The sequence below is a fragment of the Mugil cephalus genome, chromosome 20 (assembly GCF_022458985.1).
Source record: "Mugil cephalus isolate CIBA_MC_2020 chromosome 20, CIBA_Mcephalus_1.1, whole genome shotgun sequence".
NCBI classification, from domain to species: Eukaryota; Metazoa; Chordata; class Actinopteri; order Mugiliformes; family Mugilidae; genus Mugil; species Mugil cephalus.
The window spans coordinates 5,121,423-5,188,132 of NC_061789.1; the positions used below are offsets into that span (position 1 = coordinate 5,121,423).

The 66,710-nt window shown below is 43.1% G+C and overlaps 1 protein-coding gene across 1 annotated transcript; it reads left to right on the top strand.

Moving 5' to 3' along the window:
• The first annotated feature begins 247 nt into the window (after window positions 1–247).
• Window positions 248–44,563, top strand: ntn1b (netrin 1b). Its single transcript, XM_047572367.1, has 7 exons — window positions 248–616; window positions 740–1,784; window positions 28,150–28,338; window positions 32,677–32,826; window positions 34,069–34,122; window positions 37,061–37,135; window positions 42,212–44,563. Exons 2-7 carry the CDS (start codon window positions 770–772, stop codon window positions 42,529–42,531), a joined length of 1,803 nt encoding a protein of 600 aa, XP_047428323.1. The 5' UTR covers window positions 248–616; window positions 740–769; the 3' UTR covers window positions 42,532–44,563.
• The last annotated feature ends 22,147 nt before the right edge of the window (window positions 44,564–66,710 follow it).

Here is a 66,710-nt window from a genome sequence, read left to right on the forward strand (position 1 = left end):
TCGTAGTGTAAAAATACTATAACAATAATAGCCGTCAGATAAACTCCAGTCGTCTGCAGCTCACTGAGCTTTGAAGCTGACTTCCTTTAAGCAGATCACCTGATGATCAACCTGAAACCGGAAGTCAAACCGCAGTGATCATCGAAGAAGAGTCAAAAATAAACCAGGTTAATTTTTTTTTAAAGCTACGAATGATCGTGTTAAAAATGAAATGAAGATTTTTATCTGTTGCAGCGTGTGGTTGTGATAATCTGTCGGAAGATGTCGCTGTTCTCTCTTCTCCGCAGTCGGAGCCTCTCCTCTTCGCTCCTCTCCTCTCCATGAGTGGACCCCTTCTTTTCTATTATAACAAGAGAGGGAATGGGACGGAGAGAGATAGAGGTGGGCAGAGGTGTGACTGCCGGACAGGCAGAGGCAGAGGGACACGTTGAGAGCCAGCTGGGCATTTGCCACATCCAGTTTTAATTTAGTTTTTGTTTTGTTTTTCCTTTAAAGAAAAACTTTAGTTTTCGTGCGTAAACGGGCTCCAGGTTCCAAATCCTTTAGAGTTGTGCTTCACTTTGAGACTGAGCAGAGTATTTGGAGTTAGTGGTCTGGGTGGAGTTTTCTTTGACTCGTAAGAATATTTCATTTAGTATCTTCCACGCTTCACGTCCTGATGTCTCATGTCCCTGATGCGCATCACTCTTTATAACTGACTCCGGTGTTGTTATTTTTCTCTTCTCCGTTTCTCTTCCAGCGCTAGAGTCCCTGCGGTGCTCGGATTACAATGCAAAGGATTTTGGAGATTTGGGTCACCTTGGTGACAGTTTCCGCGCTGACCGAGCGCGTCTTGGGAGGATACGGGCTCAGCATGTTCGCTGCGCAGTCGTCCCCTCCGGACCCGTGCTACGACGAGAACGGGAACCCCCGGAGATGCATCCCCGACTTCGTCAACTCCGCTTTTGGGAAGGACGTGCGCGTAACCACCACCTGCGGCAACCCGGCCGCCCGGTACTGCGTGGTGACCGAGAAGGGCGAGGAGAGGACTAGGGACTGTCACACGTGCGACGCCGGGGACCCCAAGAAGTCCCATCCACCTGCGTATTTGACGGACCTCAACAACCCTCACAACCTCACCTGCTGGCAGTCTGAAAACTACGTGCAGTACCCGCAGAACGTCACCCTCACCTTGTCGCTGGGTAAAAAGTTCGAGGTCACCTACGTGAGCCTGCAGTTCTGCTCACCGAGACCGGAGTCCATGGCGATCTACAAGTCCATGGACTACGGGAAGTCGTGGGTGCCGTTCCAGTTTTATTCCACGCAGTGCAAGAAGATGTACAACCGGCAGAACAAAGCGGCGATCACCAAGCAGAACGAGCAAGAGGCGATCTGCACGGACTCCCACACGGACATGCACCCTCTGACGGGCGGGCTCATCGCCTTCAGCACCCTGGACGGCAGACCGTCGGCGCACGACTTCGACAACTCCCCCGTGCTGCAGGACTGGGTGACGGCCACCGACATCAAGGTGATCTTCAGCCGGCTCCACACCTTCGGCGACGAGAACGAGGACGACTCGGAGCTGGCCCGCGACTCCTACTTTTACGCGGTGTCCGACCTGCAGGTCGGGGGCCGGTGCAAGTGCAACGGGCACGCGTCGAAGTGCGTCAAGGACCGGGAGGGGAATCTGGTCTGCGAGTGCAAACACAACACGGCGGGACCGGAGTGCGACAGGTGCAAACCTTTCCACTATGACCGCCCCTGGCAGCGCGCTACGGCCAGAGAAGCCAACGAGTGTGTCGGTAAGGCCTCCCCTTGTTTGTTTGTTTGTTTTTTTTTTTTTTCCCCACTTTGGAAAAGCTTTTAAAATCAAAGCTGCGGCATCCATGTGCCAGGTGATGAAAGAAATAATTCCTGATGTCATAGTTTTCACCAATACGCGCAGAAAATGTGCTCCAGCGAGTTGTTTATTCGTTCCCAGCTCTCCCCAAAACAGTCATTTAATCGATTCTAAATTATTTTAAGCTGTCCTCTGTAAGGGAAATGTGTATTATTACGCCCATTCAGAGGCAGATAAATGTGACTTTAAATGTAAAACATTTGGATAAATCGATAGTAGCTGAGGCGTGGAGGAAAAAAAGGCCTTAAATGTCAAGAGAAACCAAAACATTGCAGGAATTAGAAAATTAAACAAAACTAAATACGATTTAATTATTCTGAAATTACATCTGATTATTGCACTTTTACACGTCAAAACAAATAGCTGGAACAGACTTGTAAATATGTGAGATGTACTTGTATATTTTAAGACTCATTTCCACGTGGAAGAAAAAATAGGCCCCTTTTTTTCATTTATCAACCTCAAACAAATCTCCACGGTGCGTCCGCCTCGAAGGAAACAACCCTGAGCAATTTTCATGTCTCCCGAACGCAAAGATGAAACGGAGGAAGAAAAAAATAACAGAATTTTCAGCCCCTGCGTGTTGTGCCCGACTCTGCGTCGACCCTTGACTTTCATCAACATCCAAAAGACAAATTCTTGAGCGGGGAAATAAAAGACAGGAAGTCATTTCGGCAAACAAAGTGTGCCCCGTCCGAATGCGTAATTGCTTTTGTGACCCGCGCGTTTCCGACTGTAGTAGCAGCTTTTAATAGGAAGGAAACATTGCAGCTGCGGAGATAGACTGCAGGGGCGTGTTGTGTTTCCATAAGCAGGTGCTATTGCACATTGGACGGGAGATTAGGGCGGTTTCATTGACATTTTTGGCACGTAGAGTATAAACTGCCACTTTGGAGGCAGTAAACTATTCAGAGAGGAGGACAAAGCCAGAGGTAATTTGACGCCAGATCTGTGTTTTTATTGTAGGCCGAGTGTATTTGCTGCGATGCTTATTTTCTGCAGAGCTGGGGGGTTGGGGGGGGTGTGTGGGGGGGCTTATATCAACAGCTCAGACCCCACCGCCACCCCCTCTCGCAGAGCCACAGCGAACCTGGAAAAGTAACAAGTCCCGACACTGCCATGGTTTGCTCAACCAAACGGAACAAAGTGAACAAGTTGTTCCCCCTTGGCCTCCGCCTTTCGCCTCTGCACAGCCAGCATGTGAGGCTATTTTGCTAAAACAAAAGGTTGTCACTCGCGGCATCCATCTCGCTGTCAGTGGGAGGCCCGTCCCCTTTCACCGTCCCGCGTTCAGTGTGAGTGGTGTCATCAGATAAAACCAGACCGAGCATGTCTCTCCGAAAAGGGGGAACAATGAGGGTGGCCTTGACACCTTAGCGTGAAAGAAGAAGATCCTCCCAGGGGAGGGGTGGCTTCCACCGAGCGCCCGGGTCCATATGTCCCAGCCGTGGGGATGGAGAGCGTCTGGACGTCTCCTCCCTGATGTAGGACGTTAGGAGGCTGAGGGAGAGAGCCACAGTTGCAGGAGAGCTGGTTTCACTCATTGGTCGCATCATTCTTTCAAAAGGAGTTCACATGTATATCTGCTTGAGGTGCACGACTGACAAATCTGTTCATAAAGCAGGGCCTGACAAGGGCGTCAAGGGTGGTTTCTTAACATTTTATTATCATGAAAAGGAGAATCTGTGCGACGAAGCTACAAAACAGATGCAAAAAATGGGATGCAAGCAACACAAAATGGAACGAGAGACGCAAAACTACCAGAAAGAGACACGAACAGGCTGAAAACAATGAAGAAAAGATGCAAAAATGGCCTCAGAGATGCACAAACTAGAAGCTAAAGAGGAGTCTGGTGTCCAGAAGAGCAGATTTTAATTGTTATTATTGGATGTTAACATAGAAAAATGTTAATTTCCATGATTGAATGCATGGATTAATTATATCTGCCAGATTCAGGCCTAAGAGATGGTGCAAATCAAAAGTGACACAAAACAGATGCAAACATGTGATGCAGGCGACGCAAAATGTCAAAACAAGAGATGCAAAACGACCCATGAAGAGACGCCACATCATAACAGTGTGAAACCAGAAGGAGATGAAGGGTTGTTGGTTTAAATTTTGGCATCGCGGGCGGATTACTACCAGATTCAGGGAGCAGAACTGCATGAAGAAACCGCTAACATCCACAGAAATTAAATAAAATTAAACTAATTCAGTTAACTTCTCAATGTCATGGATATAAAGACATGCAAAACTACTATAAAAAAGGAAATAAAGGAGAAATGGAAGAATAAAAAAGGATGAAACGTGGTCAGTTAACCGTTTAATGCAGCGCTCTTCAACGTTTGTCAGACCAAACTGATGGCGAGATTAAGTAGGGACCCCCTCCCTAATGTATTATTATTATCATTTTGCATTCAGTGTTAAGCTATCCCTTTATTAAAATATGTTGGATTCATGTTAATGTGTATTTAAAGAAAATTTGTGGGGGAAAATGTATAAAAATATATATATAAAATATGTATAAAAAGGTGTCATCAACCAAAGATTTTGCGGACCCCGTCTGCAGTACCTCCACGGACCCATAGAGGTCTCCCTGTTGAAGACTTATGGTTTAATGACATGGATACATAAGTAACTGCACATTTAAGCCCAAGAGCATCTGGCACCAGAACCTTTGTACGGAGAAACTGATCACACGATGAAGTGACAACAAAAGAGACGCAAAAAAAGACTCAGAATAGCAACAAGACAGAAAAGACGTGTTACTTTTTCTTACTGCGCAAAACATTTCATATCTGCACTCCAGTTTGACGCAAAAGTCTTCATAAAAATAATGTCTGACCATACACAAAAATGTTTGTGTAAATGAACGACCGAATTACGGAAACACACACACATACATATGGTGACACGTCAAGGGTCTCGGTCCCAGGCAGCTGCTTCATATTCTCCCCATGCTCGGCGTAGCGCTGACCCCTGACGAAGTCAGAGGGCCCCCGCTCCTCTCCGGGCCTGACTGATGGGCTGTGAAGGGAACTGTGGGAAACCGCCGCTTGCCAAGTGGGTTTCGAGGCGAGATGGAAATGGCAGCCTCGGTCGCTCATACGTGTAATTTTGCACTTGTTCGGTTCCAGCTTTGTTTTCGCTGTCACTCTGCCGTGAGATGTTCTGTTGGGTCGCGGCCGCGGGTCGGCCGGAGGCTCGGTCGGTCTTGTTTCCACTTCGCTTTTGATGTGCCGCGAACCCCCAGATGTCTGTTTTTACAGGCTTGGCAGGCTCGTACGTGGCTTTAGGTGTGTTTCATGTGAGCTGTACACCGAGCAGCCATAACATTAAAACCACTGACAGGAGAAGCACCCGCCTAGACCGTCCTGTCTGCGCAATGAGGCTATTGAAACGGACGATGACGAAAAGATGCAAAAAAGGCCTCAGAGATGCACTAACTAGATGCTAAAGAGGAGTTTGTTGTCCAGAAGAGCACATTTTAATTGATATCGTTGTATATTAACATAGAAAATGCAAAGTAGTTGTTAACTTTCATGGTCTAATACATTGATTATTAATTATAACGACCAGATGCAGGACTAGCAGATGGTGCAAATCACAAGTGACACAAAAGAGATGCAGAGAGACGCTTCTGGGAAACTCTTGGACCTGGCATCCATTCATGTGGATGTTACTGAGACATGTAGCCCCCACCTAGACCAGACCAGGCCTCCCCACCCCATCTGTGCAAGGAAGCTATGAAACGGATGCAAAAGTGTGACGCTCCCACAATGTGACAATTCCACTAGCACTTGAATTTCTACAGCGATTCAGCCAATATTCTGGTTACAAAGTAAATCTCCGTGAAAGTGCGTTGATGCATTTAAATCTGGACATTTCAAAAATCGGGGATATTGGATTTCACTTTAAAGTGAACACAAACAGCTTCTGCTATCTGGGAATAACTGGAACTAAGCAATGCAAAGCTTAGGGCAGAACTGTGGAAAGCTATTTAGTAGAACTAAACATGACCTAACCAACTGGTCTAGCCACAAAAAACATGAAGAACAGCACGAGGTGTCGACCTGGCCTCCAAATTTACTAGATCCCAAACTGATCAAGTGTCTGTGGGATGATCCACAGAGGCCCCTCCCCTCAACCCATAGGACCCAAAGGTTTTCCACTAACAACATTGTGTTACCAGAGGACACTGTTTTGGAGGCACGAGGGAGACCTATACAATATTAGGAAGGTGTTTTTGAGGTGAGGTGACATCAAAGGCTCTCGGGTCCATTTATGCTTCAATAACAACACCTCCCAAACACTAGTTGGCGCTGTGTCAGGTTCATTTTTGTTTCTACTTCCTGTTTTACTTTCAACAATGGCGACTGAAACCTCCTCAGTTAACATTTTTTGTACTGATCCAAAACAATCAATTTAAAAATGGCGGAGACGGAGAAAACACGCTACCAGGCGGACCAATCGCAGCTCTTGCGTTGTATTTACATTTCTGGGGAGGTGCACATGTGTGTGCAGGCTCTGTGTCAGCGTCTGTGCGTATATAAGGTGGTGCTTAAGCGACAATTTCGTACGTACCGGCGTCAGTCCATGTGGCTGACCAGGACCCCTGACACCGTTTCTGCTGACTGTGCCACCCGCCTCCCCGTGGGGTTGCCAGGTTAGGCCGGGCCCGGGCCAGCTCGCCATCTGGGTCTCATTTCAGCTCCGGCCCTTGTGATGGGAGAGAAGAAATTTCTGCAAAGCATGAGGTCATAGATTTTCTTGTAATGGAAGCAGCTCTCCTCGTCTCGCTGCCATTCGCGGTGTCCGTCACTGTTTGCCAACGCCGGCAGAACAGAGTCAGCCATTTCTGTTCACTTTGTAAGCCGAGACCCATTTGCGGGTTTTGTTTTTCCTCTTCTTTCTTTCTTTAATATATGAAGTTATACAACAGTAACCAGAGGACATGGCTATTTCTGGAGGTTTTTTTTTTTTTGTTGTTGCGTTGACTTCTGTTTTCATGGGTTTCATGTTTAAATGCATTACAGACTGCATAAAACTGTAATGAAAGCAGGCTGTATTTGCAAATTATGATTTTGTCTAACAATGGAACTTCAGTTCAATCCCCCTGACAGTACACGACAAACCAAAAGCGAAGCACTGAGAAATTTCTCCTTTTTGCGAATAATAATAACATTAGGTCCCCATGAAATTAAATTCAGAGATTTCTTAGCATGTCTTGCACTATAGTTGCCCTACACTCCTGTGTCAGGTCCAGCTTAAGGACACAAACGTCCTCTGGACAATATAATCTGTCTATATCTCGGGAAATTCACTTATTTATGATCTTATCATTTCATCCTGTGCAATGATTTTGGTCTTTTCCTATCGGAGTTTGTCATTATTCATGATATTCACGGATGTATATTCAGCCACTTCAACCTATTTTGTTTCACTATACGCTTCTTAGTTTGTTCCTTAAGGTTTGGTGAACTGTATTTTTTGTATCCTTAATATATCATTTTTTATTAATGTATTTCTTAGATCACTCTATTTTTTATTTAACTTGTATTTTTGAACTTTCTCACCCTTTAATTCAACCAAATTTTCCCTCTGGGATCAATAAAGTTGTAGTTTATGTCATATAATCTTACTATATTTTTTTTTTCATAGCTATCCATAACTGTATATTAAAGCCTCTCATGTCCCGAAATACAATCGAAAAATATTGATGACTCATCCTGCACTGAGGGGGCGTGTTCTATTTTTTTCTTTTTTAAACTGCGTGTGTGGGTGGGGCCTAGTCCAACCATCAGAGCTGACCAATGAGAGCAGGCTAGGCTTTTCTGTAGTTAGCAAATTGAACTCAAGTTTCATGGCAGCTTAAATGAAGAAGTTTGAGAAAAATTAAAACGAATACATGTGGGTTGTTTCTTGAGGTCCCAGCTGACGATTAAAGGATCAACAACTCGACCACGAGATGTGGTGAGTAAGTAAATAAGACTTGAAGGCTGAGCTACAAACTGAATTTCACAGAGATGAAAACAAAATAGAAGTTGAACAAGAAGAGGAAAAGTATGCAGGGAAAAAAAAGGAGGAGATGATAGAAAACAGGTGTGTTGCAGGTTAGCGAAAACATTCACAACATTCGTGGCATAACAGCCTGATGGAAAGTCAGACACCCTTGACCGAGATCCCACCAGGAGTCGACCGCCGCTTAGACGGACTGACGACTCTCAGTCATCTAGAACATGTCAGCGAGTGCAGCTCGGAGCCACTCGGGACAAAATTTCAAACGGTCTGAGGAGGAAGGCTGCAGTGACCCCCCGAGCAAAAAAAATTTCCATTTTCAATCAGGAAAATCAAATAAGAAGCAGACCCTCATGTGCTTTCCGTATGAAAAATGAAAAGACCATCTTAGTTTATCAGCAGCCTCCTCTGGACACAAAACAGACAAAATACATCAATGAGAGGACACGAAGGAAAAAGAAAAACTAAAAGAATCTATATATTTTATTAAGTGACCAAACTAAGACATCAAAGATAAGTCATTTTAAAGCTGTCTTTTCAGAAATGATAATTTAAATATGATTCATAATGATAAAGGGTTTAGTTGGACCCAAAATTAGGACACGCCCTCAAGTGCAAGATGAGTCATCAGCATTTTGTAATTTAAAAAACGATTTAAAGCTGAGTTTATGGTGCATAAAATGCTAAGTAAAACTAGCAGAACTAAAATATTATTATATATTATTTTCAAAAAAGTAATATCCCACAGGCTTGGGTGATAATTTGTAATTTACAACATATAAACAGTCAAAACCCACTGGGTCTCTTTTGATAACTGTTGTTATGCTAAATGCTTTCAACCTTAACTTATCTCGGGCTGTAATGATTCTTCAACATACATGTTCTTCTTGTACGGTCTAACAATTCAGAAATATGCCAACTCAAAAACTCAGTATGATTTAATGTAAACGAAAAATTTATCAAAACATCTCAAATTTAGTTGGCTTAAAGGACACAACACAGATTTTTTTAATATAATTTATATAGACATGTTTGTTCATTAGTCTTCTTAAAAGGTGAAATTACACATTAGTGACATTTTTAAATCTTTTGTTGTTTTAGGAAATTACAACGAAAGCGTAAAATTAGGCCACGCCCCCAAGTGCAAGATGAGTCATCAGTATTTCGTTGAGTAAAAACTGAATTAGTTTATGGCTCATAAAATGCTAAGTAAAACCAGCTGAACTGAAATATTATTATATATAATTTTCAAAAAATTAATGTCCCACAGGCCTGGGTGAATTTGTAATTTACGGCGTATAAACAGTCAGAACCACACTGGGCCTCTTTTGATATGAATGTTGTTATGCTTTAATTTTTTTTTCCTTATTCACAAAGTCTAATGATTTAATTATTTAATTATTAAATGAGGTCACCAGAATTTCCCCCACAAAAATGTTTAAAACATGCGAAAATGAGTTTGATTAAAGCACACATCACAGAATTTTATGATAAGTTATACATTTCTTAAAAGGTCAAATTGCACAGTAATTTTCTTTTTAAAGGCAGTTCCTAAAAAACATCCTTTCATTATTTCATGATTACTAATGGAAAATGCAAAACTAATAAATTAGTTCAGCTCTTATCACTAGTGATATAAACGAAGACACCTGAGAACTATAAACATTTTAAAAACCTTTCGTTGTTTTAGGAAATTACAAAGAAGGTGCAAAATTAGGCCACGCCCCCAAGTGCAAGATGAGTCATCACCATTTCGTTGAGTGAAAACTGAATTAAAGAGTTTATGGTTCATAAAACTGTAAGTAAAATCAGTAGAACTAATAAATAAATAATAAAATAATCATTTGTACATGATTGTACATTTTTAGTACTTTTGTTCAATAATTAAACCAAAAAAAGTGTGTCACAGACTTGGGGTACTTTTTTCATTTTTAAATCAAAAACTATATATAATTTCATGTAAATTAGGTAATTTCATCATAAACTTAGTGCAACATGTATTGAGCGGAATTTTGTGTTTTATTGACTCAAAATTTGATAATTTATACTTTATGCTTCATAAACCCTCAAATTACACAGTTAGGTGTTGCTCTGCACATTTTTAAAATGAAAATAGTCCCTAGAAGATCTCCTTTCCTTCATCGCTACAGATGGAGAACAGTACTTCTGATTTTTGCCCTTGCTCCGGTGCCTCCCGTGGTTCTTGCAACATAAACCTATGTGACGGCGCTAAGAGGTTTCTCTGTATACAACTGGACCTTGAAACAAAGAGATGTAAAAAAAAAAAAAAAAAAAGTCATCCACGCTCCACTACAATCTCAATGTCCTCTGGGTAAAGGCTGCATGTTTTGAGGGATTTTGTTTTGTTGAGCTCATAATTCAAGACAGACACGATGTTTTTCGAGCCAGAAAGGCTTCAGTCGAGCTTTTAAGAGCACTCTGAAAAACTCCTGTCCCGCTAAGCTGCGGACGGCGGTTTTGGAGAGGTGACTCAGAGTTTTGAGAAGGAATATGTTTGCTTTGATTTAATGCACGTATCCCTCCAGGTTTGTCTGAAACACATCAGCCAATCAGCTGGCTCGAGAAGGCCGATGTTGATACAAACGGTAGCGCTGAGGTTTTATCGAGCAGTTTTCACTGCACCGTGAAAACGTTGTGCAGTGCAGAATAAACTGATGTTGCACAGGCGTTAACTTCAGCTTTAACTTTGATTCTTTGCAAAAACTTGTCTAGCTTCACTGTTTACAACAAACGCCCTTTAATACATTATGGTCCTCCTCCGAAATTATGAAATATGACTATACCCTGATCTTGAAACCACTGACAGGCGAAGTAAATAACACTGACCATCTTGTGATAATACAATGTTCTGCTGGGAAGCCTTTGGTACCACCCACCTAGACCAGACCAGGCGCCCCCACCCCATAGCAATGACACTCCTTGATGATCCCCAGCAGGATGCAACGCTTTAGGAACAACTCAAAAAAAAAAAAAAGCCTCCTGGCCTCCTAATTCAATAGATCCCAAACTGATCAAGTATCTGTGGGATGATCTCCTCAACCCACAGGATCCAAAGGCCTCCACTAACAACGCTGTGTAGAAGGTCCATGTCCATTCTCTGTAGAGTCACTACTGTTTTGGAGACACCATATTAGGAAGGTGGTCATAATGTTATGCCTGATGTGTGCAATAGTTGCAAAATAGGATTATCATTTCTCAATCATAGAAAAACCGGTCTACTGGACCTGGATTACGTCCAAATAACACAGACTCTAGATATTAAACATTAATCAGCCCAGTGAAGGTTTGGCTGAACTTTCACACGTTTCTTGGCCTCGTATTAGATTACGTCCAGATTAACATTAACATGACGACACTCAACACTGAAGCGGTGCAGCGAGCGAACGGCATCGTTTGCCAAAGATGAAACAGATGCGCAGGTTCGGATGCTCGGCTCTCTGCGTCCGTCTGCGCGGAGCCGCCTGGTGCTTCCAGGGTGGCATCAGGACCACCTAGTGCGTGGTGCATCGAAGCCCCTCGCCCCCCTCCCCTACGCCCCCTCCCCTCCACCCTCTGAGGCGCTGAAGCGGGGGCAGGCTGGGAATGATTAATGGGCCAGCGGAGGGACACGCTCCGCGGCTCGGCTTCAGACCCCCGGCCAGCTCCCCTGCTGCGCTGCCACCCGACACAGCCAGCTCAGTGACAACGCCGCTTGTAGGCCCACACACTTCTTCAGTGTCACTTACCCGACTTACCCGACACCCCCCCACCCCCTCTCAAAAAAAAAAAAAAAAAAAAAAAAGCATTAAGGAACTCCGCAGCGGAGGCAAAGCTAAGCTCATTTGGCTGGTGCCATCCTTCCCGCTGCGCTGTCGACACAGGGTCCTTTTAACGGGTCTTTTAAAGGGAACAACGGACAAATGGAACAGTTATAGACGAATTAAGTCTTCGTGTTTATTAGAATAACACTCGTATTAACCCTTAAATAGTTTGGAGCCTCTCGTGTCCCTTTTACCCCCCTCCTCGGTAACATCATGCGAATTCACTCCAATGTGCAATTTAATCCTCCACCTATTAACTTCTCCAGAATACTTTTAGTAGCAGCAGTAGTAGTAGTAGTAAAGCCGTAATAAGACGACTGTGAGGAGGAAATGGAGTCGCTGGTTCCCGTTTCATATTTACTCTTCCACGAGTGTTGCTCCGTAATGGATTTCTATATCCTCCCTCGCTCTGCCTCCATCCGTCACGTACCCCAGTGACCAATTCTCCTCCTAGAGAGAGAGAGAATGAGGAGCCACTTATTGGATTTGAGGAGGGAGGGGGGGGATATATATCCAGCAGGATGGATACAGGAGGGGAGAACTCACCGTCTACCAGAGGACAGCGTTCCCCAAATTGCTATAAATATCCACCACGGTTCACCCACATGTGCTCGAAGGTGGGAAAACCTGGTGATCTGTCAAACTGCGAAACCTCCCTCTCAGCTCTGCTCGCGTTTGGGACCGAGGCCGATCAGACTGGGAGTAGGGTGGAGGAGGCGAGAGGGGTGGTGGTGGTGGTGGTGGTGGTGGGGGGATTAAGTCGCCTTCCAGTCTGCTGTAACTCTTCCAGTCTGAGTGGGCCCGTCCTCCTCTCGTCTTTTGTCCAGGTCACCCGGGCTACCGCGAGGCAGATGCCTCGCGATCCCTTCACACGCTCAGTCCAAACAGTAGCAGAGAGAGCGACTTCCTTCCTGTCCTGATTGCCCGCGTTTTGCAGTCGCGCAACCCGTGCGCGCATCGGCCCGTCCGCGCGTATGCGCGGTTTATTTACACAGACAACGAGGCTCAATATCTCATGACAGGGAGTCGGAGATAAGGCGGCGGCGGCGGCGGCGTATCTGGTTCCCACTTAGGCGGGCAGCTGGGAAAAAGGATGACCTCAGCACAGTGAAGGCGATGTTAGATTACACCGGGATGTGCAAAAAAAAAAACAAAACGAGAAACACAAAATAATGAAACTCACTAAACAGAGGTTAATTAAGCAAATTTAAAAGGTCGTATTATGCACGTTTCCTTGCACATCGATGGTGAATCTGTTTAGAGTGCAGTTAAACACATAACTGGTGCTAGTAGTTGAATTACGTTGCGCCCTGCAGTACTTCATCTAACAGCTCACTGCGACTGCTCATGTCTGGATCTGAGTAATACAAACTTGAAAATGAAAATCTCTTTGATAATATGTTGTTTTAAGAACCGCTTTAAATCTTCCGTCTCTTTGTAGAGACACCGCTGCCTTCCTTTTCCGCATGGTGGGCCCGTCCCTCTGTTCGTCAGATTTTTTCTCCTGATGGCCGACTCTGTGGGCGTGACGAGGTCCACCAGGTCTGGAATTTGTTTTTGGGCGAAGTTTGGTTCTACGGCCAAGACATCTATCCAGCAGCAGTGTCTGCTGGATGTCAAACTCTATGGCGTCCTTCAATCTGACGAGTTAGCGTTAGCTGTAATCTTGCCACACGTCCTCACCATTCGTTATCCCCGCTAACAGCTCAGGGCTAATTAGCATCAACGACACACTAGCAATATTATTATGTCCTGCTTGTTTCACCCTGGGTAAATAACAAGAAGGTTTCCTTGGCTTCAATGTTCATTCTGCATAGCGTGTAATGCAGGCAAACAGCGACTCTTGATTACACACAGCGTTGTTTTCTGTGAACCCCTGTGCTTGTAAAATAAGTTGAATGCTCCTTTTGAACGGTGCATAGATAAGGCTGATACTGTGCATGTTGTAAAGACTTAATTAAAGTTTGGCATAGCCAGACTCATGCTGGATTCCTCAGATTAATCTGACGCTCGTAGCACTGTTTGTTTTACACATTACTTAAGCAAGCACTTTATGACTGAGTTCCTGCCCGGTGTTGGTTGTACTTCAGGAAGAAACCAAACCTTTTCCTCTTCAGCTCAATACCAAGTCCTGGGAGCCACCTAGCAACCAGAACAAACTTTGGATCCAACATGAACACAGTAGTAACAAAACCTCGACAATTGCTTCTCAATGTTTCCATAAAAACAAAGTTTTAACCATTAATTTCCTGACGTTTTCCTTCCTATCTGCAGAAAAACGTGACAGCGGGGCACAAGCTGAGCTGCTGGTGCTCGGATTTCCTTCATTAACTCATACTATGAATTAAACCCCTGCTCTGGCTTGGTTGTGAACTAAACTGAGTTAAAAAGCTGCTTTCAAATTTATTTTTTAATGGCTGACAAAGAGTTAAATGTGTTGATGCGATCTAAAAAACACACAGGAGACATATTTTTTGAGATGGGAATGCGGCCGGTTATAAATAGGTCTTTGGAGAAAAGTGGGGAAAAGCACAATAAACATGCCACAAGAAGGATGGATTGTCACCTCAGCTTTCTGATTTAGAGCCCAGCGGCTTCCTGCCTCCCTTATTCCCTCTGCAGGGAAGAAAACGGTGGAGCAGCCGCGTGCCGGAGTGTTAAAATAACCTCCCAGCTCTGTGGGGAGGATTTGGACGTCAGCCAAGCGCCAGAGTCCTGCAGCAACCTGGCTACGTTTAGATGCTTAGGACAGGTTTAGTCTAGAAAATGTCCCTTTTGACCGCAAGCTCAATTAGGCTGCATTCATGCGATGTAAGGTTTACTGTAAATACAAGCTGCCGCCTGGAGAAAACTATTCGCGCTGGCCTCAGGTTACTGATTACACTTAGGATAAGTGGGTGATTTTCAGATGTCTACCAAACGTATCAACACTTAGACTGAAACTTTCAATTTACCAAAATTACTTGAAAAGACAGTCAGAAATATGCAGGGATCCGGACAATAGGTAGAAAGAGTTACACAAATAATATGGTGCCATGGGGACTACACAAATCTCAGGCTTGACCGCAAATATTTTTACAACAATGAAAATGAGTGAACTCAATACTCACAAGTTTGAAAAATGTAAATAAAGGTAGGTGCGTGGAGCATTGTGTATTGAGAAGGCGCTTTAAAACACTAACTCCAACCCACCTGTACTCCTCTGAGTAATTGTGCAGCTTAAAATTACACGTATCTGTATCTGTATATGACATAATACAGTGTTGTTAGCAACATAAATATCAGAAATAAAATGTGAAAGCATTGGATAAATATCTGTGATAAAAAGAAATAGATGACATGTAATGGTTTATCAAAATAGTTTGCTAAATATAGTGAATAACGTGAACTGTTGGCTTAAAATATGGGTAAACCGTTAATGCTACATGCTAAATGTATGGCTAAAATATTTGATATTTCCTTAATTTGAATTGTTCTGGGAAAAAGTCAAACTAGTTAGATAAAAGTATTGGATAATTGTTGTTGGCAAGCAAAGAATATGGACAAACAGTTTAAATTGTTAGCTTAAAATCAGTGTAAACTGTCAAATTTTAGCTAAAAAGTGGAAATACTTATGGATACCTATGGATAGTGCTTGAACTGTTAGCTTGAATATTTTACCAGATGTGTGCCAAATGTGTGTAAATTGTCTAAACAGTTAACTAAATGGATAAATTGTTAGTTTACCTAAAATTGCCAAAATAGTTGGTTAGGAAAAATTATGGCTAAATGGTTTAAATTGTTTGCTTAAACGGTTTCAGTCAGTTGTCAAAACAGTGTCATGGTTTGCGGGTGCTGAGGTGTACCCAGTACAGGACACAGGGAGCTGAGGCAGGAGCTGGCAACAAAATGTATTTAATGAAAACAAAAAAAGAGAAGGCACTGCAGAGATGGCAGTTAAATCCAAACATGAAGAGCAAAACCACGAGGCGCCATGAACGCTGAAGGATAACAGACGAGAACAAAGGGAAACACAGGGCTATAAACACAAGTGGGCAGAGGGATGACGAGACACAGGTGAAACTAATGAAACAATCAAAAGGGGGAAACACAGGGAGTAACTTTTGACAGGAAACCAAGGAAGAACTTTACAAAATAAAACAGGAAACTCAAAATATGTTCGCAGGAAGTCTTAATACGGAACAATGACAAATAGCTAAAATGAATCACTTACAGTTCTAAATAGTTAGCTTAAATTTGTGTAAACGCTAAAAGAATTTGGCAAAAAGTAAAGGATAGAACATTGAAATAGCTAGTATACCATAAATTGCCAAAACAGTTGGTTAGCAAAATGTATGGATAAAAGGTTTAAATTGCTAGCTTGAATGTCAGCTGTCAAAAGAGTTAGCTAGAAGTTAGCTTAATGTAACGGTACAGGCTAGCTCATTTGCAATAAATTGTCAAAATAGTTGGCAATAGAGTTAGCTAAACAGGAAAAAATTAGCTTAAAGCTATAGACCCCTTCACAGTTTGTAAACAGTGTGATGTATTTTGAGGGGCGGGGCTTAACTGGAGGCAAAAGAGTAGCTGTAAATGGCATAATTAGCATACTTCAACAGAAAGATTTGGCAAGATATTTTACAGAATTTACTAATACACTTACGCCCCGAGACCATGAGTGTTATTTTAAAAAGTTGACTCTGACTGATGGGACTATATTCATCTTTCACTCACACACTGAATGGACCATTTGACCAGAGGAGGACACAGAGGGGACAAAGTCTGGTCTGTCTTTATCAAGAGAAGCCTCTCCTGCAAAAATATTGCGAGAAGTAAGGAACGTAGTAAATGCAACTTCTGCTTGGACACCCCTGAAACATACAACTAATGTTTTGTTAGCTCCCGATTAACATTAGCATTAACATGTATCAAGAATCCTCCAAATAATGATTAACTTAACGTTATTTCAGTCAGAATTTAGTCTGACGCTTAATGTTGTCCAGGCTGAAAATGATTATATATTAGATATTAATCTTACATCCAGTTGTTTGCTTTTTGGTTTTGGCCCCGGAAAATACAACAACAGTGACAGTGTTCACCTCAAGCTTCGCTCTGTTTTGCCTCCAGCTAATGTTGTGACATCACAATGACGTCTATAGGGCCTGTAATTAGCTAAAAGTAATGTATAAACTGTTAAAATATATTTTTAGAGCCTCTTTGAAAAGGAAAGATTAAACCTCAGCTGTACAACATTAAACACATATTGTAAGAGTTTCCTTTAGAAACAGAAAGGCGGCTTCAGAATTTGCTTATCGAGCTTAATGACCGAGGACCTTTCCATCACCTCTACAATAAACTGAGGAAGGAAAGGAGCAGCACCTCCTCTCTGCCTGTTTCCACACCTATGATGTAGAAGCACACAGGTTCATAAATGAAAACGTACACAGCGACTAACAGAAACACACAGAAGTATCGGAAACTAATAAGCTTTTATGGGATTATTACTCCAGAGGATATATAAACACCAGTCACAGGAGGAATGTTTAATAGCTGCTGCATTTCGTGAAAAAAGGACGTATTCTCCAGATTTATGCTTTAATTGGTCGTTTTAAGTCTGCTCTTGTTTCCTCCTGCCATCCGCCAGGAAGCAAACCTTTCATACAGTAACTCAGCTCCAGATTTGTCCGTGTGCTAAATTTAAAAGCATGACCTCGGACGACGGTGGGAGGATCAGGTGATAGAGAGGACCCGAGAACAGGTCTGGACGTCGGAGGAAAAGCTAAATAAAACGGTCAAAGTGCATGCCCTCCTTTTTTTTTTCCCTCCCCCCGTGTCTTTGTCCCGTTTTGTCCACGATGTTGCCGCTTTAATTAGCAAGTTTACAGTATCAAAAGGCAAGGACAAAAGTGAGACACGCAACAAAGATCCCAGGAGAGATTGGTGCAATTACACGGCGGCGTACGTTCCAGCGAACTGGACCGGCGGTACGCCCTCCTCCCGCCTTTCCTGGATCCCTCCCAAACCTGCAACAAGAGGATAAATGGGGCTGAGATACGCTGGCCATCGCGCATTATTATTCATAAGAGAGGGTATGTTATCGTTGGCACCGACTCGCAGTGTCTGTTTAGAAAAGGGGAGTGAATAACTTCGGTTATTACTGATTGCACAATTACAAATGTGGCAGCTACATGATGTCAGGTCTTTTATTTTGTTGGATCACGGTTCGGATTGGACAGGATTCACACATTGCGCGGAGAATGGAAATGTTTTACACATGCGCGGCGCTGAAGGCGCACTATATGGAGTACATTACAGCCAGCGTAAAGTTTCCAGAGAGAACTACTGTTCTCGTCGGAGTCACCTCCAACAGGTCGTTACTTGACCCTCACAAATTATTACCAGCTAATCTTAAATTGCACTTGCTAATGGCACATAGCGTGAGCTGATGTCACTTCGCATTACCTAATGACTCAGGCTGCGCTAAGAAGGGAGCCTGGAGTGAAACTGTGCCCGGGCTGTCTTTGGGTGGCTGTTTATGTTGAGGGCAGTGCATTCCCCGTTCGCCAGGCAACCGGACGGTTTACGAGCAGTTACTCACACAAAAGCGCGGGGCGGGCTGATTGCTCAACTAATTGATCTCCACCAGAGATCACAGGGCTGCGCTCGTAAAAGGAAGGGGAACGCCTCCCATGACATCAGCGCGCGCTGCACGCCGAGACGGGGCCCGCAAAAACCCGAGGGGAGAGAGTCGCTCCCACACTGAGAGGGGAAAGTAAGTGTCAGGTGGAAAGGACATGTACGCGTACTTTTCTTTCTTTTTTTTTTTTTTTTTGCAGCCAGTAATTTCCAGGAGACTCTGCTACTAGACCTGACAGCCTTAAATAATAGCCACATGGGCTGGGAAACGTGTATAGCAACATTAAAGTTTTCTACCACGATCTGGATGATTCCCACAGAGAAAATTCCAGGGAGGTCAGAGGTTCGACCTTAAATACCTGCAGAAGTTCCCTCGGAGCTGAAGGACGCAGTATTTATTGATGTGACCCAACATAACAGCTTAAGGTTGTTCAGAGGTTTCCCCCATTTTTTTTATTTATTTTTTTATTAGTGACGTCTCTGGAGAAGTCGTGCAACCGTCTACTTACGAACCCTGAGCTCGTGCAATTAAGTGTTTTTTGCTTTTTTTGGCTTCTGTCTACGTTAAAAAAAACAAGAATAAAATAAAATGTTAAATGATATAAAGGAACTGCGTCTTCACGCAACAGCGACCTTCATCTGCAACTCATTTGTGGACCTTTCATGCCTCGCAGTAAACTCTGTATATATTCTGCATGTCCTTTATTTCCTCTCGTCCTCACAACAACTTTAACTGTGGAGGTTTGGACTTTTATTGAGTAAAAGATGAACCGAGTCAGCTTCACAACACTGAGGGCCGTGCTTTGGATTCGTGTTTTTTTATTTGTTGTTGGTTGGAAACCTGCACAGTCTTTGCAGTCTGTCGCACACAGTCTGTTCTGGACAAACAATGAAGAAATGATGAGAAATGTCACAAAGCTTGAACATCCACCTTTTGTTTGCCTTTAAACCTTAGGTTGTTTTTCAGGCAATATGAAAATTAAAAGACAAAGAAAATAAAACATTTTGGCCTCAGTAGTTGGCTGATGGGAGCAAGCTACGCTGTTAGCTTCTTTTCTGCTAATATTGTAGAGGGCTTCTGGATTTTACTTGGTGACTGAATAAGCTCTCGGCCAATAGCGGGGAACCTGACAGAGTCAGTGTGTAATATGCGGCCTCGTGATTGGCTCAGCAGCGATAGGGGCGGGGCCTATTGTGTACAGGAAGCTTTGATTGACAGCTCTAATGTGGCGCTCTGCGTGAAACGGTGCTTATGTATCGGTGAATGAGTGACTGAAAAATGGCGTCTTCTGCCTCCATTTACCCCTTTACTAAAATATGATGCATAGAAATTTAAATATGTGATGGAAAAAATAAAAAACAAATATAAAATGTCTAATCAACCAAAGATTTTGCGACCCCCCCCGCAGTCAGGACGCATGTCGGCAGCAACGCTTTAAACATGTCTCCATCTTTATTATCCTCTTTTATATAATGAACTGAGCATTTTCAGCAAAGCTGGGGGGTAAAACACTACGAGCAAAATCCTCCTAATGTTTCCATAGCGAGCAGACATCACTAAAAGAATTAAATTGATGTTTTGGAACAATGCAAACACATCTATATCATATCAGACCATTTTAACAGTATCAAACCGTATAAAGATATGAGATAACAAATAAAAAGGGTTTAAATGTAATATTATCATGAATTAATAACCACCCCCCTTCGGGTAATGCAGTCAAATAAGCAGTGGAACTGATTTTTAAAGGTTACAGAACCCAGTTAAACGTTGCTACAGTTTTCTTGTTTCTTTCATGTTTCTACTCCGGCCTCTGCCTTCTAGCATCACACATGGCTACAGCGATGATAACATCAGCTTATGGCCGCACTACGGAGTGCAGCAGATTTTAAACATAGACACGGGAACAAGCTCGGGCCCGGACGAAGCAGATGTGGCCCTTTCATCACGAGGAACAGCCCAATTCATTAGCTCAGCTTATACCTTTTCATGTCTAATCAGGCCTCGGGGCACGAAGTGCACTCTCGTGTGGTCCGCCAGCTCATCAGGGGTGAAAGGTGAGCTGAGTGATGGGTTATTACGTTGCTGGGTGCGCTGTTATGGTAGCAGAGAAGACACAACTCCCCATGGGGAATAGAGGTGTTACAGGCAAATTGGCCATGATGGCATCATTAGACTGATAGCATCTGTCCTCATGCAGCCAGGTGGTGCAGCTGAACTGCTGTGTTAGCTTCTGAGCTCCGTCTGAATGGTTTCTGAGGTTTGGGGGTTAGCGCTTGCTGCATCTGTGCAATGGTGCAAAAAAAAAAAAAAAAAAAAAAAAAGTCACAAAGCCAAACTAATGCGTGTGAAGAAGCTTTCACATTCTGAGCCCAAGTTTGGACTTCCTAAACAAATCTGGCAACCACACTTGGTGGTTTTCACATTTGGTCCTGTAGCAGCAAAGCACAGCTGACAACACTGATACCCAATCAACCTGAGTGGGTGAGAAGCAGTCTGGGTGGGCAATCTGGTGGAACTTGGGAGACAAAATAAATGTGGTACCCTGAGATTTCAATCAACATATCTTCAGTGGTTGTTTTGACTGTACTTTGAACCATCTGGTCATTTGCAGACACCACAACTGGAGCCGTCGAAGAGAAACAAGCTAACACTAGAGATGAGGAAAAACATGTAAACATGGGCAAACCCACCGGGACTGCTGTTGGGCAACTTTTAACGCTCATTGTGGTGTCTGTGTCTGTGGCCGTCGTCATCTTTGCTTGTGCCTGACTCCCAACAAACTTGTGAGTGGAGCAGAGGAAGATGACTAACAAACTGTGAAGACACCCACCTGTCACTCAAACTCGAATTCAAAGTGAACACTGGGAAGTTGTGCCTTTGTCTGGAAGATCTTAACCTCGTTTTTACCAAAAAATTCCTCCAAACTACTCTCTCTTCCTGGTTCTGCCTGGTCTTGCGTCATGAGCCAGCCCCTAGTGGCCATTTGAGGAACTGCAGCTGTGGTGTTTCCGTATTGGCTTCGTTTTCTAATCCATAAAAGTTTCTGCTTGATGGAGACACATGCGCTTTAAGCATCATATCGAGAAGTCGCTGATCACGTAACAACAACGCCTCCGACAAGGAGGAGGAGCTCATACAACCGTGACACGTCAGTCCTGAAATACAACTGAAGTACCACTGCAACGCATCTGAAAAGATATCCGCTAATGCTAGCAGAGGAACTCTCGACAGTAGTCAAATAACAACTTCACCAAATGCCCTATGATAACAGAGAGAAGGAGGCTGCACATCAACTATTTGACAGTATAGAGGGTATCTTTCCCATCTTGCAGCTGTGCAGTACTATTGCTAATGCTATTGGTGGTGCTGAGTTGCAGCCTGTTTTATACAGTCTATACATATCTGGAGCTCACAGTATGTAGCTCATGAGCTGTCTATTCTCAGCCTATGTGCTAAAGTGAAGAATACAGATTTCATTGTTGCAAAGCATTACTTTCTACTGTGTTTTTATTAGAGGCGTCATCAGAGACTAATCTACTTAAGACCCAAAGTTCCTGTCAAATTAAGCGTTTTTAAAGGAACTAAATCTGCAACTCATTTGTGGACCTTTCATGCCTCGCAGTAAATTCTGTATACTGGAGATGAGTGCGTGTTGTTTTTCCTCTTGTCCTCACAATAAGTAACTTTAACTGTGAAGCTCTGGACAAGTTTGGCTAAGAGATGAAACCGAGTCAGCATCACACCACCGAGAGGGCTGTGCTTTTGGTTTATCTTCGCACACACACTGAAGAAATCTTGAGAAGGTGATAGAAATGTCACGAAGCTCGGACATCCGCCCTGTTAACACAAAGCGAGAGGGCAGAAAAGTTCACCGGTTTTTCAAACATCCTCCGACCTCTAATATGCGCCTCATTAAAACCATGTCACATGTGCGAACTCCTCGTGTTCCGGTTCAGTTGTTTGTCTCGTTCGTGCCATCGCTAAACCTCATCCATGCTGTGCGAGATAGCAATCTCCTCGTCCGAGCTCCAGTTGTTCGTCTTTTATTGTTTACATTTTTATTTTTTTCCTCCCCGAGAAAAAAAAAAAAAAAAAAAGAAATCATCAAAAGCAGTCTGGAAACTAGTAAAAAAGGATTCATCATCTGGAGACGCTGTTGCCGAAGTCCTTTGTTGTTGCGTCCGCCCTCATCAAAATCACAGCTGCTGCAGTGATGTGTGATCGAAATATTTATAGTGGGATGCTTGCGTCTGGTGGAAGTAGGCCTGGGGGCAGCTGAAGGTGACGGATCCCAGCCCCTTGGTTTCTGTGTAGTTGGAGTCAAACTTTCGTAACTATCAAAGGAAGTACAAGGATTCTTGTGGCAAAAAAAAAGCTTCCTTTGGCTTCAATAAAGATTGGACTTGGAGCACCATTTTAGAGCCATGACTGTCACGAACTTAAATTTATTACAATGGTTTATTATTAACCTTTAAAGTAGAAATGATTTGTCTCAATCTTTCCGGTATAAAAACTATATATTTCCGACATCTTTTTTTACGCACCAGTGATGTTTTTATGATGCTACAGAGTAACTGCTTCCAGGCGATGAAGCGTAGTCCATTGGTTGCCCCATTAGCGGGACGGCATCATCAGTCAAAGCTCCATTCCAGTTGTCATTTTTGGTAAGACTTTAGATTACAGCTCAAAAGTGACTATAATTCTCTCATAGTCCTAATGTCCCTAAACTGTTTTTGTGTCTGTGTCAGGCTGCATCCTGCTCGGGATGAACGCCAGGTCCAAAAGTTTCCCAGCAGAACACTGAGCTGTCACAACATGTTATTTACTTCTCCTGTCAGTGGTCTTAATGTTGTGGCGGATCTGTGTATGTTATATGTTCTGATAAATATTTTTATGGACAAAAAACCCGTGAAGTCACGCTGACATTTGACTTCTGACCCTCTGAACCCCCGAATTCAAATCAGTTCTTCTTGAAGTCCAAGTTTATGAGAACTTTTTTAAAAAATCCCCTAAGGTGTTTCTTAGACATTTTATTCAAAATAAAAATAATAAAACAGTCAATCTAGAAAACATAAAATCTCTTTCCAAGGCTGGTGCTGAGGGTAATACTTTACCGTCATAAATTACAATGTAAAACTTAAAAAGAGCTGCTTTTTATTTATTTTTAATGTGCTTTTACATTAATTTTTTTTACAGTTTTACAGCTGCTAGAAAAGAAAGAAGAAAAAAAAATCCTAAAAAGTGATGTAACTCTATATCCGTAGCTGTAAAACAGATATACACGTGTTTTAAAATTATGATAAAATTCCCAGGGAACTGTAATGCTTACAGAAATCCATTGTGATATTAATCCAACACTTAAAACCAGTGTAAAAAAAAAAAATAAAAAAAAAAACTTTTATGTTCTGCCATAACGGATGAAATAATGGGCGTCACTTTTAAAGGATACCACAGGGACAAATATGGGAAAAATCTTACTTATGAATGTAAGTTTGGGGTTTGGAAGCTGTAAAGTTTAAGCCAGCGTAGATTCCAGGGTGTATCCCAAAACAGTCAGTGTAGTTTTACAGTGAGGAGTCTAAAATGAAAAAAGTACGAACGTACTTCATGGATATTAATGACTTCTGAAACACCCACGTACAGGTATGTACAGCACAGGTGTTATGCAAGCGTTGTATAAGCTGTGCGGCGAAAAACCACTGGAATCGAGCACACACTTAAACAATCCCAGCACGTACAGCTACGATCTGTATGTACAGCTACTATCTGACTATATGGCTTCAGTAACCTGCCATTTCCTCTGATCACAGGCCGGGATGAGACGAGTAATTGGCACCGGATAAACAACAATTGTGTCGCAATTTCGTCCTTCTCCGCCTCTGAAGAAGCGTCGCGTTCTTTACAAGCCACATATCCGAGCCTCAAGTCTCCCTCCGTCGCCCTTACATGCTGTATAGTTAAACGTCTGACGCCTGTCGACAGGGCTTCGGTAAATCCCCACCGCTGCCGTGGCGTAGGGTTCTTCAAAACCATCCGCAACCAACTTTCATCACAGATCATCACGCCACAGACGTTTGATTGTTCCTGAAGTGTTCTCTCCCCTGTCGGCGGAGCGAGAAAGCCGCCTCCGCCGAGCCGTGGGATGCGTAATTTTCATCCAGTATGCACGCCCGCCAAGAGCGCTTCCTTCGCTAAGCCTGATAGATGGCACTTGAACATAAATAGATTGGAATAGCATAGCTCTAAGTGGGCCCTTGAAACCAAATGAAAGCAGACCCAGAAAAGACACCTTGCCACTTTGGATGTCCAATCACAGCAAGCAGCTGTTTCGCATCAACCACTCCTTTAAAAAGTCATACACACTCATAGCCCCAATAAAATACCATATTTACCTTACAGTGGCTAAATGATACTACACAGTGACAACTTACTGTCACCCTTTACACGTATTTACTCTTGTATTTAGATGAAGACAGAATATTTCAATACTTTTCAATGTCTCCACAAAGCAAGATTAATCAAATAAGACTAGTGACAAAGGTGATGGAAAATTTCAGAACCAAAGAAAACACAAAACAGAAAGTGAGCACGGAATATTTCAGACATGATTGGGAAACTAATATTTCTTCACAGAAAACGAGGGGAAGTGTGTCTGACTGATATGCAAAGAAGCTGCGATGAAATAGTGTACTATGACGACATTATGAAATAAAACGTAAGACCTGCTTTGGTGCAGAATGAGACGAAACACAAAGTCAAGTTAAAGACAGTCTGCAAGCAAAATATATATAGGAAAATGCCACAACAGTCAGCAATAGGCAATATACTCATCTGAGTGGCCCTTGGTTTAGACACCCCAGGCTTAGAGAAACCAAATTTCCCATCTTTACTGATGACAATTCATTCAATAGAAGATTATGGTCATGTTGAACCAACGTTTTGAGACTCTAGGCCGCTGAGCAGAAAGAATGGCTTTATTTCCGTCAATGATAAACGGCGATTGATCGTGGGTCAGATTTTTACATAGCTTAAAACCTTCTGATCAGGTCAGTCTGTTCTGATTGAGGTGGTTACATGAGGTACTCTTGCTCTTTGGGGGCTTTTATTTTGCTTATTTGGTCATTATTAGGGCTAGTTCCAGGGCTAGGGTTAGGGTAAGTGTTATGGCTAGGGTTAGGGCTAGGACCAGGGCTAGGGTTAGGGGTATGGCTAGGGTTAGGTTTAGGGCTAGGCTTAGGGGTATGGCTAGGGCTAGGGTTATTGCTAGGGCTAGGGTTAGGGTAAGTGTTATGGCTAGGGCTAGGGTTATGGCTAGAGCTAGGTTTAGGGCTAGGGTTAGAGTTAGGGGTTAGGGGTTAGGGGGTTAGGGGATTAGGGTTAGGGGTTAGGGTTGGGGTTAGGGGGTTAGGGGGTTAGGGGGTTTGGCTAGGGCTAGGGTCCAAAATAGAACTATCTATGTCGTATTAGTGTGTACGACTTGCCAGAGATTTTCCTAGAAAGGTACTGAATTGTTTTTTCGTGTGACAGATATTTTTGCAAAAGGCATTTGGAGCCTGCTGCGGCCGACTCACCTTATCGGTTCTCCAGCTATTGTCACTGCGGGACAACCACTGCTGGGACTGTGTGAGCAGAGTGAGGATGTGTGCATGAGATAGCACAGCGCTCATTAGAAGGGCCTGGAGACAGCTGCGGAGATAGCCCTCATTAATCTCATGACGCTTTCACACACACATACAAAAGAAGAAGAAGAAGTTCGTTTTCATTGTTTGTCCTAGTTGGCATCAAACACAAGAAAAGGAAAAAATAAATAAATCACAATGCAGGCTCATTGTCTTTAACGGCGTAATTGCACGCTATGAATTGACGACCGCCTGAATATTTAAGGAAGATGAAAGTACGCCACCGGCATCGGCTTAGGAAAACTAAAAGCATTCCATTTCCTATTCATGAAAAAAAAAAAAGCCCTGTTGCATTTTCCCTCACACTTCCCCTTAAGTGGAGATAACATCTGGGATAAGAAAGCCGCAAAGAGTAAGAGGGAAAGGGAGGAGGGAGCATGTGTGTGTGTGTGTGGTAGAGAGAGTTAGTTCTTCAAAGCTTGGTGTAGTGCGTGTTGGATCAGCTTTGGGTAGGGAAGTGTGGAAGATAAGCCCGTGACAGCTGCCAAACACCTCTGTGTTGTACTGTGTGTGTGTGTGTGCGTCTGGGCCCCCCATTCAGAAGGAGTGTTTCTGAATCCCAACCACCTGCCAGCTCCGGTCTTTTATGGCAGGTGTGAGTCAGTTTTGTACGTGATTCAGCCCGCTGGTGAACACAGAGCATATGTGACAGTCTTATCGCCCGCATCTCCCTGAAATAACATCAAGACGGGTGCACTGATGGAGAGATTACCGAAATGTGAGGAACGGCGGCTGCTGCTCATGAACAATATGTACTTGATTCAACTACATGAAAAGGAAAAGTGTGGCATGAAAGGCGAACTTCAGTAACGCAATATAGTATATGAATCACTTTTATACATATAAGAATGAAACAATGGCAGCCCTGATGACACCACCAAGCGCTTGAGTGATAATGTCGTTGATAACTCTGATCAAATTGTAGCTTTTGTTGCTTGTTGTGCGACCACGTCATTATTATGATTTGAGAAACCCCAATCACAGAATCTGTTTGCAAGCAGATCTCCTTGGAGTTGTTATGGTTACCTATTGATACGTATCTATTGATGCATAATTCTCTACATTTCTAGGTAGAGGCAATGCTAATGCCAGTGGCTTATTTATTCATCGTTGGTGTAGATTTTCATCAGGGCAGATATGTAGCAATGAAATGTAGACTCTCTCCATTGTTGCTCCGCTAATGGAAGCTAGCTAACATTGCCCAGCTTAGCTAACTCGGTAGATATTTTAGTTTTTTCAATGAATTGCCTTTAGTTATACGTCACCTACACTCCAGCCAAGAAAAGACAAAAAAAAAAAAAGTAGATTTATATGTGTTCTCATCATTATTTTAGAATTTGTAATTTCCTGCTTAAAAGTGGTGATGACTCATCCTGGGGGGCAGAAGGGGGGGGGGGGGGGGGGGTTGACAAGCTAATGGAGATGTATTTTTGGCAGCTTGTGCTCGGTTTATCATAGCTGCCTTGGTATCTCTGTTGTTCTAGCACACAGGAGCTAACTTGCTAACTTGAGAAAGCAACACAGCGAATGTTTACTCTTTATTTAATGCACCAGCGCATAAAGAGATATGAACTTTGGGATCATTATTAACGGGTCAGGGCAGCTCAGCGGTAACATTAAGCATAACAGAACACGAGTCTCTTAGATGTGTGGGAGAGCGGAAGAAAGTTTTCCTGCCTGACGTTTCCAAGGTTCAGAGGTTAAATTCAAAAGCAGGTGGCCAAGCGACAGCGAGCCACGGACCAGGACTTTCCTTTCAGAGGTTTCATTATTGCTCGAGCTAAACCAAAGCAGACCAAGCCACAGCGTCTGTTCCAATAACCCGTTGTACTTCCTTTGGAAATTAAAACTTTGCGATGTGAAGGTATTTTCTCAGGATCTCATGTGGTTCTGCCCCAACGTGGTAAATCAGATGGTCTGTAAATTTACTGTGTCATGTTCTTTGATGTCAGATGTGTTGTAGCTAGATGACACTGCACTGGTTCAAACTGAAAGTGTTTACAAAGCAGGCCCTTATAGGGTTGAATGGAAATCACTAAACTGAATAGCAAACATAGCGGAGCTGCGGAATGTCAAGGCAGGACATCTTGCACGAGTGTTGACCGCTTCCCTTTCTCTTTTTCTGTCCAGCCTGCCACTGCAACCTGCACGCCCGGCGCTGTCGTTTCAACATGGAGCTGTACAAGCTGTCGGGCCGAAGGAGCGGCGGGGTTTGCCTCAACTGTCGTCACAACACAGCGGGACGCCACTGTCACTACTGCAAGGAAGGCTACTACAGGGATCTGACCAAGTCCATCGCCCACCGAAAGGCTTGCAAAGGTAACAGGATCAAACGAGAGGCTGGGCGTTTCAACCTCCAACATCATGAAACCAAAAATTCCAGGTGGAAGTCCAACAAAAGATACTGTATAAGCACGCTCGGGGTATTGCTCAGGTATGACAGGAATTCTTTGAAAAAGTTTAGAGAAAAGGACCCGACTGTCTTGGTGTCAGGGAACCGACCCGTGAAACTTGCAACCTTGTTGAGCCTCCTCCTTATGACTCCCTGACAAGACAAACATAGCAAACATAACAGAGGTGTGAACTGATCCACAGAACAGAGCGGTGGAAACAACTCGCTAATCGCTGCTCGCTTCTATTCATGCCTGCGACGCACGTACACATGTGCCTGCACAGGTGTGAGCACCTATTTCAGGTTTGAAAACAAAGCTGCAGAGGATTAAGGCAAAAGCCGAGCTCCTTCTGTCTCGTTGCACCTTGGGGAGTAAAGACAGACCCCTGGGCAAACAAACTGCTGCCACTCAGTTACTCACTGGTTAAAAAAAAAAAAATCCTAAGGTTGTACATGCTCGTACACGAGGTATGTGCAGCAAAAGAGTCTTCCACGTGTTTGTTCTGGTAATCAGTACAAAAAAAACATTGATTTTCTTATAGGCAGATGTTTGAGGAATGTTTCTGGAGCGAAAAATGGCTGCCGTTGTGCATTACCACTCCAGTTTCTCAGCACATACTAAAACAAATAAATGACTTTGGGCAGATGCAGATACTGTGGTGTAAAAGCCACATCCAACTGCTGAGCTGTGATTGGCTGGTGACAGGGTTTGGGGACGCCTATCCTCCAGCGCCCCTATCCCCGGTACACTGCTGACTTTTTAAACACAGGAAGAGCAACATGATATTTCCTACTTCATGCCACGACAGCCATCCTCTCTTAATCCGCTCTGACATCTCCCACTCACGTGAGACGGAGGCTAAGGCCCACGAACGCGTTTTCCCGAGGTGTTTTATATCAGAGGCAGCCGGCGATCTCGCTCTCAAACAGAGGATTGATTTACGGTTTGTTGCTGAACACGAGCTTGATAGATCATCTGCACTTAAAGCTGAAAACTTGACGGATGGTTCTTCGCAGCACTGTTTCACTCTGCCAGCCTAAACATTTTCACAAGCTATATTTGGACAGTAGCTCAGTTCCGGGGGGTTGGAGCTAAGACCAGGTTAGTTTGACAGAGGTTCTCACTTCCCTAATGGTGTAGCAACATTCATACATCTCTCCAAAGCCTTTCCAAACAGCTGTTCCAGTAACCTGAATGCTTCAAGCGCTGCTCATTGCTCTGGGATAAAACCCAAACAGCCTGATTGCTGACTTTCTCCTCTGGTGACAAAAACATGGTGATGTGACATCAGTTAAAAACTGCTATATTTATTGTTCAAATCAGCCAACCATCCCACTTTGCTGTTGTTGGACAGGAAACACTGCACTGCGCCAACACAGCCAGGAGGAAGTCTGCTTTCATTCCCCATTCCTTAGCCCCCTCCCCACACCACGCACCACCCAACATCTCAACAAAATGTCCTCTGAAGTATTTGCTTAATAGTCGGAGGTTTATTGAAAAAAATGGCTCTTCTGCTCTATACAGTGCTTATGTCTCCAGTGGCAATGTGGAATGCCTCATGCTTTATTTCCCAGATTAACAACTTCACCCCTCATCAAGCGCAGTGTAAACATGGCTCTTGGAGAACCTCAACCCCACTCGTAACTGTTTGCTTTTTTCTCCAATCCTCTCGTACGTTTGGCAGTGTAAGCCTTTAACTAGGCACTATAGACGTCCACGGAGGTGAGACTGGTACACAGTTCACTGCACCGTACTCCCTAAAATCCTCAGCAACCATTCAGTTCTACAGACCAACCACCCCCACCCCACCCTACTCCTCCGCTGCTGGTTGAAATTAATTGATGTTTCAAATATGGGAAGCTGAGTTGAACTCAAGGTCGCACTGGTCGGAAATATAGGCAGTTTACTTGTCTATGCTTTTATGAAAAAAGAAAGAGCGCATTCCTTACAAGCCACCTGACAACTGCTGCTTCAAATGTGGCCGTAGGAAACTTTCATTAAACCTTTGCGTGATGCTATGAGCTTCTGAGCTCAACAAACCATGAACCTTGACGGCTTGTAGACGCTGACAGATGCCTAGTGGTGCCATTCTCACAACTTGTGGCTGATGTTACTGCTTGAACTCCGAGAAATCTGTGCATGAATTCACCGCTTCATTTTGAATGCGGGCTATACCTATAGCATCGCTACTGAAACACTTCCAAACACTGAGTATGCAGTATGCTATGCTAACCCAACTTGCTTTTAGAAACAACTTAGCTTTGATCATTGTATTTCTCGTCTGCAGCTGCCAAGTGTAAAGAATTACATAGTTGCTAACATTTTGTGTGTCATTTTTAACTTGGCTAGTAGCAATATGCTAAGCTAACCCAACTAGCTGCTCACTTTTAGAAACAGCTCAGCCTTAATTATTGAAGCTGAAGCTGTAAAGCATAAAGCATAGTCACTAACAGGTTGTGTGTCATGTTCAACTTGGCTAGTAGCGGTATGCTAAGCTAAGGTAACTAACTGCTCACTTTTAGAAAGCCAATGTCTTTCTTATTTATCTAAAGCAAGCAGTGAATTAGCTTAGCTTGAAAAAGAGACGGGGAACACTGGGAAACAGCTAGCGTACAGCTAGCTGCAAACTCAAGTCTAGTACAAGTATGTACTAGAAATACAAGCAAGAAATACTAGCTGTTTGAGGAGTTTACTTTCAGCCAAGATAGTTTATACTCGTAACCTTTTTTTCGGATAATGAAGCTTCCATTACAGGATTTGTGCTATTGTTAGCTATCAGTATTAAAAACCGGCTAGCATACCAGAGCAAGCTAATATTAATAGTACACTGGCTGATGTAGTTTAACCTATATTATAACTAGGGACATTTTGATCATTAAAGACTGCTTAGACTCTGAAATTTATAACAACAGTGTTATGTTTTAAAATTACAAGCCTTATCAAGATATATGAAGCAAATCCCTGTTGACAAAGGATTTGTTCCAGGCCCAGATTTTAATTAGCATCATTAGAAAAGTCAATGGGGTTTTAAATGAGGCTTTATTGCTCCTGGAACAGTTTTGCTTATGTGACAGCGATATCAATCTTCTCTCACGGATAGATTTGTATTTTATGTGTTGAACTGTATTGTTCTGGATGAAGTATTCCCAGTAGTATAAACATGTTCAAGCGGACAGTTCAAATTATGTATATATACTTACATGTAGTAAAAGAAAACTGCGGTGGTTGAAATGTTTAGACTGAAACAAAACATCTCTCCGTGTTATTGTTAACTTTCTATCGTAAGCTGCGTCATGTGATGATTATTTTATTGTGTTTATTTTCCATTAAACAGCCCTCCATCATATTTATGCACAGGACATACCCATGGCGATGAATTCTCGGAGGAAATGAATCCCTAAAAATGTCACCATTAGGTTTCATTTCTACAGATATATCTGGCAGAAGCTTTTATGGTGACAAAAACAAAATTCTTAAGCATCTCAGTATGTTCATAAAGCTCCATAAATTTCACCTAAAAGCAACACCGCCGTCCACCGAACCACTTCAAGCAAATTTCGAATGACTCTGCTGGTACATGTAACGCATGCAGCACTAATAGGGACGCTGGGCTTCCACTTCAAACACGAGCTTTATGGTAAACGTTTGGCACGTTCACACAGGACAAATTTCTCGCATTTAACGTACGATTCTCCCAACTAACAGCTAAAACAGACTTTGAAGTGCGTTCCACTCATCCGTTAATAGAAAACATTATTCAGGCGGTATGTGCGAGGAACCCTTTGCCAAAACGCCCTACGTTGGAAACTCAATCTAAAGAGCGCACACAGTCTGCACACAAAACCCATCCGCAACACACACATGCATGTTGCGCCGTACGTACACTTTGTGGTAAAAGTTAAATCCTGTAATTAATCACGTTATTTACTCTTCTGTAAGCCTTCCAGTGCAGACCTAATGAAGAATCTTATGGTCGGAATGGGTGGAGGGAAGGAGTGTAATTTGATTGAGGTTTTTTGCTGGTGCAAGGCCCAGTTCCCCATCTGTGATGGTCTGGAAGGGAAACACGGCGTGCTCTAAAGTGCATGATTTCAGACAAGTGTGAAGGTTTTTATCGTATGGAATGTGTAGTGTTGTCAGAGGACAGGCCACATTTGTTTATGATGGTTTTCAGTTTTCTAACCACAAGTTGTTTTTTACACTTGCACAATCTGATGTTCCTGTGAATTTTTTTACTTTTTTTTTTTTTTCTTTTCCTTCCTAGCTTGTGATTGCCATCCAGTTGGAGCAGCAGGGAAGACGTGCAACCAGACAACAGGGCAATGCCCCTGCAAGGACGGCGTGACCGGGATCACCTGCAACCGCTGTGCTAAGGGTTACCAGCAGAGCCGCTCTCCTATCGCGCCCTGCATCAGTAAGGACTACTTTTTCCACCTGTCCACTCTATGGATAATTCACATAGATGTATTTTTTTATTCAGTTGTGATGATTCCAATTGAATTATCTGATTTCATCCAGATTTGGCCGTTTTCAAAGCAGAAGAGAGCAGTAAACATGAGGACAGGAACTGAGCAACCAGCCTGTTTAGCTGGCAGGGAAGCAAAAGTTACGGATGTAACCAATGTTCTCTGAATTCTGGTGGTCACAAAGCATGAAATAAAATCTGACAAAGGTTTTTGATGCTCCAAATAAATGGGTGGAATCAGTGGAAGGTTTCCACTGTTACAAATGCTATACTTTCTACATATTATGAGGGAAAAAGAAGCTAAGTCTGTCTTAAATACCTCATGGACATGATCTGAAAAGGACAGAACATGTTTGTTATACAAGAATACATGGCTCACACTCATCTTGGGTTATTTTTAAACTCCTGTTCCAATACTTTGGATAGATATTTGGCCGTTTAAACCCGAGTCTGGATAAACAGACCATTACAGCTCGACTAACATGGCCTTGTTTGCCTTCGACGCTGTTAACGGCCAGTCCCACTATAAATCCCCAGAATGTATCCAAGGGAATGATGGCTGATATGTTTATTGGCTGTATCTACTGCCGGCAGATTCCAGGCCCTCGGCAATAAACGCCTCGCAGAAGCAGATGGGTCACCGGTAGCTGGTTTTAGCTGTAGCATCAGGTAGCTGGTGTGAACAGATAAGATAATAGTGATGTCTGGGAGAACGTGTGCACACCAACAATGGTCCAGTACGTTAGCAGGGCTGACAGCTCTGATAAAGCCACGCGTAAAAATTGAGGTCTCTGGACTAATGATCAGCACGATAATCTCTGGCCAGAAACCACACCGATAATTCAAACCTGCAAACCTGCTGGAACAAGATTTATTTAATTTAGCTTGGAAGGTAATAAATGTGGTGTAATGTTTGGAATGCATTTGCTTTCTCGTATACATTTTGAGATAATGTCTTCCGTTTTTAATGGTGCGATATTAAATTTTTTGTGATATCCAACTCCCTGCCAACTCTGCATTTAACAAGACCAGCGTCCTTGGCTCTGACTATCGACAACCAACAAATTAGTGTTTTTCACAATGCCCAAGGGTGAAATTGTGCTTTTGTGAAGAGGAAATTGAGCCCTTACATTTCCTCATAGATGTTTCTTTTCATTCAGTGTCGAATAAATATTCCTCTCATTGTCACAGAGATTCCAGTTGCATCTCCCACGGCAACTTATAGCAGCTACAACGAGCCGACAGGTGAGTAACAAGGCAACACAAGACATCTCGTAAATTATCTAGAGCTTAAACAAAGGCAACTGCTTGAGTTTTCTCAAAGAGGTTTCATCCAAGTAGCTTCTTCACATAGTTTTTTGTAGTATCCTCTTTCTTGAACATTAGGGGTTTTCAAACAATTTCCGTTAGGGTTAAGGGGTTAGGGTTAGTGCTAGGGTTAAGGGGTACCCTAAGGGTTAAAACATTTTGAGGAGATAAGTTGCCTTTTGTTTTTAGCTAAACCATGATCTGGTCATTTGACCTTTCACATGTTTCAATTTTTATTTGTTTTGAAGCTGCTTTGTAGAATTTACTGGTGTCACCCTTTAATTTTTATTTCTTTCCATCATTAAAGGTGATTTTTTTTATGTATTTATGCACTGAACATACCAATGGTGATGAATTCTTAGAGGAAATGAATCCCTAAAAATGTCACCATTGGGTTTTATTTCTACAGTTATATCTGGCAGAAGCTTTTATGGTGACATAAACAAAATTCTTAAGCAACTCAGTATGTTCATAAAGCTCCATAAATTCCACCTAAAAACAACACCACCGTCCACTGGACCACTTATAGTGAATGGGGCTGAAAAATTAGCAAAGATAAGTTGTTTTTGTTTTAGCTTTTATTCTTAGGTAAACCACGATCTGGACTATCACCAATCTTTTCCCAGACCTCTTTGTTGTGTTAAAGTTTGAATTTCAATTTGCTACTTTGCACAATTTAGGAGTGTCACCCTTTAATTTCCATTTCTATCCGTCATTGCGGGTGATTTTTTTTTATTATATTTTAATTGCCGTGCAACCGAACTAAACCAACTGTTCCGTCATGCGTGTAATTACAAGTGTTCTTCGAGCACATGCGTGTTTTTCCACACTCTCCCAACTAAACACACGTCAGTGAGGTTTAGACTGTCGCTGATGTAAACTCCAGATATTTTTTTTTTTTTTTTTTTTGCCAGTGCTCCCTGTGGCCTCGTTGCCTGTATTCCCAGCCTGCCCGGCAGCCTCCCCAGGGTTTCGGCCCTAATCTGATTACATGCTTCATTTGCACCAGTTTGTATTTCAATCAAGGCTGCCTGCGCCGGCCGTGAAGCCCAGCCTGACGCTATTGTTCATGAGCTCTGACAAGAGTTTCCATGTCGGACTGCTGACATTAGATGAACGCCACACCATAATTTACCTGTATATTAAATCTGCAGTCATTTCGGTGTCTGTGCCAGGTCTTAAATGTATTGTCAAGACAGTATTTCCAAACGTTTTCCCTTAATTATTTGGTACATTAATTAGTTTTCAACACGGCCCAGGTTTGTTTGAATAGCCTGAGTCACCTCTAATCATCGATCAGCGTCTGACGCGAGTGGCGCCACTGACTTCATTGAGCTTTGCAGCGAGTCCCGCTTCCTGCCGTAGTGACTGCCGAGGCTGTGTGGAGTTTGGATTCCTGTCAGCAACTCCAAACAGACACCACCCTCCAAATTAGGAGCAGCGTGGTCCCCGGGGACCCCGCAGAAAGAACGTGGCAGCGCCGCAGAGACACACAAAGGGGGCGTTTGTCCTCACAGCAGGAGATTGGACCTTAATGAGAGCCGTGGGTTTGATGCCCCGCTGCGGCGATTGCGCTAGGGGGCTAATGGGCAACGTCGGCTATCAAAGGGAGGTATGACGAAGGCCCCCAGGGGCCAGCGGTAGATAAAGAGCCCCCTCCCTTCCCCCCGCCCTCGCCACTTCATTTACATGGAAATCAGGCATGCTCGATATGGACTCGTCAAATTCATTTACTTTGGGATTTCCTCTTTTCTTATTTTTTTTTTTTTCCCGCCACCGCAGAAAGCAGCCAGGCATTCCACCAGAAATGCTTTCTCTACATACATGAATTCGATCCTCATCCCACATCCCAAACCGCTCTTTTTTTTTTTTTTTTTTTGGAGAGGGAGGAGAGGGGCGTTTTTTTCTTTCTCCATCATTACCCAGGCAACCTCATTCACACAGAGCATAATGGGGAAGAAAAGGGAAGACTGGACAGAGGGCTGGAAGAAATAATGAAGTTTGTCCATATTCAGGCAAGCTGAAAGGTTCCCCCCTCTCTCTCAACTGCCCCCTCCTTTCTCTTCAGACTGCCCAGCCCAGCTTTCCCACCCCCCCAAAGAAAAAAGCACAAGGCTTATTGCTCTGGGAGAGGCAGAGAGTAGGAGCGGGGAGGTGGGTGGTTGGGTGGTGGGAGAAGGGAGGGGGGGCGGCAGCTACACTAGGAGATGGTCTGGTTCCAATTTGTGTCAGTCAGTGGAAAGTGGAAGGAACAAATGATTTCAATTTTCAGTTTGGCCTCTGGTTCCACCACCAGTTTCCTCATTACAAAAGGTACCTGGCGCAGTGACAGCGGGACACACTGGCCATCGCTAAAACCCTTCGACTCAGGTACACGTTCAGGGGTGTGAAAGGGAGGCGGTCTGCACATTAATCATAACCGCGAGCTCCTTCGCTTCTCAGAGGGCCACAGCACATTTAGCCTCTGTCCCTGCTAATTTTTTGGTATATCTTGGTGACTAATTCCCCCCCTCGCCACCGTGACCTTCTTTTGTGCAGAGGTGACCTAGGTAGCCCCTTTAGAGCTCACACAATGCATGCCAGGACACTGACGAGGGAACGGGCTGGAATGGAAAACATGGGGAGGCGTATAGTAGGAGTGTGTTGACAGACACAGGAGGATCTGTGTAAGCTTTAATCTGTTTCACAGTGGCACTTTGAAGGCATCGTTTTAAGACCCCGGGGGCACAAACAGTGCGACACAAGGGAGCACATGTAAAGTTCGTCCAGCTGGACCCCTGCCTGATGACTCTGAAACACCTTCTCCATGTTTTTTTTTTTTTTTGGAGCGGGGGGCATTTTTACACTTACAAACTTTCCCTCTGTTTCTTCTCAGATTGTGAATCTCACTGTAAAGCGTCCAAGGGGAAAATGAAGATCACCATGAAGAAGTACTGCAAAAAAGACTTTGGTGAGTGTGTCCAATGCACCGGTTACGTGTGCCGCCAGATGTCGGCCAGCAGTCACAAGGTCGAATGTCTCAATTATTCGGATCCCGGGCACGGCCAATCCACACCCTGTATCAGGTCTTCATTTTTCACTTCTGGCTCACTTGAACCGCCTCAGGCCTTGTCCACTAATACAGATAAATCTGAAACCATCTCTCTGATGTGGGTGCACATGCGCAACAAGTCGACATTTCCTCCTCCTAAAAAAGCAAAGTCAGGATTTCCAAAATGTTCTCCTGAGTGGATCATTTTCCAAATGAGGGCAGGGAAGATTGAGCTTTTCAAGATGTCGGAGTGTCAGCCAACATCCCTTCGCTTCTAATTGCTCATCTCATACGCTGATGCAGCTGATCTGAACGCATCGCATTATCTTTAGCAACTTTTGTGAGTCGGTCTTAACGCTAATTTAGAACTAGACATTGACAGATATGTTTAGATAGGTTAAAGAATGTGGTTGTTTGAAAAAAGACCAATTCCTGAAAGGCAAGTGTGGCTAAAACCTTCTAAATGGCATCAATGAATCTATAAAGGCTGTTCAATAAAATTAGTTTCACTTTTATGTTAACCAGCAATAATTTGTTTGCCAGAACTGAAGAATAAAGGAGTGGTAGCAATGAAATTAGAGTAGGCAACACCAACTGGGCAGTGAAGCCAGAAGAGAAATGGTAGTTACACATGTAACCAAGGTTCTCTGAAGTAAAACTTACAAGAGAAACGATAGTTACACATGTAACCAAGGTTCTCTGAAACAAAACTCCAGAGATAAACGATAGTTACACATGTAACCAAGGTTCTCTGAAATAAAACTTCAGAAAGAAACCATAGTTATGCATGTAACAAAGGTTCTCTGAAGTGAAACTTACAAGAGAAATGCAAATCAACAGTGTTTGTGTAATTGAGACTAAAAACTCTGCAGTTTTTAAACTAGAAATAACTTCTTTAAGTACGGGCAGGTATGTGGATTTCACTACCATAGCTAGATGTCACATCAAGGATTCCACTGTTTATGCTAACATTAGCTAACTCTGTGTTTGGTAACTTTAAAATCGAGCAGTAATTGATACAAAAAAGCCACCTAAAGGTCATGTTCATAGCTGAAAGAGCTATAATGCATCAATTCAAGTAGAATATAGACCTACATTTAACGATTGTGAACTCTTAAAAATGCTTCCCTTATGTATTTTACTTGCATAGTACAAACCTTTGACTTTCTGACCAGTCAGAAGAGAGTCATAACACAGATTTCTGAATAATATTGAAATTATTATGAGCCTTATTATGGGATGACTATACTCTGCCCAGTATATTCCGCCTAAAGCAAAACTTTAATAGCAAATCCCAAAACTGATAAGAGAAGCCAAAAAACACAGACATTATGTCGTCAGTGGATCCACAAAACACAAGAAGCAGAAGAAACACGTCTAAAAGGGAGATAAATGAAATGTTGAAACTTTGGTACCAACTCGGAACAAGAAAGAAATTGAGGTTTTGATGATTAATGATGCAATTCCATTATGCGCCAAACAAAAAGCACAAGCACTGGAAAATACAGGGGGAAAAATAACGAACAAAAATTATATGTTTATTTTTATTTACATTCATTTAAATGGTAAATGATCTTCGCATTTTGGATTTTGTACATTATTAATCAGCATAACATAATCATTGGATCCACATCTGTAAACCATGGACAATGAAACACATTTTTCTTTCTTTAAAGAGTTTTGATTCAGACTTCACCACGAACCTTTCAGCTTCACTCATTCTGATCTGGTTCAGAGCTGATTGAGTTGTCGCTCATTCAAAAACCTCTTCGGTAAAACTTAAACTTTTCTGACAGAGAAGCGGAGTTGCGCACTTTAAACAGCATCCAGCTGAAAATCATCCATATGTATTTTATTCCCACTTACAGTTTAGTAGACAATAATTCAGGCCATTTGTAGCATTTTGCTTCGAAGCCAAACACAGCCGTTATTCATATTTCCGTTGACTTAAATCTTAATCATCAGGGCTGAGACGAGGCCAGCCACTATAAATCAGTCAGGCTGATTTGAGAGAAGCAAACGGTTCCTGTTGCTTTTCTCTGAAGTTCCCTTAAAACCTCTGGAAGCAGATGATCCTGCCCGATCGGCGCTGAGGCAGCATGGCAGACATCGTTACTTAGCATGCCCGTGGCCTAATTCATTTCTCAGGCCTGTCGTTGTGGCTTTGTGGAGCGTCAGAGCCTCTGTTCTCTCTGGAGGGGCCACAACCCCCCCCCCCACCCATGTGTGAGTGGTGATGCAGGCCCCCAGGGGTCACGGGAAGGGGCCCTCTGTTTAAACACAGTTGTACGCTCTGCCTGCACGGAGCATTCCTCAGGGCGCAAACAGGTGGTAAATTAAGCAGACGGTGACGGATTGCCACCCCATGAGAAAAAGAAATATGTTTTGTTTATTCAATTTTTGTTTTTCATCACTGGCGTAGCTACGGAGACGGCGGACACAAAGGGATTATATCCTCGCCTGACACCCTCCTCTGCACACGTACCCTCCCTCTCCATGCCGCAACGGCGACAATGAATCAAAGGGCCGCGTGTTTGCCGACGCTCCGGGATGGTGCTCAAAGCCAGGGCCTCCCCGCCTCCGCGGCCACCTCTCTGCGCTCACCCAAGGGTAGCGGGTCCCCTCTATCATTCACTCAGATGATAACCAGAGGGGACGGGGGCCTCTGCTCGGTAATTAGGCGAGCTCTAATTTCATTAGCCTTTGCCCTGTTGGTGGCATGATGTGTCAAGTCGCAGCACACCCGCAGAAGATAAACTCAGCTGGAAGTCTGGCGGGTGAGGGAGGCTCGGTTGGCGTCCATTGTGCAAGGATGGTCTCACACTTCCTCTCACAGTCTGTCTCACCAAACAGTGTGCACCATTTTGTAATAGATTGCTCGACCCCGTGCTCCCGTTCTTCTCTCCGGTGTCTATTTAGCTCAGACCAAGTGGCAGAAGGTGTGTGCGGCATTTGTGTGTGTTTAAATACGCAGCATAGACTGAAAACATACTTGAGAGAGTATGAAAGAGGGCCAGACAGTGACAGAGAGGCCGAGCCGGGACGCCGTAACCGAGTACTCCGGCCTCGGGGAGCTCGGGGGAGGAGAGCGCCGTCTCCGCCGGATTCTCACGCTGCGGAGTTGGACGGGGCTCTGGGAGCAGAACCCCGGACAGCTCATGAGGTCGGAAACACATCCCGATTCTCCTGGAGCTTTTTCTGTGGCTGTGAAGACAAATAGTGGCCCCTCCTTCCTCCCCCTCCTCACGCACCCTTTATGTGTCTGGATGAAGGAGAGGGCTGCGATGAATGGCGGGGCTGTGAGAGCTCGCTCTACTCAGCCCAACAAACCTTCTTTCTTCTGAAATTGTGTGCAATTTGCTCACACCATGCATTGACACACATACTTAAACACCCCACTCATTCTTGGCAGTGATAGGGGACGGCAGATGAACGCCGAAAGTGATCATGTTAAGCCGCAAAGGCAAAGAAAAGGCTAACTAACTTTTAAAAATTTTTAAAAAATGCAGCTTTATCATAGAAGATAAGATTGTTTCCCACCATGTGATCCAGTCGTCTCCAAAATGAGCTGATTCTCACACCCCTGCATACACTTAACCGGTAATGGCGCATTCCTAGCTAAACCCACGGGATAAAGCACTTCACTTCAAGCACAGATTAGCTCAGAAGCCGTTGTGATGTTTGCTGCTCCTTGTTGCAATCACAGCAATGAGGTAATAGCTGCTCGGTTGGTGCACGGAGACTCCACGCAGGGGAGCTCCTCGCGAAGAGATCTTTACTCATTTCCTGGTATGAAAATATCTGCCGCAAGAGCCGTCCCAATAGTTACCAGGTCCGGGTTAATTTAGCCTCGAGGTCCTCGGCATTCAGAGGTTCAGACTTTCGGCTTCACACCTGACAGGACAATTGGAACGAATTAGTTTCAGGAGTTGTAGTGGTTGCAGATGTGGGGTATTTTTTAAACCCAGCCTGGACGTCTGAAATAAAAATGTCATATGCTTGTGGATGTCCTCCGTTGGAAACCATTGTGTTTGCACAGGGACATGGGACGTGCTATGGAAACTGCGTCTGTTATATGGAGTGTGCTTAGTAAAGGTCATAGGTGAAGACAACGGCCAGTAACATGCAGCAGATGGTGTATTTGAATCTTTTATGCAATGTTGCAAAAACGTTTTTAAGTCAACTCCCAACTTTTCCTTCTAGTGATCAATGATTTTAAGAAGAAGGTTGTCAGGCAATTCCCAACTTTTTCTTCTGATGGGGTTCCCAGAGATCAAGGATACGTTGTTCTAATTTAGCGGCTTTTAGTGTTGGCTATTTAGGATTCATGAAGAACAGTTTTGAAGTTCAGCGTCATGGCCCTAGGAGTGACGATCTTGGCAGGACCTGACTCCACTTAACTCCTGGCTAATTCAAAAGTGGTCAATGAGGTTGGAGCCAAAAAGAAATTTGCCATAGTTGTACATCTTGGTACAAATGAGTGAGACCAACACTGGGAAAAAGTTCACAGGTTTTAAGAAGAAGGTTGTCAGGCAATTCCCAACTTTTTCTTCGTCCAAATCTTGCGGCTTTTAGTGTTGACTATTCAGGATTCATGAAGAACCATTTGAATCTCAGTGTCATAGCCCTAGGAGTCAACATCTTGGCAGGGCCTGACTTCACCAAACTCCTGGTTAATTCAAAAATGGTGTAACACTGGGCGTTTCAACATGGAGGACTAAGAGGATCGACTTAATTGTGGTGCCAGCCTCAAGTGGACATTTGAGGAGCTGCAGCCTTTGGCACTTTCACTTTTAGTTTTCATCATTGGAATTTGTAACTTTTGTAGATCTCTGCTCACAAGCTAATGTACCACCAGTTCATGCCACAGCATGGTGCATCCATTATTTTTATTAACCGTGTACAATAGAATATGGCGTGTGACCTGACTTTATGTGGTCTTTGACCGGGTTGAATATAGGTAGCTCGTTTGACTTCTTCTGTTTCCTTTTCCAGCCGTCCAAGTGCACGTGCTGAAGGGAGACAAGACGGGCGAGTGGTGGAAGTTCACCGTCAACATCATTTCTGTCTACAAGCAAGGCGAGCACCGCATCCGGCGCGGGGACCAGCTGCTGTGGGTGCGCGCCAAGGACGTGGCCTGCAGATGCCCCAAGATCAAGCCCGGGAGGAAGTACCTGCTCCTGGGCACCGACGACGACTCCTCCGGGCAGAGTGGCGTCGTCGCCGACAAAGGAAGCCTGCTCATCCCCTGGAAGGACCTGTGGGGCCGCCGGCTGAGGAAGTTCCAACAGCGTGACAAGAGGGGAAAGTGCTAAAAGTGGCTGGAGAGGGAAGGGGAGATGGAGGAGGAGGAGGAGGAGGAAGAGGCGCAGGCAGAGTGACACCTCCACTGGGATGAAATCGAGGAAGAGGAAAAGGATGGATGTAAAAAAAAAATAAAAAATAAACTGGAAGATTTAAAAATAGAGAGACACAGGTGATAAGTAGGAGGGATGGGGGGAGGGGAAGGACTGAGTGCTGCTGCTCGAACCAGAGCGAAGAGATTAGTGTTCTTTTAGGAACTTTTGTGAAGGAGCTCATTCCAGTTTTTCTGTTCGTCTTTCAAGGTGTTTTGTTGTATAATTGCAGAGTTTGCACCTCATGTTACAGATACGTCTCAGCCTGACTATTTTACCCATGATGCCATTGTCAGTTGTGCATTTTCCCGCGTCACCCCTTTTTTTTTGTGTCTTCAGAGGATCTGTTTCCACTGTGCTGTGAAAATCATTGCCAAGTGATGAGTTATTGCGTGGCCTTGAGGGACTTGTGTCTGATAAGTTGCCAGAGAATGTTTTTTGCAACAGTTTAAAGTAAAAAAAAAAGAAAGAAAAAAAGTCAAATTGTGCAGTTTTTCCCCTGCTCACACGTGCGCGTTACCTCAGTGAAAACAACTTATCGTCGCGGGAACAAAATGCCACGACGCTCCTCTCCTCGTTCTGTACAATGCTCTCGTTACATCCAAGCCTTCGCTTCGTGCTTCTAGATGTATCGACACGATGTTGTGGTTGTGACCTCTGCAATATAAAGTAACCATACGTGCATACATAGACATTATTTTTTAGTAGATGATGCCGTAGACATAGAGTAGACTTGTCAACCATGCACTTATTTTTACTAGAAGTTTTAGAACATATGAGATATGTTCATTTTTTTTCTTTTTTTTTTTTTAGAGTGGCATCCAAAAACAAAAATAAATATCCCATATTGTACCATTTTAAGCAAAAAAAAACAAACAAAAAAAAAAAACTGTAAAGCTCACTGATGCCTGTATGGACTGATGTTTCTGACTTTAACAACAATGTTCAGAAAAGTCAGAATTTAGTGTTTTTTTTTTCTTGTCTAATAAAAGGACTAAATGTAAGTTCCCAGACATTTGCAAAGTGACCTATCAAGCGAAACCTCATACTGCATGCTCACTATTTACTGAAGCCGACCGGCTAATTGTGAATTACTATACAGTATTCAGTGTTGTGGGAAAATAACCTGTGGAGTGATACATATCACAGATGTTTAACGTGCATCCAGCACACTGTGTCAAACGTTCGACAACCTCAAAGCCACTTTCGGAGGACTGGAAGACTTGGTACTCGACAAAAAAAAACATAAAAAAACAAAAAAAAAAGGCATGACGGATTGTCTACGTGTTCTATAGCTGTATAATATTACTGTTTTTTTTTTTTTTGTTATTGTTGTTAAAATATTAACTAGATTTATCTCCATGTGAACTTAACCAGAGTTTTTAAATACTTAATAAACGGAAAGACAAATAAATGAATGTCAAGACGAATTTCTCACCTGAGTTATATGATCCCCACGCGTAAAAGTACATAAAATACACACATAAATACAGGAGTACACGTCAGTGCTCTGTGCATCATACTGTATTTTTTCTGATAAATTCTCTCAAGTGCGGAAAAGGTACCCGACTCTTGTTCTCCACAAACGCCACGTCTCAGTAATTATCTGCTCATGTTTATACACTCGACTTGTAAATGTTGTTTAGCGGTGTCCACTACAAAAGGTTGTGTAATGTCTTGTAATACTAATATATTATGTTTATCACAAATGAATATATTTAATGACACATGAAACAGTTCTGTGGTGTTTTACTGTTGATCTTTTGTTTTCTTTTTCTTTCTTTCTTTTTTTTTTTTTTTTACTTTTGCATATTTGGATTGTAGACGGCTGTAATGGCATGGTGTTGGTAAGTGTTTGGCTACTGAGCCGCCTGATAGAAGTGAAAATTAATTCATTTGAAATAAAGCTGTGTGAAAATGCAACGTGAGGACGATCCCAGCTCAAATCCCATTTTTAAGTCATTATTTCCTCTTCCTCATGTATAGAACCAAAACGGGACGCGGATATTTGAATGCACCTGTTCAGCTGTAATTGGCAGCTATTTTACAGGTTATGGGTTTTCAGTTTTGCAGAAAATCCTGCAAATCAGAAAGTTGCTCAAGATTTTGCCATCATAGCAAAACTTTGATAGACGGTGGTTTATGGCAATATGTCACAAAAAGCTCATATTTTCTCCTCAAAAATGTACTTTTATAGTTTGAATTTTCTGAGCAAGAAATTATTCTACAATGACGCCTGTACATGCAGCTATTTAATTTTTTCAGATTTAAGTGCACCTGCTCTAAGACATTTGATTTAACAGTGTACATAAAATATTCACTCAAAATAATGACAGACAAAAATACTGTGCGAGATTTTATCATCTTGGATTCCTATGGAGGAACATTAGTGCCAGTGTGAAAAAAATAAATAAATAGAGAAATATTTGTCTCAACATTTTGCATTTAAAGTTTAAACAATTTAGTCATCTTAAACTTTTTTTCATATTAAAGAAAAAAAATCATTTTTATTGTTCTTTACATGTGTAATTATTTTCTATACCACAGATTCAATACATGCTCAGTTTTAACTATTAGCTACTTTACATGTACATGAAACGTTATGTTCGATCCACCGATTAGTTTAATCTCGTACGAGGTTTTATTATCTCTTTAGATTGCTAATAACTGCGTTTGTGTATTAATAAATGTGAACTTGTTCCCTAAGAAGAGGATGGGCCTTAAATGCAAAAACTGAAAAAGGGGCTCATTTCTGTTTTTAAAATAATGATAAAAGCACTTGAGAGATATTTTAATGTCAAGTAAGTCCAGGAATCATCGTTGATATCAGGGATAAAATTACAGGTTGTTGAGGTTTTATATGAGGATATCAGCTCATAAACAGTTTTACTGAAGTTTATTACATATAGACAGTGTTATTTTTAAAGTGCATAAATGACATGTCATGAGGCTGCTTTTTTGTGTGTGCACACTTTAGACATATATTCTAGTGCGCTGCATTCATTCCATATAATCTGGGTACTTTAAAAAAGCACTGTTGTTCCCCCCTAAAAAACTTTTACAAGTTAAAGTAAGTAAATATTCTTAAAATGTATTTATATAGCGCCTTTTAACCACAGAACCAAGACGAGGAGGACGAGTGCTGTACAAGAAAAACTGGAAAGTAGGAAAGAAAAGCAACACAAGAAGTAAAACAATAAAAAAAATGCAAGATAAAAAGAAAATGGAGGGAAACCAAAGTATTTTATTAACCGCATGTGTAAAAAGTTCAATAATTCAGAGGTGTTCCTCTGCAGAAAAGCAACATGCAGGAGCAGCGTTCAGTGTAACAGGGTAAAGGTTTTGTTGTTGGAAAGTGCAACAGCAAGTAAGTATATTTAACTTTTATTGGACTATTATCCTGTTGTAATGCGAATCTGTCTTTAAAAAAGTGTGAACTCTCTAAAGGGAAGTTGTCGGCGTGACATAAAAAATGTGACGCTAATTGCTGAGCATTAGCATCAAATGAATTAAAACATTCTCCTCTGCCAAAGAACTTCGGTCCGAGACCTGCGGCGCTGATCATCATTTGTGTTGGATCCTGCGCCTCCATAAACTTCACCGACAATAAGCACTGGCTGTGAGATTGCTAGAACGCAGGCTTATTACCGAGAGGGTGATATCACCAACGTGTCTAATCCAAACCGCAGATGTTATTGTTGTAGCTGGGAGGTTTTGGAATCAGTAGAAACCCTTAAGTGATTCCTGTGGGAGTTTTACACGAAAAACACACAATTCTGAACCGGCTCCAAGCGAGAGTCCATCTGTCTTGGCTCATGGACGGGGTATTGATATACTGCTCTTGCAATGCCCAGTGCAAAACACTCCAAAGGGGCCAACCAATTATACAGTCGGTGCTGAAAGTTTAAGCCTAGTTCTCCATTAATGTGAGGCCACCAGGATCACGGGTGCAAAACCTCTTTAACTTTTGGTAAGAGGAGGCGATAGAGCTAGGGACAAATAGGTTCGAGGCGCCCTTTTCCCTCGGGGAGATCACAAGAGCTATAGGGTCTTGAACAAGCTCACTATAGGATGGATTTCTCTCACTATGGGATGGGACGGGAGAGTTGAAAAGAGATCTGGGCGTTTGCGAACTTCCCTCTCGGTATGCGCAAAAAAAAAAGATGAAGCTGGAACAACAAACACACTCACACAATGTGTCCACAGCGTTTGGCTTTTGTGTGGACTTCGTGTTGGGCGTTGGGTTTCCAGTGGCAACTTGGAACTTTCCGCCCAGATGCGTCCCTCCGTCGCAAAACCTGCCATCGTCCTCCTCGGAAAAAATAAAAAAACAAAGCCTGGCAGGGTGGCTCGGATACTGCGACATGCTGAGGTCGCACCCGGCTTTGGTGGCGGGGTGTCTTTCGATTGTGCGTTGACAGCTGCCAGGAAATGGAAAGGTTGAGTGAAATGGCTTAAATGTCCCATAACTTGTACTCTGTACCGTACGTCTGCTGACGACAACAGGACAGAAATTGCTCCCCGATCCAATACCGGACTTTTAACATTCAATATCAGATGATCTGAATACGGATCTGATCTTAACCTCTCGAGACATGAGCTTTAGTTTAGTACATTATTATACTAATAAATATGATACATATTTAAATTCTCCATGGTATTTGGGATTCGTAGGACCTTAGAAGAATAAAAACTAAACTAAGCATCATCTTTGAACAAAGTCCTCATATATGGACATGGGGCTTATTTTTCTGTTTAATACAATAAAGTCACCAATGTGTAACAAATTATAAAAATATTATTTGCAATCCTGAACACTGCTGTACAAACACTGGATTACAAACAATTAAATCCCAATGTCCTCAAACGAGTATTTGCTAATTAGTGAAGTTGTAGCTCGTTACTATTGAATAAACTGTTAAATTTACATGTTGTATCAAACTAGAAAAGTTAATAAGCTTAAATAAACAGGTTTCAATCATAATATTGGAAGAGTTTTTGGTCTGGTTTTGTTTTTTGATGAACGTCTCCAGAATGAATCAGCCCGCTATTGTGTTGACCCTTCGTTCATTGGATGCAGCCTTTGCCTGAGTGAATATAATGATTTTTTTGTAGTGGATCAAACTGTACATGTTAATATCCACAATGCATAGTTTACAAATCGCTCTCTGAGCAACTTCAGTTTCCAGGGTAGTGAAGTTCTTCCACAAAACAATGTTTAGTGACATAATTTTGTCAACTTTGATGTTAGCCAACCACCTTAAAACAAAGGAAGAAGAAACGTTGACACCACAGGGATGTGGTTGTGTTTTATGGCAGAGCTAAAATATCGATCCTGTCCAATGATTTAAACAATGCCTGGATTGGCCTCGATAACAATCGGGTCATCCGTAGTAAGCAGTGCTCCATGTGCAGAGTTAAAACTTGCTTTTATGAACTTGCTTTTATGGGTTTTTACTTCACCGTTGGCACTAGTTGGAGCCCTGTCAGCATGTAGATAAACAGTTTAGAGGTTTTAGGTAAGGGTGAAGAGTGAAAACTCACAGCTACACCAATGCTGGGGTTTCTACAAAGCTCCTTGTTCATTCCCACAAAAGTACTCAAACTAACAAAGCCCGGTTGCAGAGCTTCACCCTGTCGTATGTAAACGAGAGTACTCACAGTAATACATACACAAAAAAGAAATGTGTCAGGTTCTTAGCCTTCCAGCTTTTTTGGTTTAGGGAAGACTCGCAATTGAGGCAGACAAAATAAAAAAAAAAAACCCTCAGGAAACTGGGAACCACGAGGGAACATGAACAAGTAAGTAGCAATAACAAAGGAAAAGGTGGGACTATATAAACAGACTGAGAAACCAATCAAACAATCAATGGAGGGAAGACACAGGAAGTAAAGAAAGAAACAAAACACAAAGGAGGAAACATACAGAACTGAAACAGGAAAGAACAGGATTACAGAAAATGTACAAAAATCAATACTGTGCTTGATGGGACGTTGGTTTAATGTTTCTGCTCCAATCAGGAAAGTCTGTGAAGGTTCTTCCTCATCCAGGTCGAGGTGTATCCAAAAAAAAAACTGAAGAAAGGCAACTGGACTTGTGGAGTTTCTTGAAAGCATTTCATCCAAGTAGCTTCATCAGTTGGGTTCTTTAAGAACTTAATGAACTACTTGGATTCAGAGTCGACGATCTGAGGTTAATTTAGAATTTACAAAATATGTGGAGATCCTTAAAGCTCCCGACAATGTGAATAAAATGACCACGGCGGTGGTAGAGGTAGCACCGCGGGCAGCCTTAATCCCTTCCAGAAACCATTCAACAGGCCAGGGAAAGAGAAAAGAGGGTATTTGTCGAATAACAATCTAATTAGCAAGTAATTACAATGTATTGACAGGGCATTCATTAACTCCAGTGTAAATGTTTTAATGACTCCGATTGGTGTTTCATTACACGGCGCGGGGAGAATTATCGAGATCTACCCAAACGTGTTTGGGCAGAGAGCAGAGAGGCCTGTGATACTTAAGTGGATTAGCTGTCGGGGATGGAGAAGGAACACCAGAGAGGATCACAGAGGCTGATTTGCATCGTCCAGCAGCCACAAACATTTAGCGCCGTCATTTCTAATCTCTATTCACGAGGCGAGCTCTGCGCATCTCTGGGGGGGAAGAGTCGCAGTCGCGTTTCACATTTCATTTCAGTCGGGGGAGGCTCAATCATTTCAATCAAAGTATGATTTTATGCATGAGATCTCGGCGCGTCCTCTCAGAGCAGGGAAACTATAAGCAATCACGGACTTTTGTTTTGCACTTGGCCTCGCACTCCTTCTCCTTAACTCTCTGTAAAAACCCCGAGCTCCGCCACAGATGCCGTTTTGTTTTCGCTCGTAAGCAGCCGACGAAGCAGAGAACAATATAACGCTGTGTTTTCTCCGCTGACTAAATGGATTTCTGAGACTTGTTTACATTTCTTCTCACCGCCATGGGAAAGGGGGTCATGTAATTGGGGAACACGGAGCGAAATCACACTCGTAATTACGCAAAGCAACAGAAGAAGATATAAAATAAACAGCAAATACTCGGAAAATAAAACCGATTGGGAGGAATGCGGCGTTCGTTGACGGCCGCTCTTTTACTTCCCAGCCTTCGCTCACAGTCGGACTTCGAGCAGAATGAAGGGACCGAGGCTCGACCACACAAAAGCTGAAGCACCTTTAGAGTTGGGACGACTTAAAGAGGTGCTTGATATCAGGCCACTGTGTGACCGGCGCACACACATGTGCGCACACAATGGAGGAGGAAAAAACCAAAAAACTAACATACATGCACATGCAGACACCCTCCGCTTTTGACAGCCGCCCCCCTCCCTCTCTTGTCCGTCCGTCCACTCACTCATTCACCCTCTCCCAAACTGCCGCTCCATTTCTGTCCTTTCTTTTCAATGCACATGGTTCAAAAGCTGTATTTCTGGCTTACTAGATTGGAGCACAAAGGCTCTCCTTATGTATCCTGGAGAAGCCCCACTAGAGAGGCCTCCATCCCATCGCGGATAGGAGAATGCGCACAGACAGAGTCAGTCCTCTTTTTTTTTTTTTTTTTCTCATTACCATTTCCATGCAGGATTAAGCCACTTGGCTTTTGGGTGGTGTATGCTATATTTTTCACCTCCCCCCCGCCTGCACCTCTCCTCTTGCATTCACATGGTCCGAGTTAAACGACGGGTAAGACAGTCAGCTAATAAACCAACTCTTTTCAGTGTGTGCATGCTGCCAGGACCAGAGGACAAAGGACAGACGCCCTGTCCTCCGGGTTTTAACTGGAACGAGAGGTTTTTAATATACGTAAAAAGACGTATATACATTAAAATAGGTTTATATTGGTTAATTAGCTACATATCTTTTCTGCTTTTTATTGACAATAAAATAAAAAGTAATGTCACCTTCCTTCTCCTGCAGCTGTTCGAGAGCTTTTGCTTTGCTGCTACTTCAATTTAAAGCAATTGTGTTGTAAGTGATAAAATTAAACAAACTATATTAAGTTAATAATTAATGACCAGTTAGATCTAGATAATAGGTCTTCAACAGGGGGTCCATGACCCCTAGGGGGTGCAGAAAGGGTCGCAAAATCTTGGTTGATTAGACATTTTGTTTATATTTATTTTAATTTTACCCCACAAATTTAGGGAGAAGGGATAATGGATAGCTTCATATTGAATGCAAAATGATAATAATAATGTATAGGCTGTGTTTAATATAAAACACAGGGGGGTCCCTGTTTAATGTCTCCATCACTTTGAGGGTCCATTGGCCTGAAAAACATTGAAGACCCCTAAACGAGCTAGACTCAAAAATCATCCAATATTAACTGGTTCACTATAGAGTGCTACTGTAAAATATTCTACTCAGTCTGCATTATGGTCTAGAACACCATTTATTTATTTATTTTTTCATCAAATCTCAATAGCTGCCTCCAAAATCCAGAAAAACTAAACCTCCTTTTGACTTAGTTCATGTTTGTTTTTAAGAACATTTTAATTTTTTCTCATGACATAAGAAATTTGACAAAATATTGAGAAAAGACAGAAAATCTGTTTTCCCTCTTCATTGCCTCCCTCCCCCCCCCTCCCCCCATTTTCCCTTCGCCCTTCCAACCCTCCCTTCCTCCTCATGTGAATACATTAATATCTGAAAGTGTTGGCTCCGACCAAAAATACTCATGGGCTAAACAAAGTGCAGAGTGACTTTCGGGGTCTGGGATCTTCAAATAAACCCTGCCTGGGTGTCATGGGGACCAGGAAGTGGAATTAACTGCTATATTAGCTGACCTTCATCTTGTTGTTTGTCCCAACCTGCCTGGCTGGGCCCCGGTCTGGACCGTAACCACGGCCTCCGGGCCCAACAATGTGGGCATTTCCCTGAGCGAGGAAAAAAAAAAAAAAAACACAGGACTCGGGGGTTTACTGAGCAAACAAGATGAGCCCTGCCAAACACTTCTCGCTCCCACATTTCACAATCGCTTTCTATATCGCCATTTCTCCTTCTTTGCTCTCGCACATCCATGGAGCTCTAAAAGGCCTGGAGACAGTTCTGGGTCGAGTGTGAGACTGTAGATGTAGGAAAACACAGCGCTGACCTGTGTTCAGGTTTAGAGCCTGGAAAGCCCTTCAAATTGACGAGGTAGACCGATAACTCTCAGGACGTCGCGCTTTAGTTCCCAGAGAGGCTGTGAGGTAAATGTGAAACATTTTCTGAGAAGCACTGGCGTCGTTAGGCCTATCTTAGGGTGACTGAAGCCTCTCTTAAACATTCTTAAACCCCCCGAATTAATTTGGCGTTGCTTTATTTATTTATGTTTACAAAAAATCAATGTAAAGTGGTTAGAATTTGAGTTTTAACAAATAATTATATATTTACCTGGTCTTCCCAGTGGTTTGCTGGGATAATAACAACAATAAATACATTTTCAGTCTTTGTTAACTATTTGTGAAATACTGTGTCATGTTCGCTTACATGTTACATGTTCCTAGGGGCTAAACCTCCCTTCTCCTAAAAACCTAGTGATGCCCCTGCTGATTAGATTCCCCCTAATCACACACCGGAAATCCTGAAAAGATACCTTTTAAGTATCAAACTTTGGACAATTTGGGAAAACCTCTGGAAACCCATCAAATCCAAAGCTTTGCCCTTGACACAAGATGTTTCCAAACCAAACCATTGCTGCTTTTGTTGTGAACCAAATGGCCAAACCAAATTATACTCACAAAACAACAAGTCTGAGTCTTGAATATCAAACGACTATCCTCTACATCACCAATAAACAGTAGAAACTAATGCTTTGCAACAGTGAAGTCTATATTCTTGACCTAAATACATACGCTGAGAACAGAGAGCTCATGTGCTACATACAGTGTGCTGCAGATACGTATAGCCTGTATAAAAACAGGCAGCAACTCAGCACAGCTAATAGTATTTAATAGTACGCCACAGCATGTTGGAAGACGGGATAGCAACATTTCTCTGAAGCCTTTTTGGATTTGCTAGCATTCCTCTACTTACGTTAGCGGATCCCTTTTCAGATGTTTTTACTCCGACTAGTGAATCGACCATTTGCCAGCATTAGATGGGAGACTAAAACGTCCACTTTTGTGGAAAACAGGTCTAAATGAAGCAGAATAAGCTGCCACAAACCTAAAACTTAATGTCCACATATGAGGACGCTGAGTCTCAGGAGTTGAAAGTGAAGTCAACTGACCCCTCTATAAGTCTGTACAACCACTAGTAACTAGCAGTGTTTGATGAGCCGACGGTGGAGAAACAGAAGTTACAAATGTAACCCGGGTTCTATGAATTAGTTGTTTCCAGAGTCGGGAAAAAGGAAATCATTCTCCCAAGAAATTCTAATAAAGCTTTTTGAATCTGAGGAAAGATTATGACCTAAAATGGCGAGCAATCAACGGAGAGGACAAACGCAGATTAGCATTGGTGCAGCTTTTTCCTTTAAACTGTGGCCATAAGTCACTGCTTTCACTGCCAGAAGATCGACACTGCAGCTTGAAATTAACATTTCAATATTTAATTTATTGTGTCACAGGTTTTGTTTTAGCACATATACAACAGTTTTGTGTGTGTGTGTGCGTGATTAGCATGAGATACACAAGAGGCCAAGAAAAGCTGCAGGGATGATCCAACCTGTTAGGCCAAGTATTATTTGATTTGATCACTGTTTATATTCGAGTTGCATCCAACTCGTTGCTGGAAAGCGCATACAGTACGGGTCCCAACTTTTTCTTTTGACGGTAAATCATATCAAATGAAAATGTCTTCATACACTGTGACTAGAAACTGTTGAATTTCTTCTCAACGGGCCGTATGTCTCAGAGGTTTGTGTCTGCTTTAGCCATTAGTCAGAGCGTTGTTCCATCCTACTGAACCTGACATAAAAGCAGCGTAAAAGTAAAGAGGTCCTGCGCCGCCAGTAAATCAGGCTCCTCTCGCTCGCTCGGATTAATGCAGGAAGACATCAAACGGTCAGGAAACAGAACTGTTGTATAAAAACCGGACCTTTTACTCCAAGGATTTTTCAGTATTTCCTGAGAGTCCCCCCTCCCCCCCACAAAAAAAGAAAAGGAAAGCACCACCGCATGAACCGGTCTCGGAGGAAGATAAATCAATTTCAACAGGAATAAAACAATATGAGTGGATAATAAAATATAATATTTCTGAGGTTTGGAGGTTATAGAGCAAATTCCTCCACACAGGTATTAAATGGTGGATGAAGAAAATACAAGACATATCAGTGGTGGGGATCAAAGAGAGGAGATATGAGGCCTGATGGTGCTGTTTGGTGTGTGCGTGTGCGAATACCTGTTTCACAGAGGGTGGTTGGATTCAATCTTGTCTCGGCATCAAAGTGCTGCGGCCATCAAAAGCCCAGCATCAACACGGGGATCAAACACGTCTCAGTCACAGTAATCATCCACGGGGTCACGGGAGGAGGACCCGGGTCAGACCTCCAGCCAGGAGGAAATCCATTTACAGATACCTGCCCATAAAACGATCACACACACAGACACACAAACACGCTCTCTTACACATTCACCTTCAGGACTGTAACCTTGGAATTCTTGGTGTATTATTTGCTTCTTGCTATTTGAATGGGACAACTGGGTCCACACTTCAAGGGGGAACCAGAGAAGAACACACTGGATAATCAAAACTATGTGTCTATAGACCTATTCTGAGAATAACAGTTTTACCTGGGTTACTTTTAGTACTTTGTAATATTTGCTGAGATTGTCTGTGATTTGAATAATATAAAAATAATACAAATAGAAGTGTAACTTATAAAATAAATCCAATGATGTGGGGATGTGTGTTGCCAATTAAGAATTGTGATTTATGTATCGGTTTTTATCTTTTTTTAATCCTTATATTCTTATATGTGTGAGACAGAAGTTTTTCCATTTTCAATTTTTCTGTAAGCCCTGAACATGTAGGTAAATTGACAATAAAGAAACTATGAATTTTAAATGTTATAAAGCGAATTTTGGACAAATGTGTGGTTGCAACGTCAAAATGTAGCTTCGTAGCCTTAAAATTCATTCACAGAAAAAAAAAGTTAGCACGGAAATATGTGGATGACATGTATGGCAACATTTTCTATCAGTGTTGGATGTTATTTGCTGGGGCATTAATGTCGCATTTACTCAAAACGAGCAGAATCTCTTTCTGTTCTGTGAGTCCTGCTAGCAGTTAGCGTGCATGCTAACGCCCAGCTAAACAACGTCAAGTTGTTTTCTAAAAGCAAACAGTAAAAGAATGGAAGTAAGAATTATATCTCGAGAGTTTTATCTTAACTTTGGTTTAATTGAAGGATAGGACCTGACTAATGTGTTTTTTTTTGTTGTTGTTTTTGTGGCGAGAAGCTAATGTAGCTAATCATAGCTTCTAATCAAAAAAGATAGCTATATAGCAAGAAAACTTCTTCACTCTCTTTCTCAGAAAAAAAAGAAAAACTACCACTAACTAACTGATTACCTGCTGTGATGAGAGAATTGATAGATTTTTATTTTTATTGCTGTTTCTATTCATAAAAAACTTTGATAAATCATCACATAATGGTGGAATTACATCCGTGATTTATTAGAACTTGAAAGTGGTCTCTTAGGATTGTCTCTTGTTGCTGAAACGGTCAGTTTTGATTGGATTCAGTTGGTTTTTATTAAAAAAAGCTGAATGTTTAAAACTATATTCCAACAGCAGCTCCCATATCAATTAAACCAGCTACCGAGAAATTAAAGCAGCCGTTTCATTCAGCTCAGCCTGGTGCTCGTGTTGCTCTTGTTGCACAACATTAAACGAGCAATAAAGAATCTCTCAAAGCCGGTTTTACAAAAACTCCTTCAGGCCTAATAAAGGGGAAGCAGCGAGTCCCCCACTGACCTAAAGCAGAGACCATCCAGGCCTCGATGTTACTCGTCCTCTGCGACCAGAAAAGGAAAACAGCTCAGAGTTCTTGAGTCAGACTTTCTGCTCATCCAATCCCGTTTCCTGAGCGATGTGTTGGTGTCTGCTTGCATCTGGACAACAGCTCATGTTTCCATGATGAAACCGAGCGCGGGGGTTAACCTGTGTGGGGAATCGGAAAAAGAAAGGAAAGAAAGGATTGTAATGTACGAGGGCAGCCGTGACTAATGCGAGGCCCGTACGTGCGCGGACGAGATAACCGGCCGTGCCGGGAAATCAACAGGTCCCAGATTTGTTTTGCTTTGAGAAAACAAGCGCTTCCACGTTCAGACTAATTTGACGGCTAAGCCTTGTCCGTGCGGCTGGGTGAGGCGCTGATAAACCGAGTACTTCTAATGACACGAACCCATTAGCGGAGTCGTGTCGGCGCATCTCAACGCGTGTGCATCTCACACAGGAGGAGGTAGGTGCGCATCTTTTTGCACCTAAACGAGCCGTGTCTAGACACATGTCTCCTGCAAATTACCTGCAGCTTAATGAATTAATTCTCAGTAAATAGAGAAAGCCTTTGACGGCAAATCTAAAAACTACACGGATGCTCATAAAAAAGTGTATTTTACTCTTTTCCACAGCTCGGTTTTTGTCGTTTTTGTACTCTCGTTCGGGCTCCTTACATATGGAGCCCTGTGCCACTTTTTCAGCAGCCAAACTTCTCTCGGAGGACGAGCAGCCTCGTCCGACACCGAGAGCAACAGTCGCCCCCTCGGGTTTACTGAGGATGTGCGTGATCCATCTCCGCTTTGATACGGGCTAGAACTGGAGGATGTCACACGCGAGAAAAGGAAGAGGGTGGCGACGGCTTCCGGTTTGGACTGGCGTGACGGCCGGTGACAGACGCGTTCCCCTGGAATTTCTCATGGAGTTTTCTCACCACATCACCGCTGAAGATTGCAGCCCGTGTGTCGGGTAGAGATGGGAAACATGCCCAGGCCGGACTGTCACGATATCTTTTTTTTTCATTTTGTAGAGGTTATTATTCTATTGCACAGGTTCCTGCAAAGGAAAAACTCAACTACAGTTAAGATGTTTTTCTCTCTCCCACGTCCTGATCCTTATCGTGGTATTTGTCATGTTGTGGATGTTATATTAGATCCGAGAAATGACCATTCTGTGAATTCTCGGTCTAAATAATGTGTTCAACATCTACATGAGCGATCCTTCCGACCTCAGAGTGTGTGTGTGCGCAGGATTACCAGTGCGACAGCTGAAACACATTGAAAGATGGTAATCATTAACCACTCTGAGTAAGACGTCAGATCGGAGAGGTCAAGATACATCAGTAATACGGCTAAAACCGCAGGCACCGGCGTCGGTACGTGACTTTTACTGGGGCAGGCAGATCATATGGAATAGATGGATGCGAGCCCCGAATCCCCTTTATTAGACGTTTTCACCTTGCGCGCTGCATCGGTGAGAGTGGAAACAGTGTCACAGCGTAGATGTGTGTCGTACGCGGTGGTGGTGGTGGTGGTGGTGGTGTCCGTGTGCACCGATTCCTGCGTCCTGCATGCGTGTGAAGCTTGACTGGGTTTCCCCTCTCTTCTCTCCAGGGGAGGCGATGTGAAGAAAAAAAACACTCAATGGACGTCTCTCTTTTCCCAGCATCTGGCTCTTAGAAGTGTCTGCGAACACATGGGCCCATTAGTTCCACCTCCGGGTGGACTCCTGCCCGATCCACGCTGATGTGATCTCACAGGGGCCTGGGCCAGCCCTCCCCGGGGACCCGTAACCACCCAGGCACCAGAACAAATAGCTCAGCTCTTACGCACACTTCTTTATGGCAGGTGATTCCTTGCCCTGTTTCCAGAGCACGCAGTGACTTCAAAGTCTCACTCTCAGACTATTGTTCTCACCCTTGGCTTCCTCATCTCTACGTGGTTAGATTCTTGGCTGTGACCAGTTAGGCATGTACAGGTGAGGTCACCCGGGTGTCTAGGTGTCCTTTGAAGCTACAGAACGGGGAGCGTGAGTTTCCATCCAAAGTACCGGGGCACCTTTAGTCCAAGGAACTATTTTCAAAGAGCTGAAAGATTCCTTCAGACTGTTGGTGGTCCATGTTTCCACCAGTGACTGGATGCCGAAGGCGTTAAAAGCAGTGTCTGTTTTCCAGAGCGATCCACAGTGACGACACTGCAACAACAGGCACGGAGGAGACTCGAGACGTATTGTCAGCGGAACACTGGAAAAGGGTCCCACGGCATTAAATGAAAAATAAGCAGAAGAAACAGACCACTCAGAGATATCTCACACCCCTAACGTTCTCAAGGATGGATGGATGGATGAATAACCCCAAGCTGGAACATTTTGGGAGGCAAAATATTTATCATCTGATTTAGGTCCTGGTCCCTGAAGTGGAAACACGCTGGGAACCTCCAACGGTTCCTTAGCTTTAAGCTCTTTACCAGTGGTAAAATATGTTTTTGTCCGCGATTTTCTTCTGAAATTACAGCTATTGCAAGCAGATGGCATTCAGTTTAACTGCCTTGCTAACTTCAGCGACATAAAAATGCTCACAAAACAACTGATTGCGGATGAATACCGAGCCAATTAAGCCAAAAACGAGTCAAAGCTAAGGCTGCATGTTCCGGGGAAAATGTACATGATGATCCATTGTGGCGTTACAAGACTAAAGAACCTGGAAATGTACTGCTGGTGGGTGTGTTTGTCATGAATAAGGGCTTTTAATGGACTTTAATGACTACACAAATCAAATTAAAGAAAAACTAGTACGCATGACTAACACTGTAAGCTCACATTTGAGCAAACAGACACATCCAACGCTTTTGAACTCCAGCCCATTCTCTAAACTCTTCTAATGTCTTATTCTGTTGCTTTAACATGCGGGGACGTCCAAAATTTGACAAGCCTGCCACATCACATCAAATCAAATTAGCTTTATTTGCCGTGTAGACACGTACACACATACAAGGGATTTGTTCTCCGGTCCAAGTGGTCTGCCACGCAAGGCACCCTGGGAACAGTTAGGTGGGTTAAGGTACTTTCTCAAGACACCTCGGCCGTGGATGTGGAAGGGATGGAACGAGTGACCTCACACCTCAATCTAAAGCTCCACCAACAAAAATCCTGTCAGAAGCAGGATTCCACCCGATGCCTCGAAGAAACCTGACGGCAATCCTGACCATTTGCCAAGTGGTCTAAGTCCTTGAGAAGGTTGCCAAGCTTTGGTTGGACAGTTGCTGTTCACAGGAGGCTGTCAGTTGTCCATAGAAGCTAAAAAGCGTTCATTAGTTAAGAACATATTTTTCTCTCATATTTGATTTAGATTGACTTTTTATTTGACTTGAGCTCACAGCAAATACCGCGTGCCACATTCGCGTCTACTGCCCACTGGAGTGCTGAAAGATGGCCCGGTAGGAGGCACAGAGGAGGAAATAGATGGCAGAGGCAGAGATGTGTGAGGAGTGGAGGTTATCCACCAGCTGAGGAAACACAACTGCTGGCGGGTCGGAGCGTTTGGTGGTGAAAATCAGTTCTGGGGCCAATGAAAATGTTTGTGCAGAAACGTTTAAAACATCCACACAGGAAATAAGAAGACTACTCTTCACACTGACAGGAAACATACATCCTCTTACCCACACATTGCACAGACGAAGCAAACGACAAATTCTTCATGCTACCATAGGAATTAGACGTCACAGTGGCAACGGGTTTGCTGTTGAGGTTTTTATGCGTTGCAGCGCACTAAGTGAAATACCAGGTACGTCCATGGTATTTTGTAGCCCTGCTGTGACTCTCTGCAGCCTTTAGATACTAACTAGAGTACGACTAGACCAGAGGAAGTGTTCGTACTCCATCATATCCATCACAGTTTCATACTAATAATCAGCATTTGCCTTAAATTTATTGGTATTTGTTGGTAAGCTTGGTAAACTTCTCAGAACAATGGACACATACATACATACATGAACATACATCAGCATTATGTTAACTACATAAAACGACAGAAACCATCTTTGTGACGTGTTTAAATTTGGTCCAATCCTCTACCATGGAGGGGGTGGAGCTTATGATCTGTCCCGCAGCCAGTGTCAGGAAGGTAGGTTTTATCGGAGGACCAAGCTCAGGACAAGAGGAGGTTCCAAATAAAAGATATTTAATGAAAGCAAGAAAAAAACAAAAAGCGCTGCAGAGTTGGCAGGAATTCAAACACGTAGAGAAAAACAATCACAAGAGGACAAGGCAGGAGCCTAAGGTTTGACTCCTCTGAGAAGTGGCATCATAACTGAGTCCCCAGATGAAAGTAGCAGATAGATAAAGGACTCCTCAGGTATCTGGAGCTGATGCCCTGGATGACAACCAGGATGAAGTGGAGATGGTGTGGAAAGGAGTGTCATACAAAAAAAAAAAAATGCAATGAGCTGGCTGTAAGACTGGGGACGACAAGATCATTGGACAAGAGTGGTGGAACTGGCAAGTGAAGCTCAGAAGAATCAATGCTAAATATAATCTAATTTGTACTAAAGTGATGGACTGATCAAGGCTGATTGAACTGCTCTTCGAAACTTCTTGACCTCGTGGAGCTTTAGATCAACTTCAAGTCTCTGTTCGTCCTCAGGTCTATCCAAATCCAGAATTATGCTTAAAACATAGAGGGTCTCAGGAGGTAGTGATGTGGATTTGGATTTAGTGATTTATTCCAAACATGCAAATAATATGTATATATGAGCAAATAAACAGAAATGATATACAGAATCGATACTGAAATATCGATACCTCCGTTACCAGATCTTCATGCTCTAAAATCTTTAATCTTTGCCTCGTATCCTAAGCGAACATATGATTTGAGTGATACACATTAAGTGTATTTGCACAAAGCATCGGTATCAGATTGGTATCGCCGATACCAGCCTGAATTTTATTTGGTATCCAATCAGAGAGGAAATCGGTGGTATTGAACGTCACTATCAGCAGTTCTGGAGACTGTCCCAGGTGAGCTACACTCAGGGCAGGTCGCCAGTCAATCACAAGGCAAACACTCACTCAAACTCACATGAACCAGTCGACCAATCAATAAGTTTGTCTTTGGACCGTGGGAGGGAGTCAGTGCAGAGCAGAGCAGTCCCATACAAGGGAGACACAGAAACATGCAACAGATAAGCGTAAGCATTGTGATTTTTTCTTTCTTTTTCCAAGTTTTTAAGCCCCGGACTGGACACCAAACAAGGGAAAATATGTCTCAGTGTAGATGCCACAACAGATTCAAGTCTGTTGAACCTTCACACATAATGGAGGTGAAACAAACAGAAACTGTGGACCTGGAGATGACATCACCCGACCGGGATCCGTTGCCAGACGCCCAGTTAGTAGGGAAGATCTTTTTTTTCCTCCCAACACTTGGCAAGGGAAGCATCCCCTTTTATTGCTATTTACCTCTTTGCCAAGCTTTGTCGAAAGCACATAGTTTCACAAGATGAATGTGTGAGAGAGAAAAAAGACTGGCTTCCACAGACACCTCGCCCTCTAGCAGGTTTCGCATATTATCCGTGTGCTTCTAGTTGTCCTGACCCGAGTCTTTTAGTGTTGATTCTTCCCACCTATAAAAGATCCCCGCATAGCGCCGTTATCTCATTAGGCAGGCGGAGAGTGTGTGAGAGGCTCGGCAGCATCGAAGCGCACAGCTCAGGCGGGTCTGACCCGCAACCGAGGCAGCACTCAAGCCGCCCCACACTTTTTCTAAATATGTACACGAGTGCACAGGAGAGCGTCGGTGCGCCCAGAGGAGGCCGCGCTGGCGTTCGCTGCTGCACCCGCGGATCATAAATCCACCGTCGGACAGGCAGGCCCGAGCCGGAACGCTTAGACACCGCGGGCCAGGTGATTTATGGATCGATGTAACCTCTGGAGTTTAAAAATAACAAGAGCAAAATCTCGCCTGGGATGGAATACCTCAGCACTGCGCCGATACTGTTAAACCACTTTAAAGACATCTCATCCACTCACCAGGAAAGTGTGATGCAGAGAGTTATATATCATGAAACACCTTATATTTTTAATAGGATGCTGAAACGCGGCCGGTGTAACGCAGGGAGCTTATGGCCAGTTTTAGCGGCTCAAAACTGAGGGTGTTTAATGAGAAGTCGTTAATGAAAATATTATTGGAACATACTGTTAACAGCCTCTTTCACCGCTCGGGCCAAAACCATTTCCTTCTGACTTCTTATTACATGCTGTTTAGGTTGAACATCACTCAGTTCACGGCCGGAGCCTCCGCCAGCTCCCACCAGCACAAACCAGCACCTGCAGGACAGAGCCGAGTGCCAGTAACTCACACTGTGGCAGCTTTCTGCTCGGGCTTTTCTGGGTGAAGGCCTTCCTGCACACTTCCTCGCCTGGGCCTCACATTTAATGGAGTGCAAAGTTCCCTTTAATATTTCTACAGGTGTCAGGGAAAGGGATACTGAAGCACAGGGGTCTTCGCTTAATGGAAAACTTCGTAAAGTTTTCCAGAGGAGTCCCCTTTCAAGATGATAGAGGGTATAAAATATAGGTGTCTGAGAAAGGTTCATGTAGAGAATTTCTGCTGTATCATCTATTTTAGAGTTTTATCTGGAATTTATTTATGCTTTTCTAATAGCTCGCATTTTAGTTACGCAAAGTCGACGTGAAGACAGCCCTTTCGTCACTCTGCAGCGCAATTTGTCTTCATTTGTCGCCCGAAATCACGCGCCCTTTCATAGCAAAGACCGCAAATTTCGGCTGGATAATGAGGGCATGCAGACACGTTGCGGTTCTCCTGCTAACGCTCATTTCTGCAGCTCCCACAAGACGCTTTCACGGTGGTAGGTGTTGCTGCTTTTAAAGGCACGGAGGAACAATCTCGCGCTGTTTCCCCGACCGCATACAGCTGTCATCGTCCCCATTCACGAGGCCTAGATGAGCAGGAAAACACTAATCATGTCATCGCCGCTCCGCGTTGGAGCGAGAGCCCTATTTAGCAAGATAGCAGCTTGTAATTACACTGTCCTCCGGGGGCTGTGGCATTGTGGCGGGCTTGGCTTGAGCCAAGAAAAGCAGTGGAGGAGCTGATTAACTTGGACTTACATCTTGCACTCTTTCGCGACGTCCTGCTGCTGGCGCGCCATAAACGCTAGTCGCTAATGGTGGTGTTCATTAATGACAAGTTTATGTTCCCGAAATAACTCGAAGCCCTCTGAGCGCACACGCCGTAAACACAGAAATGGTGCTAACATATACATTTTTATGTCTGCAGTTAGCTAATACTGCACGTAGCCTAGCACAGCTAGGACTTTCTGCTGACGTAACTGCTTCATGTACGCTAACGTCGGCTAAATGCTGATGTTAATATGCTGATGTATGTTAGTGACAATGTTTTTGTGTTTGTCATGTTCACATCTTAGTTTAGCAATAGCATGCTAGCATATGCTAATTAGCACTCAACACAAATGTGAGAGACCTTTAGTTTTGCAAATGTTTGGTCATAAAAATGTTAAAAAAGACCTGCAACAGGCTAAGAAAGAAACTCTAGACGTCAGGTTTCAGAGCGGGTTTCGTAGAGCGTCTCGACACAATTTGTTTCATTATTGATGCTAAATAAATAAAATTGAATCTACTCAGCAACACATTCCAGATATCTCCCCCCAGTAAATCTCCAAAGTACGTAAGAGTTTTAGGGCCACCCATGGGAAAAAAGATGAGAGGAAGTAGACTTTTATTTTCATCATGAACTTCAAGAAAAAAGTTGAATGATCTACCTCCTCTCATTGTTTTTGTCATGGGTGGCCCTAATAAGTTTCCGTACTTGCATGACCGTAACCAAAGGGAGGCCCCCAGGGGGCACCATGCCCAAACCACCTCAGCCCCTTTTGATGCAAAAGGAAAAATTAGGCCATTGCAAAAGTGCAAACCCACTTCCAAGAAAAGTTGAGTTTGAGCAAACGACGATGCAAGCAACGACAATTGTACTATTATTGCACGTGTTGTATTGCATGAAAAACTGTGCAATGTCAGTAGGGCATAGTCAACAGAAGGGTTCCACACCAACTTTCTGCAGCATAAGAAAATGTGGGTGGGAATGTGCATCTGCCTCTGCAAGGACTGGTGACATTTACTTGCTGAAGGTGGACAATGACACTCATTCATGAGGACACCTCCGACACATGGGATACGAACCAATAACCACCACCCTTCCCATTGTCTCCCAAACACATCCTGGTACAAGCTGTTATCATGGCATTCATTTTTTTTTTCATGCAATTTGTATACATGTTAAAATATGAATGCAACAGATAAAGCGCACATGCTTTTGATGAACAGAATATTTAGAGAGTGGGAGTTTGAGCGCGTAATAATAACAAAACCATCTCCGGGAACACGACGCACGCACAAACGCAGCTATGGATCACGGTGTTTTACACGCATGGATTTCCCTGCATAAACATCTCTGCGTTTTATCAGCGACAGCCGGCGAATGTTCACCTCAGGACAGAGTTAAGCCACTGAAGTGAAACAAGGAAGACGATCGTATTCGTGGTTTTGCAAAACCTTCGCCGCGCTCCGCGCTACTACATCATGTGAAATTCTGTGTAAACAGAGGTGATCCAAGAGCATAGCTGAGTTTTCAACAGAACACGTATCTGTTTTATATCCAGTCACAACAACATAAAGTACTTTCATACAACAGATTGCTGACTGAAAACACAGATTTTGTAATATGAATGCTGGGTCCAAAGGTTTCCCAGCAGAACATTGAAATGTCACAAGATGGTCAACGTTATTTACGTCACCTGTCAACGGTGATATATGTATATCCATAGTTTTGACTTGCCAAAAATTGTGGGTTCTTAAAGTTCCTGGTGCTCAGGGAGAGTTCCTGTGGCAGGTAGATGTTTAATTTCTATGCCCCACCAAGGAGCCAGCAGTTTAGCAACGGCATGAAGATTAGCCGCTTATCCAATTAGCCCGGCCGCTAAGACCGGATAAGCCAATCAGATACCATCAAAGAGGACACAGCCACACTGAAGCGCTGCCAGGTCACCACAGGTCAGCAGAGCCACAGAAGATCCTAGACAATGAGATAAAGACGAGAAGTTGTTTTTCCCCCTTCTAATATCGAGCATCAAAGCCGTATTTCAAACTGTATTTGAGAGAGGAAGGAGGCAGATAGACCACACACTGTGTCTTATGATTGTCAAACAGAGAAAAGACTCAAATTCACAGGTGAAGAGTCTCTTGAGAATAGTTTAGATAATAGGTCTTCAACAAAGGGTCCGTATCCCCTTGAGGGTCCGCGGAGTTACTGCAAGCGTGTTACAAATTCTTTGGTTGATTAGACATTTTTTATATATATTTTTTAGTAAAGGCAATAAATGGAGGCAGAAGACGTTATCTTTCAGTCAGCACCTCACTCATTCAGCGATACAGGAGTCGTCTCAACAGACCTGTCAATCTAAGCCTCCTGTACACGGTAGGCCCCGCCCCCTATAGCTGCTGAGCCAATCACGAAGCCGCATATTACACGCCGACTCTGTCAGGTTCCCCGCAATTGGCCGAGAGCATATTCAGTCACCAGGTGAAATCCCAGATGCGCGTTGCAAAATTAGCAGAAGAGAAGCTAACGGTGCAGCTAACTCCCATCAGTGAACTGCTGAGGCCAACATGGCTGGTGAGTCACTGTCCCTAACTACTACATTTAGTTACGTATATATGTTTATGGCAGATGCACGGCCCCCCTACCGTTGCACATGTTTGAAATTTTAACCTATGTATTACTTGAATAGTTCAATATTGAAAGCAAAATGATAATAATAATGTATATGTATGATTTCATATAGGACACATATATAATAGGTAGGGGTCCCTACTTAATGTCTCCATCAGTTTGGGGGTCCTTGACCCGAAAAATGTTGAAGGCCGCTGGTTCAGATTAGATAACAACACTGTCTACACAAATACTGAATTTTAAAACCCAAGGACAGTTACTTCCCTCCACAACTCAATCACTACATCACATCCTGCGTCTCAATTCAAACCACGGTTTTACTGACCAGCAGCATAAATTACAATAATTCACTCATAATTCCTTCCTAATTACTGGACTAAGTTGTGCAAAAACCAAGCGACATAATGATTCTAGGCCACCTCTGTGTTTTTTGTTTTTTTATCCACTCATAAATTCTCCACTAAGCATCTTCTCAACAACTTTCCCCTGAAGATTATCTGCCAAACACTGCCCTCTGCAGGCCGGAAGCGGCACACGTCTGCAAATCGGAACAAATCTACTTTTGAATTGATGCGTATAAAGGGAGAGTTCTTTTAGTCATGCTACCCACTCGGACATTAATGTCAAATGACTCTAAAGGCATTCTTTTGAAACACATTTTTGAGCCTTTCATGTTCGCTATAACTCACCCTGGCACAGACGCCACCCTGGAGCTCGGCTGCAGAGCGCAACTGAAGACTCTTTGACTGGCGAAGCCACCGGTCGTTCGCGTCCAAGAGAGAATTATGACTATTTCTTTCCTCGTTTGTCATTATGGAAAAGCTCGGGGTGCGTGGTCATGAATGCGCCTCTGCTCACACAGCTGGGTGGTCCTCCGAGCCGAACGTGACCCCAATAAAGACCTTTGTGTGGAGAGGTTCTGAACAGAGCCTGCTCTTCCATGAACCCCACCTTTGTTGAAGTGTCATGGGCCACTGATTCACGGCACATGATGCAAAGCACAAAGGAATAAATGGAGGCCCTGTCTGCTGTTGAAATGAACTGAAAAGGTGACTTTTATGATTTCACGTTCGGATTATTGTGCATTTTAAAACCAGTTACTAAATCATTACTGCCCTGTTGAAGTTTGATAGGTCTTATGGAACACAAGGGAAATCCAACATAATTCGTGTGAAGCTAAACTTTATGTTACGACCATGACGGAGTGACAAAAATAAGTTTGTTTCATTAAAAAGAAATCAAAAAAGTCACAAATGAGCTTCTGGAGCTCAATAGTGGTTGTCTCAGGTCCTTTCAACAATATATAATTATACTTGAATGGCTTAAATTTTAAAACTTAACTGTACTGAAACATTTCTGACAGGTGTCCCAGTAAACCA

Coding starts and splice junctions, on each gene's coding strand:
- ntn1b (XM_047572367.1), top strand. CDS start 770: ATGCAAAGGATTTTGGAGATTTGGGTCACCTTGGTGACAGTTTCCGCG. Junction 1,785..28,149: donor AGAAGCCAACGAGTGTGTCG/GTAAGGCCTCCC, acceptor TTTTCTGTCCAG/CCTGCCACTGCAACCTGCAC. Junction 28,339..32,676: donor CCACCGAAAGGCTTGCAAAG/GTAACAGGATCA, acceptor TTTCCTTCCTAG/CTTGTGATTGCCATCCAGTT.